The 71,584-nt window shown below is 41.4% G+C and overlaps 4 protein-coding genes across 5 annotated transcripts; 1 reads left to right on the forward strand and 3 right to left on the reverse strand.

The window, feature by feature from the left end:
* Positions 1–1,174: 1,174 nt before the first annotated feature.
* LOC111229666 (glucoside xylosyltransferase 1-like) lies at positions 1,175–8,851 on the reverse strand. 2 transcript variants are annotated; one of them, XM_022756085.1, is made up of 8 exons: positions 8,538–8,851; positions 7,896–7,988; positions 6,868–7,051; positions 6,585–6,716; positions 6,240–6,491; positions 5,392–5,515; positions 5,039–5,211; positions 1,175–2,371 (listed from the first exon to the last, which is right to left on the reverse strand). In XM_022756085.1, the coding sequence occupies exons 1-8, from the start codon at positions 8,753–8,755 to the stop codon at positions 2,180–2,182; spliced, it is 1,368 nt and encodes a 455-aa protein (XP_022611806.1). In that variant the 5' UTR covers positions 8,756–8,851; the 3' UTR covers positions 1,175–2,179. The 2 variants fall into 2 exon arrangements, with proteins under 2 accessions (XP_022611806.1, XP_022611807.1); XM_022756086.1 differs by lacking the exon at positions 7,896–7,988 and having other exon boundaries at positions 1,176–2,371.
* A 589-nt stretch (positions 8,852–9,440) lies between these two features.
* LOC111229695 (YY1-associated factor 2-like) lies at positions 9,441–14,170 on the reverse strand. The gene is made up of 4 exons (XM_022756120.1): positions 14,050–14,170; positions 13,620–13,745; positions 11,024–11,176; positions 9,441–10,919 (listed from the first exon to the last, which is right to left on the reverse strand). The coding sequence occupies exons 1-4, from the start codon at positions 14,073–14,075 to the stop codon at positions 10,679–10,681; spliced, it is 546 nt and encodes a 181-aa protein (XP_022611841.1). The 5' UTR covers positions 14,076–14,170; the 3' UTR covers positions 9,441–10,678.
* A 1,105-nt stretch (positions 14,171–15,275) lies between these two features.
* LOC111229681 (periphilin-1-like) lies at positions 15,276–31,655 on the forward strand. The gene is made up of 10 exons (XM_022756103.1): positions 15,276–15,433; positions 15,896–15,954; positions 16,073–16,146; positions 16,825–17,067; positions 17,376–17,437; positions 20,369–20,455; positions 20,803–20,975; positions 23,944–24,020; positions 24,927–25,061; positions 30,615–31,655. Coding segments are annotated over exons 2-10 (1,074 nt in total). The 5' UTR covers positions 15,276–15,433; positions 15,896–15,953; the 3' UTR covers positions 30,837–31,655.
* Positions 31,656–31,768: 113 nt separating this feature from the next.
* LOC111229682 (prickle-like protein 1) lies at positions 31,769–57,697 on the reverse strand. Its single transcript, XM_022756104.1, has 8 exons — positions 57,500–57,697; positions 38,950–39,153; positions 36,900–37,013; positions 35,844–35,981; positions 34,727–34,930; positions 34,316–34,502; positions 33,358–34,230; positions 31,769–33,232 (listed from the first exon to the last, which is right to left on the reverse strand). Exons 2-8 carry the CDS (start codon positions 39,136–39,138, stop codon positions 32,367–32,369), a joined length of 2,571 nt encoding a protein of 856 aa, XP_022611825.1. The 5' UTR covers positions 39,139–39,153; positions 57,500–57,697; the 3' UTR covers positions 31,769–32,366.
* Positions 57,698–71,584: the final 13,887 nt, after the last annotated feature.

The raw sequence follows: 71,584 nt of genomic DNA on the forward strand, positions 1-71,584 counted from the left end.
CCATTATACTCGGGGGGGAGTAAAACCAAGCAGTAGCAGCATTAGCCTTTCCCCCTAAAAACTGAATGTGCTTTGCATATTGTAGTTGTAAACATCCATCTTGCTAAGGATTGTGCTTAGAGGTATTCAATAATATCAGTGAGCATTTCCCTGCAAATGTATAATCGCTTAGGAGAAATAAACTGACCTCTTGTGTTTTTTGTGTGGGGCGTTTTGTTTTTTTTGTATGCACAGAGCTGACCATAATATGCACTTGATTAACCTTTAAAGATACTTTTGTAAGTGGGAGTGGACAAAGTAGACAAGCTTCTATCATGGAGGTTCTGTGTTAAAAATATGGAACAGAGCTGATTTGTAAACCGTCCATATAGTCTGCAGCACGTCACCCAACTCTGAGAGTAAAATGTCCTGAGGGTTTCCCAGATGAAATAATCAAAATCATTGTTCTCTGGTATTGCTCAACATCTTACAATGTAGTACAAGCATTAATTGCAAATCTAATGGAGTCGCTCTGCTGTGATACGTTTCCACCAGCTTAACATCATGAAACTGAGCTTTGGATTCTCTTCCTAAAACACTGAAAATGTTTTCCCCACTCTGCAATTCCTTGACAAGAAAAATGGATATATCTAACAGCTCCTTAGCATCAAGTCCATTTTAAATTCATCATGCAGACCTGCTGCCTATTCCAGGCACGTCTGTCAATCTGCCTGTGAAATGAAGAGCCAGAGGCTACTGACCCAGACACATCAGCTCCTTTTTGGCCATCTAACAACACTTTCTGAAGTCTTCACACTCACACATTGATTTCTTATTTTCAGCTTGCTGCTGCCTTCTAGGACATGGCTCATGCATCAGTCTTTGTGGAGTGAGTGGGCAACAAGTACAGTTTATGCAAAGTGGTTATGATGGCTGATGCAAAAGGATTAGTAACAATAGTAAAATCTAATGGAAGAAACTAGAGCAGAGAACAGAGCTTCCCAAATAAATTTAAGCATTTCAGTTCAGCGTGAAAATAATTTCATTACACCTTAATTCATCTTCCTTTTTACAAATTCTTTCTCTTAATATAAAGTATATTTGGAGCCAAATATAGTGTATATTTACTTCACTGGGAGATAAATTTAAAATGCTTTGACACAGCGAGCATACATATTTTAGAAATTCTACATACTGTATCATAGGTGCCTTAAAAATGTTTAATCATCTGAAAGTGTTCAAAATTTTGTAAAATATTTATTTCCCATACATTTGAATGTTTATACTTTTTGTTCAGTCAAGATTAAAACCACAGATTTTAAATTGTTACAATCATCGATTACATTGTTATCTCTAACAAATAGTGCAAATGTTTGATAAACCTGCCTTGGAGCAGATTTCATGACACTAGCTGGTTTGATTAGAAACTAACTAGCTTTCTATGACACTGTTTCAGTTATAGGAAAATGTGCTGATACTGGTTAAGTTACTGAAATTACTTAAATGCTACTACAATGTACAGCAAACAAGGCTTTGAGAACTCCCATACCAGAGTATATGAAATGATAGCCTCATGTCGAACATCCAAAGTGCTTCCTGTCACAGAGGTCAGACAATAATAAATACTGATCTATGAGTTTAAAGTTTTCTTAATTAAAACTTGTTAAGTTCAATAAAAAAAACAAAGAACATTCCTGTGTAGCTAATGAGTACCCTTTTCTATGATATACTGCATAGACAAAAACACTAATACAAAGCCTGTACGCAAAATTATATTAAAACAAATCTAATAAAATACTCTTGATAAGAATAGCGTATTTAAGTACCCTGCTGTGTTTCTTTTTTCACAAAGACCTTGGACAATTGTAAAAAGTAATTGTAGGCTCTTTCTAAAAAAATAATAATAAAAAAAAAAATCATAACAATAATACCACCTGATTGTCTGAAATATAGTAAGTCTCCTTCTTATCAGGTATGAAGTCCAAAAGATCTGCGATCTGTGATCTGGTTGTGTGTTCACTGGACAGATATGTACCAACATGTACAAACCTATTCCACAGACTACCTTTCCTCAATTCCACAGTAATGATATGTAGCTTGTAAACAGATGATGGTTCCGTGCTGACCTGAGTCCCACTGGCTCCACAGGAGTGTCTTCAATCCAGCGATCTTCGTCAGAGACAGAGACATTAGATGATATTCAGGGAGTGGTATTAAAGTAGTGACCTGATTGTCTGCTTTGTGTGATGTCCTGATGAACAGACATGATACTCTGTTTTAACCTCTTGGTAAACAGGTGGCTGGCTCTTCCACAGTAGGTATGTGTGGTGGCCTGGAGCGACGCTTCGAGCGGCTGAAGCAGTGAGGCCTCCATGTTTTCACCAAACGGGTACTGTGATGAAAAGAAAAAGAAAAACATGCGGGTATTATATTTCTGATTTGGACAGATCTGGTAATAATCATAAACACCAGACTTTATTACAGTGTTTTACCGCTGTTGTACAGTTATGTTTCACTTTAATTTCAGCTCTTCTCCTGCTCCGGAGAGAAAAAAAAAAAAATAAAAAAAAAAAAAAATCAAGCAGAAATATGTGTTTTAACTACTGTTTCCTCTCGTGACAGCCATGATGGAACAATAAACTGCATTTCAATCAGATGAATTAAGAGTCACATTTGTCACTGTCAGCTCAAGACAATAACACTCTGCATTTGATTCATATCTGTCAATTCCCCGTGTTTGGATGATGAATATCTATTACCAGAATGATACAAGAACGGGCTCAGTGGGGTGTGACAGCAGTGGTGATAGCTACAGCCGTAGAATTCCAGATACCCTTCATTATTGCATCCTTTTGTGTCAACAGGTAAACAGCAAAGATAAAGCTTCCAGCTCTCCAGCCAGTTAATATGAGCAGTTGAGGCTTTTCGTAAATAAGAAGAAATCACTATTTTACAGCGACTCATTTGACTCTAGGTTGGCCAGGCATTAGCTTACTCAAAGCACACTTTCTTTATTATCGTTCATATTCTGCGGTAGGCAATAAAACACCATTAACAGCCTCCTATTGATTTTTATGTGGATGCTGCTGGTGCGTTGTCCACACAGCCATCATGATGTCTCAAACTAGCATCAGCACTAAAAATTTTACAACTCTTCTGTGGGCTTGGCTGGGTAATGGTAGTGCCCTTTATTGCAAGCTCCTCTGCTGGCTGGGAGAGCCTGCCATGGGAGCTGGGCTCTTGGTGGGATGGAAATGAGAGTTTCCTCCAGAATTGCCTGCTCTGGGCTTTAGGATGCTGTCCTCAAAGGACTGAGTGGGAACAAAGTGGGAGGGGGCCCGGGGAGCTGGAGCAACAGGAAGAGTTGATAAAAGCTTCAACAAAACATAGCTTATAACAACAAAGGATGAAACCCTCTTCAGTCAGGCCAGACTCTGTCTTAATAAGCTAATTGTACAACAAAGTCCCATATCTTACATTCATCTACTTAATACAGAACACATTTTATGATAACTAATGAGGAACCACAGCATTCTTCAACCTCCTAAAATCATTTGGAATCCGGTGTGTGCTGTCTTGTATGCTGTATGTGTGTTTGTGCTGTGGGAGAGACTGATGGAGGCGTGGGGGCCGAGTGCCCCATAATGAAGCCTGCTCGTTTACTTAATGGCTGAGAACATTGCCCGCGCTGATAGTGGCCAGGCTGGGCCCTGTGGCGGTAATGGATGGAGACCAACTAATGAAGCTTCCCTTGCTCTACACAGTGCTGCCTGCACGTTGACCGGTGTGCTGGAATCAAAAAGAGCAGATCGAAGGCGAGCTACCGCAACAGTGAGAGAGCTCTGCGGCTGACTTGCTTTGTCACTGATGATGGATGTGTAGTGGACTTTTACGCTCTAAAAGCTGAAAAGCATTTCGAGTTAATCTGACAGACAGGTTCTGCCTTCTTTTATGCCATACACTGGCAGTGCTCTGCTGGGTGTCACACTAACTTAAGCATGCTACAATCCTGAAAATGTTTAGCTTTTACAGAAGGTGTCAAAAAACAACCAAGAAAATATTTAGGTTTTAAAGATTGAAAGTAAAATATTCATGACCCATTTTTACAGATTTATATCTTCAATTGGAGAAAATTCGTCTCTGTCTTGGAGAGATGGACAAAGTTGATTTTGGCCTTGTAATGAGACTTAACAATAGGAATTAGAATAGTGTCAGTGTCTTATTCTTTAACTAACCATTTAAGTTTTCCTTTTTTCATCTAGCACAACATAAATCAGCCACGATTAATAGTAAACATGGACAAAATGAGCCTAAAAATACAGTTTTTAAATATATTTATTTTTGTCAAATAATTCTTGGTCATGGTGACACTGACTGTTTTAAGAATTATTTACCATTGACCTACCAATAATGATTCAGACGAATCCAGACCTATTTTGACCTGGACAAGTTTGACACCACAATTAGTAATGCACCCAAAGAAATGTCAGAATAAGTGCCTTGAATTATAGGTTGCATCAAATCTGCAACGAACCACATGAATTTTAGCCTTACAGTTAACAACATCTCATGCGAGCCTTCCACTGGTCGAAACTGGGTGGGGATGATTTGTCTGGTTTGGGAGAGCTGAGACAGAATGACGGAAATGTTTAACAGCCTATTGATTAAGCACTGGTGGAAGGAAGCATCCATAAGAGAAAAGCAATGGTCTGGAGTGCCTATTGATGACATAATGACTAGTAAATGTTTTTCCAAATAGTCTGGTCTGTCTACACAACTGTCCTCTAAACAAACAGAGGCACAAGAAAGACAGTCTATAAAAACTCAATAGAATAAACAAAGCCTTTGAAAAATAACTTACATACTTAGTTTTCCACTTGCCTGTGTCTGGAGTACTCTCAATATAGTGGTTTGGGAGAATGAATATACATAATTCTATTCTTTTGCAAGACTTGGCGTTTGTTAACAAATAAGAACCCATCAGGGAATACAATTTTTTTATTTTACTGTGGGGGCTCAGAGAAACCACAGACTTCTGGTTAGTTGAGGCCTTCTCTACCTTTTGGATGGCATCGTAGACAGCTCGAAACGCTGGCTGCTTGTCATCATGGTACACTCCCCTGTTACCATGGAGAATGAAGATACCTTCTTGTTCAGCCCCTTGACAGTTGCTGCCATAGATACAGTGGTCTGGACGGTAGTTCCAGTGGCAGGGGAACACATACAGGCTCTCTGGAACACAGCAAGAAGCTCGGTTGGGTTGATTTTAAATAACTGAGTTCATCCAACAAGAACCTAATTAAATCGAAGATTTAACAACAACCAAAATGTCTTTAGTGAAGCATAGTTGGTGTTCTGAACTACCGTAACATTTATAACTCAAAATATTTGTGATTATGTGGTTGCATGAACCTGGGTTATGATGAAATATGATATTAAGAAGATCCTGGTCACCCCAGGTGATATTGAGTTTATACTTCTGGAGAAGAGGCATCAGAATTTCCTCCCACCGCAGTTCAACTGCTGTCATGTCATTCTAGAAGGACAAAACACATAACATTAAATTATTCATATTATTTTGCATGAGGAAACCATGAACCTGCAATTCTGGGAAATTAATTCTTTTGTTAACACTTCACCTCAATTCAAAGAAACTGTTTCATCTGTCAAACAAGTATGCTCATTGTGAGGCTTTAGAAAGGAATTACAAGAGTGACCTCAACTGGTCAATGTCGGTGGGACAGCCACTCCTGAGACCCAACCTTTAGTATTCACAACTACTTTTCAAAATATTCAAAATTTCAGAAACATCTCTACATATTTCTAAATCAACACAATGTTAAAATGTTAATGTTTAATACATTTGGATAATATGACAATGTATTACTCCATAGATTATTCTTTATAACAAATATCAAAAGTAAACTGACACAGCCTATCAACACTGACGCCTGCATTAAATGTGTAGTTACATTTGTATCAACTTTGAGCCATAGCATTTCCCATAAACATTCCTTGGAAATTATGAAAAGACCTGGAAATAATAACATTTCCATTTTTTTATTTTTCATTTAAGATGTTTCACACCTGCACAGTCCTTTTCCATATTCTGTAATGCTGCTGTAATGAGACACTAGTATATTAAATTGGCAACATGAAGTAGGAACGTTTAGCACATTCCACCAGCTGACAGAGGTTTACCTACTGAATACTACTAGATGATAACACATAAAAAAAACTATCATCTACCTGCACATTACCTTAAAAAATTTCTCCCTGAGGCGAGTCATGTTCATGAGCATGACACCTGAGTTGATGCCTGTCTTGCCATAATAAGGGTGACGGGCAAAACGGTTGTACCAGCCAATGCGTGGCTCTTCGTGTTCTGGAGCCATGGCAGCTAAGTGGCTTGAATTGAACCGAGAAAGCAGGGCCCACATGTCCTCTACTGACCGCAGGAAAAGGATATCTGTGTCCACATAGAGCAAAGAATCCACCTCCTTCAGGATCAGCTGGAAATAAGACAGCAATATTCTCAGAATATGTTGAAAATGTGTAACCATTGCAAATCACACTTTATGTATGGAATATGACTCTAGGCTTACTGGCAGGAAGAGCCTCTGAGAAGCACAAGGTTTGAAGAGCTTCTTCCACTCTTTTGCATTATCCTTGGGAAAAGTGATGGGATAGATGGTGAACTTAAACTTGTTCTGAACTGTCCTAGGCCAGGAGTCCAGCTTTAAGAAAAGATAAGAACAAAGATCACAGAAAATAATTTACACACATTCTGTTATAACTGGACTATAGCTTTAAGAAACTCAAGCAAATTAATACAGAAGTACATGAAAATGCTTGTGGTGTTGGGGACAACAATGGGAGAACACTTACTGCACTTCTGAAGCTGTGATGTAGATTTTCCTCAGCAAAGATGTAAAAGTGGAGAGGCTTTTTGCTGAAGAGAACAGCAGACTTCAACATGGTGAGAGTCTCCTCTAGCCTGGGGCCACAGGCCACCACAGCCAAGTGACTCCTCTCATCACTATGTTCCTTGACTGCTGAGCCTGACCTCTCTCTAAGAGCAAAGACAAAGTTAAATGATTCACTAATTAACCCTGGATTTTATTTTTACAACAGCATGGATTCAGTGACATGTGCAGGAGTGAACAAAGTTATGGAGACATCAGCAGGCTCAGTTGACAGCCCTGTAGGGTTGGAACTGTCATTAGATTTAATGAAGAGATGTACTATCACTCATGCTTTGTGCTGCCCCCAAGTGTTCCTTGTAAACTAGTACTCTCAAGATTGGAACTCATAAATTTAAAAGGAACATATCTCTATATATGTGTCATAGTATTGGAAGCCTACCATAGATCAAGTGGTAGGACAGTCAGACAGTTTTGAGAATGCCCCAAGACCTGTATTATCATTCTCTTTGCTAACCTTGAGATAAAACTGTGACTTTGAATCCAGAAAAGCTATAGCTTCAGCTCCTCCCATGACTGCATTACTGTGTATGGGATTAGAGATTATGAACAGTCTGTCAGTGGCATATTGGCAGCGTATGTAAGAATGTAATTCTATGACAAATATAACAGATTAATGTTTATAATATAATGTAAAGAAAAGTATTTTCCCCCAGAGCACAGCCTAATAGTACTCAGAGTGAGATGGCTTTACACTATCAACTAACAGTTATCGCTGACTGAGTTGTCAGCATGTTTGAATTCATAGAACTACTTGTTTTTATGAGTTCAACAACTCAAGAATAGTCACTAGGCACACTGAGATAGCAGCAATAGGCTTAGACTTTACTTCGAACTGTGGATCTAGGAAGTAAGTGAAAGTTGAAAATTAAAATCTATGGATCATTAAAGGTCACTGTTATCTTTTATAGAGATGCACAAAATCAGTCATACCTAAGAGTAGATTCCAATAAGCAGTTCACTCCACAAACATCAGCAGGCAGTCTCCAATATGGATTCCAGTAAGAAACTGACAGTGATTTACACCTGTCAGAATGAAAACGTGAGCTTTGCCATCCTCAAAGTTAAATTAATCTCTCGGACATCAGACCTTGATGTTTAGGGATTAGATCGCTCCTGAACTGCTTCCTAGAGTTAGTTGTTCAACAGATGGCGGTATTGAAAATCCAGCCGAGAGCTAATGAGGCAGAGAATTAGTTAGCAGCAACGTAAATGGTTAATTAATTATCTAGCTAACAGGTGGTAGTTAATAGATTTAATAAAAAGACAGCATTAGCAATTATGAACACATATCGTTAAAGACAGTGAGTGCAAAACAGAATATTTAAAACGCTAAATATATCTGAAGTTCTCCATCTTAGTTAAATTATTATTAGCCCGGTAGCTAACCTAAATTAAGTAACGTTAACGTTAGCCGTGAGATGTCAACAAACGTTTCAATTGCAACGTTAGCTATAACTACATGATTTTTGTCCTCACTAGGCTAACTTAATAGCATCTGCAAGTGTAGCTAGAGCTAACCACTACTTATGTCAGTTGTGAAATGAAGGGAAGCAGCATAGTCGGCTAAGCTACCTGTCAAGCCCTTCTTCACGGTCTCGGAGGCCTGCCAGTCCTGGCCTTTTCCTGAGAATATGCCCGGTGTCATGACTTCTCCTTTCGGGTATCCCCTGTTCTCTCAGGTTCCACTCCTCACTGTCCTCGAAGGTGGAGGCTAGTTGACTGAACACATACAAGAGTGAACAGAAGGTGAAGACCATGCACAAGAGAAATGCGTGAAGATAGCATCGCATTTTGCGTTTCAAGTTTTCTGAGCTAACGATTCATTTTTGTTGATCTTTGCTACCATCCGGTGTACTAACATCTCATAAGTCAACTCAGGAGGTAAACCAAAGAGCACAGTTGGTGTTTACTGTTTTCCGCCCCACCCACTCCTGTTTCACGTGTGTTTCGTCTGATCAGCCATCTGTCAGTAAAGTATGAGTGTACAGTGAAACAGCTACATTTTAAGATTTGTTAAGTCAGGTAGCTACAAAGGACTCAAAACATGGTGCATAAGTACATACATGCATATCTTTCATAATATGTGACAGAGGATGGGCACCATTATGGTGGGTCTACAAACACTGTGGTAGACGTGATGGTATCATAACCTCCTTGACTTAGTGGTTTCAAATTAGGATTGGTGAAGTTGTGTGAATACTGACACAACATCCAGACAAGATCTCAAAAATTGTGACTAAGTTAACAATATGTTTTTCACTGTAACTTACACTTCTCCCTTTGTTTTTTTTTCATTACTTTTCAGATGTAGTGGTGCAGTACTCAGAACCTTTACTTACTCACCAATATCACAATGTAGAAAATACCCTGCCACAAGTAAAAGTTCTAGAGTACGAAAGTTAGTTAACTTTCAAAAGTAAATTTTCTCTGGATTGTAATAATGGATGGTTAAGCAGCATTTAATGTTGTAGCTGACTTGTTTAATCCATATCAATACATAATTTTTTATAAACTGATCACGTTTTGTTTGTAAAATCTCAGTATGCAAAGCACCCATCTGTCAAATAAATGGATTAAATAGTACAATATTTCCCTTTAAAATGCAGTCAGGTAGAAGTATTAAGTAGCATGCTACAATACAAAGTTGTACTTATGAACAGTACATAAGTAAATGTAATATGTTACTTTCCATCACTGCTTTTAGGACCTTTAAGACACGATTTGCAGTTTTTTTCCCCCAAGTGCAACAAGTATAAAGAATGTTTGAGGGTAATAACAAAACACATACAGTACAGTGAAGAGTGTGCAACTTATTGATTGATCTGAACAAGTTAAATCCCAAGTCTGTAGCCTTGTCATGCCTTGCCTTTAAGGAACATATCAGTCATGATGTTAAAATAGGTTAACAAATTCAACATACAATCATAATATGGAAAACTTATAAGAAATCCATGTTTTTGCAAACTGCTCCTGTTTATAATGAAAATTTTAAAAACATATCCAAGTATCTACATCTCATTTTATTCAACATTATTGTACAATATAAACCATTCTATAGATTAAATCATGCTCAACTCTACCAAGTGAAGGAGAAGCATACTTAGAATAACTGTTCAATATTTTTACTCAAATGTTAAGACAGTGAAAAAAAATTATTGCATCCAATGGCATAAAATGAGAGCTGGATAAGGCCAGTGACCGACAGTGTTATGATTCACTGCTAACGGCAAAGTGGAAATAATGCTAAAAAATGTTATCATGAACATAGGATGCCATTAAGTGCAAATAACGATAACAAAATTCAATGATAATCTACAATTCTGAGATGACTTCTTCACATTTTCTTTCATATGGCATCATTTATTCTGTGCAGCAACGACCAACTGAGCGCGACACTGACGTAACACTGAGTTGTTGAAAGACAAGTCACCACAACGTGTGGCACAGTTCCACTGACATCCAGGATTTAATGCTACTGTTGCTCTTTTCAGTTCATCATAATAGGTTTTGCTGAAACAGTTCTGACGTCCTGACTCCTGAAGTATTTATCATTATGGGAAGGCAGTGAAAAAATACAACCCCAAATGAAGTGAATGCTATCATACCGGCATTTATAGTATTATTTTTAAAAAATGTGCATGTTGTAGTTTAATCTCTGGTTGAGGCTGTTGAGAGTGCAGAAGGATGAGTTGTGCTGACTGGGAGTGTGAAGGTTAGTGAGTCTCTCCGTTCACCGACGAGCCTTCTCCACGGGGCGAAGAGCATCTGGAGACCCCTCGTTCAGTGTTATCAGAGCTTGAGCCACTTTGACTGTGTTGGTCTGCTGAGGCAGCACTTGTTGAAGTGGATGTGGGTTTGGCTTTCTCCTTAAAGTCTGTGATTATTACAGTCAAGTCTCCAACTGTGACCTCTAGATGCTGGGCGCTGCTCCTGTCTATGTTTTTTAACCTGGGCCTGGTGAAGAGAGAAACATACACAAAACAGGTTTGAAAACTGACTGGTGGACACAAGAATATGATGAGCTATTCTACTATTTTTTGAAAACATGAATTAATTACCTCATCTTTTTATGGCTTTTCTTTTTCAGTGTTGGTTCTTTATCACTTTTGTCTTTCTCTGATTTTTCTTTCTTCTCCTTTTTGAGGTGTGCCGGTGGTGCAAACTGCTGATTTACTTGCTGTGCAACCAGCTGAGAAACAGGTCGCGGCTTTCTGAAAGAGACATAAAAAGAAAGTTAGTGGCCTTATTGGCCCCTGTAAATAGGGTGAGCATGTGGTTTACACTGCTAAACTGTGTAAGTAATATAAGCAGGAGAAGCAGGTTGCTTACAACAATCATTTAAAATTAAAAAATTGACACAACGTTAAAGTATAGGTTTACAGTTTGTCAGTACTGTCTTAAAGTAGTAGCCAGGTGCCCATATGTAAACCGAAACAGGTTTTGCTTTCAATCATCATTCCTCCTGGCCATGAAGAGATCACCCCTCTTAATTTGATTCCAATGTATGTGATTAGGCACAAAATCTACAGTCCTCATTCTGTGTAAAAATAAATTCTGAAGTTTATCTGAAGTTAATATGAATCTTCAGCAGTCTGGGTTATATCAAGAGGGTATAAGCCTCATAATAGAACTAGGACTATGGATTTTGTACTCCATCTCTTTTAGTGGAAGTATATAAAGAAGGGATCTCTTCAAAGCCAGTCTGAACAGGATGAAGGATTACAGCAGGCAAAACCTGTTGAACATTGATCCTTGTTTACCATTTTAAGACTTGAAAATGTGTGAACCTCTCCATCGAACTATGACTCGGACAGGTGTTGAGGTACATACAAAAATTCCTTAAGAAATTGGCATTCAGCCTGACTTTTCTCACGCACTAGCAATGCAGAAAGGTCAGGGTATTAATATTGTAGATCTGACTATATGTAAGACTAACACTATCTGCTTCTTTACATGATCCGGAAAACAATGGTCATTTAATCCTGCTGGCTGCAGGTCCCAGAAATGGAACTGAAAGAAACACCTAGTCTCAAATTCAGGTTTGCCATGCTTTATGTTTGTAATTTGCAATACATGCATGTCACAGTCTAGAAAAACCTGTATGGTATCGGTTGCACTGCGACTTGACAGTTACAATCTTCATGGAAAACCCAACATATGACACTATAATACTGAAGCAGTCACATTTTTTCCCTCTTTTGCTTCCCCTGCTTTCATCATTTTAATGTTTAATCTTTTCCAAGTTCCTTTCCCTTTCTATTTCAGAAGCATTGGTGAAAAGTTTTAGAGTGATGGCCTTCAGTTTTGGTGAAAGATACCATTACCACACTGTTGCTCAGCAGTTCAGTGCATATACTGTCTATGGTCACTCAAGACTACTCTGCATACATAGAAAACAGTGATCAAGTATGTGGTCTTTTGAGAAATTCACAACACAACACAACAGTGCAGTCAAACTGGCCAGGAATTAGAATATAGAGGTATTTCATGACTCCCCTTGATAAGAAATGCTTTCAGACACTTTTTCCTCTTTCAAAAATAAACATTTCCTCGTGTGTCTAAGCAATCCTCTGACCAGTAGCTTTAAATAGACTCTATGATGTATTGATAAAGAAATTTGTGGGTAGATTTCCAGCCATTAATCATTTTCACACGCTCGACAAGTACCTGTATCAGCAAAAATCACTTGGATTATTGAAATTATGTTATGATATATTATGCTATTTAATGTAATTGATACATTTTTTGTAAATTTGTAGCTTGGCTTACTCTCAGTCACAACTTCGGCTAAAGCACCCAAACAAACACTCAGTTGCCAGTTCATTGGGTCCACCTAGCTAAAACTAATACAGTCTAATGCAGGAGACCTGCAATAAATCCTACTTTATGAAAGTTCACATGTTAGGTTTTGTTGAAACTTTTTTTAGAGAGGTATTGATTTAAGTCCATGGTCATGTTGGAAGCTGTAGTTTGTGGTGCTCTATTGCATTATACAGACAAGTGTTTCTAATAATTAGTCTCCCCTACCCCCATTGATATATCACCTCAGTATAATGCAATACAATTTAAAAATATAACAAACAGGGCAAAAATACTCCCCACAACAACCTTCAATTTTGACCAGACACAAAAAACAAAAAAATTTTCAAAAAGACTTTTCACCCCAGACTATATTTATTCAGTCAACTGTTGGCTGTATTTTGTGCATTTTCTCACAACATGAACTTGTAAAGGTCGAAAGCTTGTGAAAACACTGAATCTTTTCTTTTTGTAGCTCTCAGAAGTTGTCGAATTTGCAGAATCCCTCTCAAATTCACAGAAAAAATACTTAAGGACATGGTCTCGGTGTCCTCACTTGTAGATTTGGCCCTGACCAAAGATTAGTCTTCGTGAAGCTAAATCAGAAACTCTCGAACAGTTTAAACAAAAACCCGAACATTACAACCTTGCCATAGGATGTATTGCAGGACTGTTGCAACAGATAGGTGTTTCTAATAATGAATGTCCTTTTTTTTTTTTTAAATCATGCAGTTAAGCCTCGCATTTCCTTAGCATAAAATGACTTCGTGAATGCAGGCTACACACAGCTGAAGCTGATTAAACACTTGAGCATTGGTTTGATGGTTAAAAATGTACGGCTACAGTCACTCTTACCGTGTTGACGTCCCCTTCCTGACATCACACATCATGCACTTGAACGCCTCAGCGCTGTTCCTGAACGTGCAGACGCTACAGTCCCAGTACCCATCGTCGGAGGATGGCTTAGATTGCCGCTTTGGCCTTCAGACAAAAACAAAACAAAAACACAGTGATAGCGGCACGTTTTCAATGACAACAGTAATTTCAAAGACAACCTGTTTGATAAAGATGACCCGAACGGAAAAGAAACGCCACAACAGGAAGCATTTTCTGCTCAGAAGTCAGTCACTGAGAAGGGAGCTTTCAGTTTACACAGTGCCCCGTATTAAACCAGCAGCCAGCCGCCATGAACACTTCAGTAAAACAGCTCCATCCATTGACCGAGCTCTCTGTTTTCAAACGACCCAGTGGAGTCTTCATTCAAAGATACCAGCGACGCTTTTACCTTGTGGGACTCTTCTTGTCTCCCATTTTACGAAACTTCGACTCAGTGGAGTTGAAAAGGTTCAATGTTACAGGTGAAAAAAACGCATTTAGCTGCTACTCAGCTGTCGTGGAAACTCCTGTCGAAGGATGGCCACGTGACAGGGGCTCACCCAATCACTTCTAATGTAATCACAACAGAGGGCAGTTATAACTGTGACACAACATTGATGAAAGCCGCTTTGTAAAACATACAGCATAGTATGAGTATGAAGTGCGTCGTCTAAGACACTTTAATAGGGACGTAAAACGTACATAAATTCTGTTTAAAAACCAGCACTGCAAATAACAAACACGAGAAATGACCTAATTAGTAAAAATATATGTAGAATGTGATTTGGCACAGGATAGACATATAGTGATTTTTCTGGTTTAGTTTTTTTAAAATCACATTTTATGTTTGAGGAATTAATGAAATACAACTAAGTATTGGTACAGCTTTGTGATAAATCATTTACTAATGCTTCACGGATATTAGCCAGAACAACTTTTTGGTTGCCAGGTTGTGAAAAACCTTCTTCCAACACAACATTTTATTTGTCTTTTTAGCTCTTTAATTCAATAGGGAGACCTCTCCAATGGACTATTTGATTACTTATCTTGGACCCTGGACCAAAATCCATTTATAAACTGTTTGCAGCTGCAGACTTGTTATGGTATAAGGAACTTACACATAGAGTTTGAGTAGCTATTAGATGATGCTGATGTCAAACTCAAAATAGCACAGATGTAGAGAAAACAATATGGTAATAGTGAAATGTTGATAGTAAGAGCTGGTTTTATTAATTGGTCCGTTAATAATATGTTAATAAGTTCTCATTTTGTTGTTTGAATAACTTGCTTGACCTACTATGCTACACAACTATAAGTATCACATACATATCACATACCTACAGTGAAGGAGGTTTGGCACAACCTCTGGGTAAAGAAGAGCATAGTTAGGGTTGGGGTTAATTGATTCTGAGGTATGCCACTGTGGGCAGTGGGCTGGTCGTGATGAAAAAGCATCCTGATGGGAAATGTCTGTGCGGTCCGACTGAGGCCTATAAAAGCTGCTGGAATTGATCCATACCGCTGGTTTGTGCATAGACTGTAGGTTTGTACCAATGATGTTGTTCAGACTGAGGAGGGCAGCATTTAGTGTGCCGCACCAAAGAAGAAGAAGAAGAAGAAGAAGAAGCAGAAGAACCACTGCATCTACGGTTGTTTTGCTTTTACTTGCACATGTAGGCTACGCGACGAGAAAGCTCTGTGCTGCAGTGTAAATTGGCTTTAGGTGAAGTTTCCTTTTTATGTGAAACATGTAAAACGCACTTTGTGGCCAGCAGTGTTCACATTATTATTTGGTGAGTGAGTTTCTTACGACTTCATCTTTTGCTACGATGCTAACTAGCCAGGTTTGCTAACAACAGTTCAAACGCAGCTTTCTAGTCCAGTCATAACATCATACATTTCAGCAAAAACACAAAGTCACTTATCGCCATCTGATAGCAGTGGCTCTAATGTGTAAAGTCACATTGGTGTCACTCATGCGGACTGTTCACATTCCCCAGCGCATTTCAGATACTGTGATACACTCAATATTTCCAGTTAAAAGAAGGAAAGCGGAGTAGCAGTGCTCCATGACTGGAAATAACTCATAGTTGGAGGTGGTGTTGAATGTTGTTGAACTGAGGTCAGAGGTCATGTATGTTACAAAGGTCTTTTGGTATGTGTGTGATCTAGGGGGGGGGGCGAATATGCTTATACGTTCGGACTATCTTATCTTTTCTTATCTTAAACAAGGCTGTTTACTGTCATTCTCATAGGTTCTCTGTACTGAGATACCTTAACCTTACCACACAGAACCAACATCATTCCTTCAACAGTAAGTGAAAATAATTTTATAGAACAGTGTTGTGGGGTCTTCACCCCACTAATCCTGTCTATTCAATCCACTTCCTGTCCATATCAAATGTTTGAATAAAAGTTTTGTTTTTTCGCAGTGGCTTATCGACACAGTCGAAAATCAATTAGAGAAGCGTATGAAGAGCACTTCACGCCGATTGATATAAGAGAGGTAAGTAAAGATTTTGTTTTAGATGGCAAATATGAATTAGTTTGACTAAGGACCTTGGTAATCAGTGAAAAGAACTGATTAGTTATCAGTATCCAGACACTGTTATTGTTGTTCCTTAAGTTGCAGTCTTGAGATTTGCCTCCTATGACTGCGGTAGGTGTAGTGCTATTTTCAGTCACTTTTTGTTCTTTTGTAAGTTACTGTTTAGGATGATATTGATGTTGTAATCACCTCTCAAGACACTTTTTTTTAAAATCACATTATGTATAATGCTGTATGTATATTGTATGTATAATAATGACTAATGCTGTGCACACTGTTGTAATTAAATTTGTCTGGCTAAAATACATTAAAAAAAATATATTATTTGTGTTCTCAAATAACATGAACCAAGCTAGTCTTTGAGACCCTTAGACTGTAGAAAAAATTGTATTTGATTGATTATCGAATGACTTTAATGATGATACTTACAAACATTCCATGTCTACAAATTTAATCTTGTGTCAGGAACAGTTCAATCTTCAAACAATTTACGTTCAGTGTCTGAATTAGGGAGATGCAGTCTACACCACCTGTCGCACTTATAATTCATTATTATTTTAAGAGTTGTTCCTATTTGGATTCACTCTTGTACTGGGTAGTGATGCTTACAGAGTGAAATGTAATGTGTCCTCGCAGGTGAAAGTTCATCGAGTTGTCAATATTGTTGAAAGGAGGAGCTCTATGCCTCGGCCGGGGTTGGAATATGACAGAGGTTTTAATGATGACCAGTGGTATGGTGGTCCTCGAAATTACCAGGATGCAAGAGAATGTCACGATGAAAGCAGTTACCCGCCCAACGATCGTCGATACTTTGACGAAAACCCCATCTTTGGCAACTTTCGCAGAAATTCCCCACCCCCACCCCCACCCCCAAGAAATGTAAGAAACCTGTGGTATGCATGTTTTCTCAACTAAATTCTGTTTTGTCTTAAAAAAATCATAGTACTATAGCCAAAGTGTGTGTTTTAGTGATGTATAATCTGATCATTTTTAGCTGATCAAATACAAACATCAAGAAATGGCATACTGATGTGTATGACTCCAACCAAAGTATCTCAGAAAGTTAACAACAGAATGGCATTAGTTTTATTGCATTAGTTTAATTAGGTTCTTGTTGGCTTTTTGTAGTTCCCAATAATGCACTAGCATTTCCCAATTAATGTTGTAATTGTGATTTTTGTTTTCAGGAGGGCCCGTACTCCCAACAGTGTTATGGCAGAGATGATTTGAGGCATCAATTAGACTCAAGGTAATTTATCTAGAGTCTTCTTTTTTAAAATGTTTGAAATTTGTTAATTAATTTATTTTTGTTTGTCCCATCCTGTTAATTTCAGATAGTCAGTTGCTTCACTGAATTATTTGTGTAATGCATCAAACTGACCTGTAGGTGGAGGCAGAGTTCTGTGTATTGAAAAGAGAATATTATTAGCTTGATTTATTGACCTTTATAGCATGTGTCTTTCTTTCCATGTAATATCATGGAAATAAAAAGGGTTAACCACAATAAGCATAAAACCACTTAAATTATAAATACTTTCCCTTTACATTCCACCCAAGACAATATAAGAATCAATCAATCGATCAATCAGTATAAATTGTTGCAAACAAAGTTCTGCTTTGGAAAATAGATTTAGGAAGCATATCTCAATTATCTGTGACCACACTGCTCTTAAGGTAAGTTTAAGAGCTTAACCCCACACAGAGCAGCTAAGTCCAGCAGTTCTAACTCCTACATCAACACACACTCTTTTCGCCCTGGCCACTTCAACACACCAACAGTTTACGGGCCCAGGCCCCCTTTTTCCAGGAGTCATACCAGGCTAGAGAGAGGGACAAAGGGCACTAGTGTCTACTCACTCAGCCAAACAACCCACCCCCCACCCTCTACCCCACCCTGAGAGGAAAAACAGCTGGACCACTCCTCCTTCAGTCAGACACCCACTCACATCTCAGATTTTCTGAGCAGTTTATATGTTGTTGTTTTTTTTTCGTTTTTTGTTTTACATCATTTTTGCATGACATTCAAATTTGTGTCAGATATTTTAAGGTTTATAAATTTACCAGTAATTACAAGAATTTGCAAAGTTCGAAATTAACTTAAAATCCATCTGCTGTATAGCAGCTGAGGTACATATTGGCCAAATTATTTAAAGGGTGAAAACATGCTTACAATTAAAAAGCATTTAGTCTACCTAAAGTGCAAATTTAGGCCCATGATATACGATAGGTACTGTGATTCCTGGATTCTTCTGGAACCATAAACACACTGTCAAGATTTATATTCTGCCACCTGTGAACAATTTTGCACATGCGTTGGTGGTTATTCTGAGGTGGTGATCACATTTAATTGAAGTGTTTGTGACACATTCAACATGGACAACAGCTCAACCCTGTTGATTTTTGATTTATCATAATGTTTTAGGTCTTGGCAGTGTACATGGTAGTGACATTGAATGACAACTTGTCAGGCTCAAGTTGCATCTCTTCTGACCCTAACATATGTTTAAAAAAAAAAAGTTTATGCTTCAACTTCTCCTGTCAAGAGGCAGCTGATTGTCTCTCCCATATCTGTCCCATCTCCCAGACAACAAAGCAGGATGTCTGTCTGTAGGATTCATTTTTGCACAAGGCACTTCAGTGGCCATGTAGACAAGGGGGCAAATATAAAATGACACTTTTAACCCTAGCATGAGACCAGTCATACCAGGCTCTCTAAGCCCATGCAAGGACACACACTAATTGGGACGAATGGCGTATCCTCAGCGGCTACATGTACAGTTTCAGTAGCTACGCTATGACCCTTTACCATACAGCTATAAAGCAAACTTTAGCATTGTGGCATAAACACAAGCAGTGCGTCAAGGTCATAAAGTTTACTGCAAAGTCTTAGTCACACACACTTGAATCACTTTTCTTGCACCCTTGAGGAGGTTTTGCCCACAGATCATGAAAAGACTTAACAGCCTGACGTACAGCCCCAAGTTATGAGTCACTGTCTTAATAAACAGTCTCAAGCTACCGTGGTAAATTAAGCGTTTTCTTGTGTTTGTGCAGTGCCTTTATAAATTCATCCAGTTAATTGAATCTTGGTTGTTTTTTGTGCTGTGTCTAGTCATCAAAGAAATCAAAGGGAAGGAAGATGCAAATATTAGCAGTTGTTATTATTAGTTTGTTTTATCTCTAAGGATGCACAGTTATTTTTAGGCTTCATGACTCTGCAAATTATTGCATTGGCATTTTCATTTCTTAGTTTGATGACTGCCAGCGTCAAGAGAATTCTTCATATGGAAAATTTCTGCCTTGGCAATAAGGCCTGACCTTTTAAATGTTTGGAACTTCTGGTTGAATGTCTGCCTGATAAAAGCTTGATTTACCTTCTATAGAGTTCTTTTTTCCTAAATAAAGTACACCACTTTTTTTCTGTACCCTAGCCTTTTGATGTTCGTTTTTTACTGCACGGATGGCAATTCAGTGTTTGGCAAATGGCAGGTTGAGTCTTGGCTACTTCAAACACACCATGAGTCGTAAAAGTTTTAGGTCTTGTTAGACCTGCTCTTTGTTTGAGATGTGGCTCGAGTTCAGGCAGAGGTCGTGACAACCAGGTGCCTTTGGGTCATTTATACCTCTGGACCTAAAGGTTGCTGTTCAGACACAGGCTTTTCTTTGAGTCTGGAAAATCATAAAAACGAGGTGCAGTGAACAGTGAAATTTCACCACTTACTTTAGATAATTGCTCAGAAATTGGTCATTACATTACATGGTTGAAGGTAGCAGTGTGTTCTAACGTCAGCTCCATATTTAGCTTGTTCATGGCTATGCCTACAATTGAAGATAGATAGTAGTGAAAGAAGACCAAAATCGGTCAGCCAACTGTGGCTCGTGGCAAAGTGGAAGATTGCCTCCATTCCACAAATTGATCAGTGTGCCACAGTGCCCTGCTGAGTCTGAATTTAAGTCTTTGTGGTTTTGCCTTCTATTTATTCTGTTTCCATTACCCATTCAAAAGCGTACACTAACAAATACTTCTGCTTCTTAAACCAGTAAGTGATGACAATGATGCATTCTGAATTTGCACTCATTATACTCTTGATTTGTTTATCATGTTTTGCCTCGACCTTTGTTTACAGAGCAGCTTTGCGAGCCAATATTATTTTCAATCTGTATTTTTGATGTTTTTCAGGAACAATGGCAGACCTATCCCTTATTACCGCAGCAGAGGTCGAGGGTCAGGCCCTCCTCGGAGGCCAGTGCTGGACAAAAAAGCCAAGTCAGTCACCTCACATTCATATGGTTTTATACTATACAGTAAATAAACCGCCAGCTCTGGAAGTAGGCAGGGTTGGAAATCAGTTGTCTAGTTTTTGATGGAAGGGGTGATATTCCATTCAGAATTGATCATTTTGGTCTATAAAGAGCATTGCTATTCTACATGTTATTATATTAATTGATATTCAAATGCACAATTTACTGCCCACTCTTAAATTGTACTGATAGAAATTAATGTCCGGTGTGAAAGCTTTTCATAACGGGAAACATTATGTTTACCAACAACCTGTCGCATGCCCACAGGTCTTCTATTGTATCTTACGCTTTGATTGTTGCTTATTTCCGTAGAGAAGACCATGATGACTACAGGATCTCTCCGCCTGTTGTAATCATGTGTGACCGCTCACCTCCTCCCACCGGAAGGAGAGAAGCCCAACCACCTGTACATGGGCGCTCTGGGTCAAATACCAGCAACAAGAGTTTCTCCCCTGAAAGGGACAAAGGCTCAACCCAGCAGAGGCGTAAGTATTATGTCTCAATTACAAAAAAGGGCCCAGCACACCAGTACTAATGGGTAAATGCGGTGCACTTATATAGCACTTTTCTAGTCTTAGAGACTCAAAGCGCTTTACAATACATGCCATATTCACCCATTCACACACACATACATACATCACACCCATACACTGATGGAGCAGCCATCATGGGCAATTTGGGGTTCAGTGTATTGCCCAGAGACACTTCGACACGCAGACTGGAGGAGATGGGGATCGAACCACCGCCTGTCTGATTAGTTAACGACCCGCTCTACTTCGTGAGCCACAGCCGTTAAATGTACATGTAACACCATCTAAATTTACATAGCAAATATTGAGCTGTTCCGTTTGTTGTCATAAAACTGTTATGCCTTAGATATTTTGGCAATCCTTCTATCATCTTCATCTAATGTTGATCAGGCAGAGAAAAGGTCAAACTCATCACCTTTTCAAATCCGTCAGGGCATTTTCCTGCTCTATTGTCCACCTTTGCTTTCAAATCTTTTGCGCACAACTACGCAGTAATAGCTGCCTAGCTGCTTGACCTGCTGCCCTAGTGGATAGTATGACGTCCAGTTACAAAGCTCCACTCTGAAATACCTGACACTCTGTGATTGGCCACAGCATGAAAAAGCTGAAGGAGCATAGATTAATGGGAGAGCAAGTAGCCAGTAGAGTTTTGAATTTGTAAACCTTTATCTAAAACGTTTGTTCTTGCAGGTGTTATACCTGCTGTCATTTTCCCATTTTAAAGAAACATATGTATAATTACAATGTGTAAAGGAATTAAGCCATTCCAGGTGAAGCATCTGTTTTCAGAGGTGTAGTGTGAGGGGCCAGGGTATGCTGAAACACGTTAAGATGTTAATTACACTAACACCACGTATTTTTAGAGGCTGGGAAAAAGGATACCCTTGGTTTATTGGGGTGGTTTGGCTTTGGGTTCAGAACCTGACCTTTTCCTTAGTGAGAAAGTGGTTCATGTGCTGGCTTAACAATGTCTTCAGAATCACTTTGGGTCTGTCATTTTACACGCTCTCTTTTGTGACTTTCACAGGCTTCAGAACTTTAATTAACAATGCTGAGCTAATGAAATTTATGAATTCAGTCTGAGGGAAAGAAGTGTGGACAGTAATTTCTCCAGTGCTTTGGTTTCCAAGATGCATAAACATATTAATGTCTTGAAAACTTAGCTCTATGTGGTACCACCCTTTGAAGATGCAATAAAACAGTTGTACCTCCCAGCTCCACATACATCTGGGACACTAATTAGGGCAGCAGAGCAAAGTACACAAAAATAGGGGTTTGGTGATAGGGTGTGTGTACCAGGCTTTGTCATACACAGGGAGGATCTTTACAATGTCTTTTTACAAATCTTGATTGATGATGACTATTATTAGTGAATAAGATTAGGTCTGTTGCCATGTATGCCGCCATCCGCAAGGCTTGGTGTAGGGTGCGTTTGAAGGGCCGTTTGAAACTTGGTGGACTGGACTCCAGCTATGAAAACTGGTTTCTACATTGTGGAGTTCCACTTAAAGTGTGTCTCCAGGAACTACTGAGTAATGTCCAGGAACTTTCTCAGGGCTAAAAGTTCCTCCTGCGCATTTTTCTGAGCATGGCCAAAGCCCCGGGAACATTAAGCAAAATAAGTCCACTGACATATCAAAAGGAAATTGGTTGCCTGTTAAGTCAGTTGTTACATGTGATGATGACAGATAAAGCAAAAATGGACAACAAAGCCGAGACTTCAGTGTCAGTCCGTTGGTTGTAAAATCTGTTGGGCTGCTCCATCCTGATTATTGTCAGTTGTATAACAGTGATGTGGAAAATGCTTCCATACATGATCAATCAGCGATGTTTCGCCCACAGTTTTCAACTACATCTTTAATTTCGCACATTGACCATACGCGGTCCGGCCATATGCTAGGTTTTGACCTTGTCTTGTTGTAAGTGAAACTGACAATCTGAGAAGCAAAACCCATTTTATACAGCATTTGGCCGAATGTGCAGAGGTAAGAACTATCCTGCTCATGACCACTTTCAGTTGTGTGTACAAATAAGGTCAACACAATGAATAACCTTCAAGGAGAGGCTGTCTGACTGCGTGCACTGATAATTATTGCATCAGTCTCCTCTGTTTGATGGCATGCCAACTGTGGCCATTCAAAATAGCTATAAAAACTTGCCTTTTGACACGATGTCATATTGAAAAGTTTGTTTTAAGCACGCCCCAGCCTGAACACTGTTGTTTGTGTGTATACTCCATAGTCCCACTGAGGGACTTCAATTAAGATGTTTTACCTTGGCTCACTCTAATAACAATGGGAGATTCCTTCAATAAAAACAAATAACTTGACTATATTTATTTTGTTCTAGACACATTGGAGCCAGCAGAGTACAATATTTCAATTTAGGCACAGCTGAACTCCTCGGCCACTATTGTGTGGGAGGCTCCAACAAGGGAGTATTAAAAAAAACAAAACAATGATTTATACTTTTCGGCTGCCTCTTAATGCCTTGGTGTCACGATTGTTCACAATATAAGTGACTGATTATTTAATGTCTCACAGTAGAAAGTAATTGTTCCCTGTTGTATTTTTAAAATTCTTATGTTATGGCATTTTTGCAGAGAGTTAAGGAGTGTGTGTAGAGAGAGGGGAATAAAATACAACTCAGGTTCCCATCCAGATTTGAAACAGGGATGCTGCAGTTCACGTGGCAATCGTCCCAGACCCCCGACCCACCAGGATGCTCCCCTGGGGTTTATTTTAGTACTGTGCAAAATTAAATAAAAGAATGCTATGGTAACCCTCATGTATTCTTTAGATCGCCCTGTTTTTATGGGTGTCTTTGCTTTGTCAGAACTTTGTGTTTTCCGTGATAATGAGGATGATTTTCTGCCTGTTTGCTCACCGTTCTATTTCCTTCTTTCTTAATATTTTGTCTGTAGAAAAGCCAAGTGTGCTGACAAGTCACACTCCCAGCAGCTCTGTGGAGGGGTCTCCTCACAGCTCAGGGTCTTCAAAGGTAAAAGAGCTAGTAATGCTCTGACAAGAAACATGTTGCATGAGAAAAATAAAATACAGTAGCATCTTCCTTATTGTATTCTTGCACCTAATCTAAGGGCTGGGAAAAAATTTCTCAGTTAATGTGAGTTGTGTAGAGGTGTGATGGAATATCAATATACTGCAATTACAAAGAGTAATAGTTTGTCTAATTCACCTAATTGTTATGGCCCACACAAAGGGCATTCTGTTCGTGTTCATTATAGTCTCTGATTTCGTGTAGCTTGACATGGATATTTAACAATGAAATATTCATGACATTTTTATGTAGTCTATGATGAATCACAACCCACCTGCACAAACCTGAGAATGCAGCAGCTAGAACAGGATAACCATAAATACTATTAAGTGCTGATATAAAACAAAAAGAACACGAGACGACAAGACATGAAGTCATCACACCACGCACAGGTTTATATTATTGCATTAATTATCCTTTTTCCAAACACTGTTTACATGTGCATTATTATGCAGTGATAATTTAACTTTAACATATAAAGATAAAATACATTATTTGTAGTCAGTGGGCCAAAAACACCAGTATGTTGCTGTAAAGACTTAAATAACATTTCATGGACATTTAGTTTATGTTTCCGTTCATTGCAAGTGTAACTAATGCATTTGTTTTCACTGGGTCTTCACTTTGATCTTTGGCTGTAAGGGTCCTTTAATCAGATAGATGTACTGTATTTGGCACCTCCATGTCTGTTTACTGTTGACATGTGGCATGCATAATGAGACGTGTACGAAAACAAGAACTCAACACCCGTAAGAGAGCAGAGTTGTCTCTATTTGAAACACTTTGAAATCAGAACCAGTTTCTAAACCTGGTGACCTCAGCTCTAACCCTTAACCTTTGGCCCGCCAGGAAAAAACTCCTGCCTCTGTAGTGGAGTCAGAGGAGGTGGTGGCTGCCAGCATGGAGCCAAAGCCGACACCAAAGGAAGACTTCAAGACTCGCCGGTTGGAAGCCATTAAGGCTAAGGCTCTGGAAATTGAGAAGGTAGATTTGATCCATGAAAATCCATGAATTCTCTTGACTCGTTGCTTCTGCTATAATATAGCTTTATTTAACCAAGTATCGGCTATTTCTGTTCTTAAAACAACTGAGAAAATCTGCCAATGAGGGGAGATTGATTTTCTTTTTTCCATGACAAACCTTTACATTATTTTCCTAATAATAAAGGAGCAATCTGCTTTGTTCTGTCTTGTTTCAGGATACTGATGTTCATATTGAAAACAGTCTTGAAACTAGAGAAACACAAATAAGGGAGACTGTGGACTGACTTTATTAGCATTTTCTTATTATGACATTTATTTTGTGTTCAGCCTTTTTATTCTAACATGAGGCTGACCCCTTATTGGCCTTGATGACCCCGAATATCCAGAGTCACAGTGATTACACACGACATGAGCACAGGTCAGGGAGGGTGTCAGTGGGCAGATGTTGAGAGATTAAAGTGGTGCCCTACTACAGCACTGAGTGTCGCAGATTCTGAACCGCATTGTTTATTTTACTTGTTTTTAAAAAAAAAAAAAATCTGTTTTGTACACTGCAGCTGGAAAGTTGTAGCCACAACAGACTGAGGTCCTTATTGGGTTCACCTTATTGTGTAGGTGCCCCTTGTTACATGTGTGAGCTCTACCCTGATATCGAGGTGGGTCATGTATCCAGTCAGTGATTTTACACTAGCTGTATAATGTCGCTGACAGTATTGTATCCGATGAAGTACTTGCTGGTGTAAAGAAGGAGGATGAATCAGCAGAACAGTCCTTAGCACCTCAGGTTTTGACGCATCTTGTGGCCTGCTATTTGGAGTCGCACTCCTTTCCCTCCCCTTCATCGCTCTCCGCTACAGTACCACTTATCTGTTCCCGTTAAAGCAGGGCAGGAATTGCCCTGCAGGATGCAGGCGGCCCACCCACAGTGTGGTACGTCTCCTGGCATAAGACACATGCTTACCCTGCCATTTCCAACTGCTTCTACAGACGTGGTGAGAGAAACCAAAACCTCTACAGTGTCTTTACTGTAACATCTGCCCTGGGCTCAGTTAAACACACACTGATCCGTCACTACGGTGGATTGACAAACTGAGCAGATCTGTAGTGGGCAGAGCTGGACCTCAGATCTCCTTAAACTTGTTTGAAGGAGCTGCAAAAAACAAGCCTGTTACATTCACAACAAACGGAACTACGACATCCTTGTTTTATTTTTTGTCTCTCCTAATTTTCCTATTTTTCAGCAAGGTCTTGATACTGTGTATACAACCGTGTTCCATAGGAAATGGATTTGTCACACCAGCAAAGCTCATTGTTTTTTTCAGCCAAGAGCTTGTAATGCATACTCTCTGTGGGTGTTTCAAGGTTATAAAGGAAATCAGAAACCTCAAACACAATCATTGACACAGTAAACATCCATGCTTATGAGACTGTTGGTCATAACATGTTTCAAAATGCTAAATCATTTCATAACAGGCATAAATACCAACGTGTCGTTTTGTAAGCCTTCATCACATCATCTCATTTTCTTTTTTTCCGATGCAACAGAGGACCAGTGGAGCTCTTTGTAGGGACCGCAGAACAAATCAGCGCTGGTAAAAAAGCATCTCCAACAATAGGAACTCAGAAAATATCCATTCAAAACATAACTAAGTGCCTGGGAGTGATTTTCAGAGGAGTCCGTTCATCATCTCAATCAGTGCAAATGAAACATATCCATTTCAACTATTAGCCCCTCCATCGAGAGGTCCGGTTTGCAGCTTGAGTGATTAAAATGGCTCTTTTAATATCCCCTAATGTGTACCAGCCCTCAAGTCATTACTCTACTTCCCTTATTATGCAGGACCCCTGCCGGCATCAGTGCTCATTTGAAGAGAGCCTCACTAAATGTCTATGTGAGTGCCTTATGCATAATCTCACTCAAACCCTTAACTTCCCAACCCCCACACCGTATCCAGGCGCACACTCCTGTCGGTATGTTCACAATTTGGACCTCCACAAACATCCGATTTGGGCAGAAGCCCACTTTTTAAGGCTCCTTCTTAAGGCCCCTAGTGGCTCCAGCCCCGTCCTGTGTGGCCCCTTAGTATCAGGCTTAAAGATCAGCTCATGGCTCCTACTCTAGGGAGTGAACTTAGACAGAACCTCCCTGCAACCTTTTCTCACAGCATAAAGAGCACGCTCAGGTCAAAAGCACCCTTCCTGTTTGTTCAAGTAACATGGGAGCAGCTTTTACAAAAATAGTTGGCTGTTTGAAGTCAGTCTCCTATTGTTTAGTACTGTAATAAATGTGGAGTGATGCTCTTCATCTAAAACAAATTTACACGTATAGCCATGTACATGTGCGCACTTTATCGTTCACTGTCCATCCATCTTAATATAGAGTTCATAGTTCATTGTAAGGCCACGTTTTCCAACCCTTTCCTCATCCTATTGCGAAGCTTTCAAGTGTGTAAAAGTGTGTACATGGGATATAATGAAGTGAAAATGTAATCACTGTCAACAAAGGCTGTAGCTTGGGAAAAGCTTAGGAAGGTTTTGTTTTGAAAGATGGCAAACATAATCAACCCTAAGTGATTAGAGGGGTACTGGTTTGTGGGACATACACCACATGTTTGTGTCTCATTTAGCCCTTGTTTCGTCTCACATCTTAAAACCTGGAACCAATTTTTGCTCCTCCCAAATAATGCTCACTGAACGAAAATATTTAACAAAGGAGAAATCTGCACTTTAAGAGGTATGGGTGTAGGAATCCACTTGAAATCATGGTGTGTTATTACATAGATTATGTAACAGAAGGTTCAGAATCAACCAAGATGGGACAGCTAATACTGTGCACAGACAGAGAAGAAAACCTGTATTGTTGAAAGAAGTTGACCCTGAGCTCAGCTGGCCACACGTGTCGTGAGCCTCTCACTTCCTTGTGGTCGGCGGTGAGGACTATCATTATGTGGGGCCATGAATTCGCTTGACATGACCTGCAGACGTTAAAGCATCAGCCTGGGTCCAAACATCTCCCACAGTCTGGGATATTTCTGTCTAAATCTTCTTGACTTGCCCTCCCCATGCATTTGTACATGTGATATAGCGATAATAACCTGTATTGTTTTAATATTCATAGTCATAATATTCTACCCTACCATAACATTTGATACATTTTTTTTCCTTGTGCAGACAGCACTCTAAATTCATGTACTGTCGCACAGAATGTGGGTTAGGGATGCAGGAATGAATAGATAAGTTAGAATCAGCTATCTGAACATGCTGTAGCTGGTTCAGCAGGGGAATTATCAGGGGAAGAAGAACTGAACTCATGTAGGAGCTGGAGGCATTGCAGTGTTTTTTTTTAACATCATTGTAATTATCAGGTAGAGCACAAAATAGAGACCCTTCATTTTCTCCCACTAGATTTTGTGTGTGTAACTTTATAATTTCACATCACCTTCTTTAGCCGTCTCTGGTCCCAGTCTGACACACACAACAAATTGTGCATCTGGGTTGTTTTTCATCGCCAGCAGGTTCTCAGTAGCCTCTCTCAGCCTTCTGCTTTTTAAGCATGGGACCTTTCTTTGGCTTGAAAACACAGTGAGTGGTTCTCATGTAGTGAATTGTTTCCAGCCTCATTGTTCCAAACTGAATGCCATAGTATTTTTGTTTCTTTTGACCTTTTCTGTGTGTTCAAAGTCCCAACCAGCTCAGCTTTGATGGAAATAACAATCTTGATACTGACAGTGGCATACTTCTTGTTTCTCCCAGTCCTGCACTGGATTCTTTTTCCTTTCTCACTCAGTAATGGCGGTCGTACTCCCGTAGATCGTATATAGTGTATTGCCATGTTGGGGACACTTATTTCGCTGAAAAACCCTCAAGAGTTTTTCATCTAGTACATTTAAGTCATGTGAATGTGGTACAATTAATTTGCAAAAGCTCTCGTGATCACTACACAAGTTGATGGATACATGATCATGTGTTTGCCTAGATACACATTACATAATGTGTATCTCGGCTAAGAAACAGCAGTTGTGGTTTTAAATTTCACCATAACTGACAGAACCCTGGAATAAAGCCGTTTAACCTCACATTCTGCTTAAGGCTGGACACTGATTTAAGTTGACAGGCAGCATTTTTCTTGTCAAAATTACCAAAGCTGATGGCTTATGTTTTATTGCATTTAACATCAAGTTAATGTTAGATGAGATACTGTCATCTCATTTTTGTTCTACTACAAAGGCCTGCACAGCCCAAAATCCCTGAGATGGCTATGGAGCTGAACATGATGCAGATATACAGTACCTCTATGGGAGATAAACAGTTTGATTAAGTCACTGCTTTGAAGAATTAGGTTCTATTTCCTGACACTTGAGTAAAATTGACTAAGAGTGACTAGTTTCCATCTGATCAAGTGATTTCATGCAGCCAATCAAAACAAAACCTATTAAGTAGAGATGATAATGACAATGTTTTTGGAGGTGAACATGTCCTTAATGGTTACATACATGTGTCTGTTTGTATGTAGACATTGTGTAATATGTAGAGGTAATTGGATTGGCATTGGATTCAATGTCTTGTATTGGACAGCAGAGTGGTTGTTTTTGAGCCACAGCAACACATTCTGTCTGCCCCAGTGACTCTAATTTGAGGGGAGAGGTGATCTGGGCTGCATTAACTCAACTCTGGAGGATCCCGTTGTCCCAAACTGCTCCTTGACGGGCCAGTGTAGCCCTAAACCTCTAGGCAGCTTCAGTATAGGGCCCCACATTTAGCCTTTTCTCCCCAGGTGATAAAGATGTTGTGAGCTTGCACCTGGGACTCTAATAAAGAATTTTACAGCCGTTTTGGGTCGGCAGTAAAATCTGTGAGGGATGTGAGAGAGAGATTGTTACAATGGGGTGTGAAAGAATGCTACAGCACCACTAACATACTCTGACACCTCATGTTCCTTTTGTTATTGGTGGACATGCACTTGAATAGGCTCGCTTACACACATCCACACACCTGTTTCCCGGAATATAGCAATTTAACAGAACTAGGTTAATTAAGTTCACAGGCGTTGATACAAGAGTCAAGGTCTGTAGAATTCAAAGAGTTGTCAGATGGAGCTGCTCACTTGTTTGTGAGGGCATTTTAAATAATATCACTTACTTAAGAATTTCATTTAATACACAATTTATTTTTGATACGAGTACCTATGTGGATAAAAAAATATACTTTGAGGTGTGTGATGTTGTAATTTGCAAACTTGCATGACAAACAAACAAATGTTGAATTGTGAAGAGCAAAATGTGTGTGTGTTTTGAGTGTGTGTGTTGAAAGCCATAATTATTGCTATTTCTTGTGAATCATAAGAAAGAAACATCACTCTCAAGTTGATTGACAAACCTGTTTTTGATTATGATCAGAAAAGACCAAATGTTTATTTTCAGCTTCAATGATTAAATAACCCTTTACTTTATAGATGGACCAGCCTATAATATGTCATGATTTATTTGCACACTATATACATATCATTGTATCATTATGAATATTAAAATTCCTGACGTGATTGTTATATGTGCAGCATTACAGGCAGGACTGTGAGACATTTCGCACGGTGGTGAAAATGTTGGTGGCCAAGGAGCCCAGTTTGGATAATCTGCTGCAGGCTCCGCTGGATGAGAACCTGTCTGAGATCAAACAGCGCTGCCTAAATGACCTCAGGCACTTTGTGAAGGAGCTGGACGAAGTATTAGAGCAGCCGGACACTTCAGCAGACGCCACAGGTCACAAAACACTAGAGTAATAATATGGAATTTTATCATCTTATTTCTGAGATAAGCAGAAAATTTAACTAGAAGAATTGAACAAATTTTTAACCAAAGATTTTTTTCTACTTGTTGTATTTGGATCATGTTCTTTAATCAAATAATAGCAGTGATTGGTTTAAAAAAAAAAAAAGAGTATCTGATGCAGGCAATTTTTCACTTCCTGCATCATAAATATGATTTAAGACTCAATACCAGATGAAATAATTGTTGAAATGGATATGTTGTTACAATGAAATATACCTTTTAGTATTTTGAGAAAGGAGCAGTCTGCTTGAGAAAAATGCACAATATATAATTCCAGCTATGAAATGAATCATGTTGTGGAAAAACTGACAAATATTACTACATTCACTTGATTACAGATGACATTTTATATTGACATAAGTTAATGTTTGATTATTAAAGCAGGCTTGGTGGCAGAGGCTTGCTCTTATTGTTGAACCCTACTGGTAAGAGCCCTTGCAGAAAGAATGAGTCAAATGATACAACTTTCCTATTACAGTATTTTCTCAGTTGTACTGATGTGTATTGTTCTGCTCTTCCAGCATCTTTATTTCTTGCAGCTGAGGCTGGCTAAATAATGCTAAGTTTAACACAAGTATTCTCAAACTAGTATCAAAGGGTCCAACTCTCCATGGTGTTTTGCAGTGCAGAACTTTTCTGTATAGAGATGATGTGTAGATCATTATTTGAATTATGTGTAGATCATGCATTTTTGTCTTTTGTTGAGTTTAACTGAACAACTTGTGAATATTTCCTTTTAGATTATTTGTAAATAAAAGGCCATGAATTAAGTGATGACACCTCTTGTTTCTTTATATCCATTGAATACATTTGCACATGAAAGAACAACACAAATCATGATATATAGATATTTTTATTACAATTATCATCTATCTTAGCCTTATATTCCAGTTTGTACATTTATACAGATTACAATGATTTGCTTACGATACAGTGAACCATAAATACACCACTCAACCAGGCCTTTTAATACACTTAGTGTTTGTCTTATGTTAGCGGTGCACAAGCCTGGAAGAACACACATTTGAAGAGCTTGGGTCAGCGTCAATTTGTCATTACATTTCTGACACCCACCCTCATGGAAAAATCTCTGTACCAATTGCCAATAGTTAAATTTTTACGCCATTTTGGTACAAAGCATGTCATGAACTCAAGGGTATAAAAATAGCCATTTTGTTTTTTTAATTCTACAATATATACATTAATATCTGCACTGTTAAATAAACACAGTTTAGATGGTGTATTATAAATATGCATTACTCTGAAATACTTTACTTACTTTATTACTGGCATTTTGTAATGCTAGGGGAGTGTTGACCTATGAAGATTTAGAATAAGGACTTGTGTCTCACACAAACACCTTGGTAAATTGAGTGCTGTGAAGCACTTATTAGCAAGCAGTTGTTAATGCATTTTAAACAGTGGACAAGAAGCAGGTGTATGGCACAGCATTACCCAAAGTATAAGAGAGTAACGAAAGTCTACGAAATTATACAGTTTTTGCCTTTGTGCCCTTTCTTCTTTTTGGACTTAGTCCGTTGGCCATAAGGAGAGGAAGAAATGCCTACCACAGGGCTGGGCAAGTCATCAGTGTAGTAGTGTCTATGGGGCCTCGGCTGAGGGATGGGCTGACCCAGGAAAAAGCCCTCCTCCTCAGAATCAGAAGATGAAGAAGAGCATGTGGAGCACCAGTCATCATCATCCCCATACAGCCCCAAGAACCTCCCCATGGCAGGGCCTTGTAGCCCATAGTCTGACAAAGCAGCAGGACTGGGTTGGCCATGGAAGGCTTGGTGCCCCTTGGGGCCATGAGCGTTCCCTCTGTGGTCCATTTTGTAGCACATTTGGGCCCTCTCCTTAGGCAGAAGGTTAAGAGCATTGTCGGAGCGAGACTTGCGACTGCGGCGCCTCCTGTGGTGGTGATGGTGGCGTCCAGAGTGTAGTTCTTGGCCCTGCTCCTCAAAGTGGTACACTCTCCGGCGAGTCCGTTCGCTCATAGGGGGCTGGCGCACTGGGAGATCACCATAATGGCCATTGTCCACCACATCGTCAGAGAATTTGACTTGCTGAGGCCTAGACTGTGAACGCGTCCGCCTGAGGGCAGGGACGTGAGGTTTGGGTCTGTCCTCTGGTAAAGCCACCTCCTCTTCTTCTGGAACATTCTCCTCCACCTCCTCTTCCTGCTCAGATACAAGGCTTTTCAGGGAATTTGCACTTCTGTGTAACATAGAGGAGTTGAGGGTTCCCATATTACTGGTTTTCTCACAGTCTTCTGTCTCCAGTTCATGTAAGCCTTGCAGGGAATAAACCAAAGGTCTATCTTTACCATCACCATCTACGGAGGCTCCTGGGGAGGAGAAAGAAACATTATAAGATGTCTGCACATGGACTTAAGAGCCTGTTTTAAAAATTAACTATTACCAACGCATAAAAAATTACTTTCTTACACCTGATCATTTCACATCTACTCACCAGTAATGTTGGAGAGAGCCAGTGAGTCCATGGAGTCTCGGACACTCTGATCTGTTTTCTTGAACTCATCTGTGATACACTCCAAAGAGTCATTGTACCATTGTGGCTCCTCTCCCTGGAAGCCTCCTCCAGCCCCATGATCCAGCTCCAACTCCTGGATCTTTCTACTGCTTGCCGGGCCCGGGTGGCTACCGTAGGCTGAGTCCCCAAGCCCATCCTGTGACTGGGCCCAATACATGTCAGCCTGGTACTTTTTACTGGCAAGGCTCCCCCGTCCTCCGGCACTGCCACTGACAGCTTTAGAGGACTCCTGCTTCGACCTTGTGTCCTTTTCAGCGATCCAGAAATCTGTTGGTCTTGAGTCATTGGCTTGCTGGAAGACCCCGTGTTCCCCAAACTTTAATAGCAACTGAGTCATGTAGTCTTCATGCTCTGCCCACTCCTCCTCCTCCTGGTCCTCAGGTGCCTCAGTCTCCTCACCACGTCCTCTCCAAAAATGCTCATCAGATAAGTTCATGTGGGCCAGCTTGTTGGTCAGCGTGTCATCAGCATTTCCACTGAAGCCAGGGAACTTATAGTTGACAGAAGGTGAGAAAAGCAGTGACTGTCTGCATTGATCAGCTGAGCGACTGCTCTTACCCATGCGCACACTGCGGCGGGATTCACGTGAGCGTGCTGACTGGAAGGCAGAGTCGGAGGAGTCAGAGGCATGTACATCTTCCCCAAGACTGCAGGCTTTGGAGCAGTAAATACGACCCTGGTGTGGCAGGAAGGGGCAGCCCAGTAGAGAGCTCTTACACTGAGCACAGCTGAAGCAGCTCTCAGTGGCATGCCAGTGAAGCCCATCATAGGTCATCTGGGCATGATCAACACCTGAAAATGTTGAGATGGTTAGCATCACTACTCTTTAGTCTAGACAAGTATTACAGGTGTTTTCTTGAGAAAACCATCATCTTACCAATGTGATCTCCACAGGCCTCACAGTACTCTGCATAAAGAGACTCGAAGCAGCCGCAACAGTATGGTCTGCCGTCCTTCATGATATAGCGCTGACCCCCCAGAATTGTCTCACATTCAAAACAGGAGAAGTGCTTCATGTGCCAATGGCGCCCCTCTGCCTCTGTGCACTCGTCAGCAAAAATAATCTGTGGACAAAGATGTGCACTGGATGAGACAAAACGGCCATCTTCTACCTTCCTGGCTGTCATCAGCCTGTATATTCATGTTGAATTTATTCAAGTCAATGTAGAAATAAAATAAATGTTATTGCTATCCCAGAGGTTAGCCTCAAAGACCATAAACGTCAGACTCTGGATGTTTTCCCTCTACTACATTGTTTTTTCTCAGTATGTCAGTCTTGCGGTTTTACCTCGTCGCAGGCTGAGCAGCGTGGTTTGAGTAGCTCAGCATGGTGCCTTCCGCAGTGGATCTTTCCATCGTGGTAGAAGTAGATCAGATCCACCAACAGTTCGCTACATGTGGAGCAGGCAAAGCATGCAGCGTGCCAGCACAGCCCAGGGCCCGCCCTTGAGGCGAACACTGCCATTTCTCCACCATTGATGCTTTCACCACACTGAAATATGCAGACACAATCACATGGTTGATTATAATAACATCCTGAAATTACTCTGAAATTGCACATTAGCTGTAGTTCCAAATTTTTCTGTAATAAGGTTATGTAAATCCTGCATAGGTAATTACATCTGTCACACAACTGCATGGACACAGCTTTGGCTTCAAGCCCAAATTGGCTCCTAATGTAACACAAAGCTTAGCCCATAGCAACTAATCATCATATGGCTTCCGAGTACATTTGTTCTGTTGATGAGGGGGTAAATATTTGGCGCATCTGTGTGTGCAAGCCCATTGGGTTGTCCTAACTGCAGTCCCAGAGTGGCCGATTTGTTTTTCTTCCCTGACCCGTGTATCATATGAGGACATGACTTTTCAAATCAACTACAGTGACTTTGGATAGAACAGGCAGTTAAAAAGAAGAAAACAAGAGAAAAAAACTGTCTTGGAGAAAGTAGGGGTGTCTCGTGGAGCGCTTCATCAGTTGGACTATGTTTTGACAAGGTTTATGGGCACCCTTTGGCTGCTCAACAGTCATTGTAAATTCTAAGTGAAACACTACTGAGCCACTCCAAACCACTCAGCAGAGAATAAATTTTAGTCTGCAGGGCTGCAAATCCAGCTTGTGTTTAGGGATTTTCTTAAATAGCATGGCTGACATTGAGATCTTTATTTCCGCTTCCCCTCTGGGTTTTAGTTAAAACTGGATACAGATTAACCAAATACCCATGGAGGAGATGCACAGTGAACGGGCAAAAAATCTTTTTTTCAATACTGTAGTTGAAGAAGGCTTTTGGATTTTGAAAGACTATGCGCTAGGTCCTTGATTTCAAAACAAGTTCATACCACGGTCACTCTCCCAGTCCTCTCCATATTTACAGTTGTAAATAATACATGCAAGACAGGGCACGTACATGCTCACAAATGCTGTTCAGAAGGTTGCGGGGCAGCAGTTTTATTGTGCCTCTCCCCAGTGCTTCCTTCTTCCTCTGGACACTGAACATATGTAGCTCCTTCTTCTCCTCCTCACTGAGGGACTGGCAATAACGCACCTGGGAGGGAAGATGATATGTTATGGTTAAGAAGGCCAATGTCACAATCACACTTTCACATCAAGAAATGGGACGATTCCTTCTTTTAAAGGTGCTGAAAAAAAAATAGCTGGACTGCATATGAATTTTGTTGCAGTTGCTCAAGTTACCTTTTCATATTAGGCTCCTTGAAATATCTGATTGCAAGGACTGTCGGCCACTAATAAAGGTTACAAACTTGTGAGTATAAGAGAGGGCAGAGTGCATACCAGAGCATGCTGAACAAAGGCAACTCTTGACCTCAGCTTGCCCTTCCTACACCCCCCCCCCCCGCCCGCTCCACATATCTCCACCCACAGTCCCTGATTGAGAATCTCATTTTTACAACAGGCCTTTTTGATGTTTCCCAAAGCCTTAACAAGAGGGAAAGCAGACGTTTAAACAAACAAGGCCTGTGTTTAGAGTGAAATCAAGAGGACTGGCAACAAAGGCCAAGAGACAGCCAAGTCGGACTGTGGTGCCACTGCGGTGGTGGCATCACATAAAGCCTCTTTGAGCCAGCATCCCTCTCTCCTGCTGAGCAGTCCTCGTAAAAACCACTGCTATGACAGGAATCCTACTGGTGGGGGCTGCCAGCAAACATCATAAAATCATCAAGTCAAAAGTCACATTGTGCCCTCACTACATGTCTACAAGATTGTGGAACAAAAATCCCCTAGTGTGATGTCAACGTGAATGCCAAGGGCTCACATTAGTGGGATGGCATGGAAATGGCGAGACTTTTAACGCTGTGGGTTTAGCGGGCAGCAATAGATACAGCTACTCAAATGAAATGGAGAGTGGATCTTTCTTGTCGTTGCTGTGGCAGAAATAAGAGGACCTGCTGTGATGTATTTTCTGATACTCGCATTTACGAGCATTCACTCAAAATATTCTCACCTCATTATCATGTGGTGGCAGTTGATACAGGAGCTGCTTGATTCTGAACTTCTCTCCTGGACTGTTGACATAGGGGATCTTATCCTCAGGCAGACAGGAGAAATATAACTGGACCTGGGGAAATCATGGCATTGGGTAAAGTGATTATGCATATGAACACACTAAGTAAAATGACACCAAGTAAAACTAGAAAGCTTAAAGACTAGTTACTAGGTTTTGGTAACTTTGCTGAAGAAGATTTTTAAAATCTGAACATATAACTGATGAGGCAAAAAAACATTTAAGTTGAACTGAAAGGTTCAGTGAATCCCCCCAGAAGACAAATGAAACTCATTCCAAATGATATATTTTCAAGAATGTGCGGTCATCAATCTGAACATATAGCTGGTTTTTGGTTCCCCAAGAAGTTGAACTTTTTTAAACCCAAATTTACATCCATTTAATTGAGGCAATATATTATTGTTATTATCTTGGACAGGATATTCATGAACACAAATTTTTCTTCCAAAGATCCAAAGAACCGGGACATTAATTTGTGATGAGACACATTCTGGGACAGCTCTGTGTAAAATGTATGGAAGACTGACTTTGTGGAATCAATGTGTTTGCTCAAGTTTTTAACCCCTAAATCAGCTTTATCTCAGAAGGAGACAGAGAAGACAGAGCAGCAGCAGCAGCAGCAGCAGCAGCAGCACTCTTTGATGATGGCACTGGAGGAATCATTTTATATTCTACTAAACAAGTCCAACAACAGGTCAACAGGTCAAATCAGTTTAAAGGTTGTATTTTTCCAGTCATATGCTTGTCTCTATAGGGACAGGACAAAGCAGCCTGTCGTGGTGGCACTTTGACCCTTGGGGCTGGCCACTGAAAACTAAACTTTATGAGGGAGGGGCTATTACAGCCAGCCAGATAAAGAGGTGGGATGTGCTTGTCTTGTGTGTTGGGGGGGCTTCCTGCAGCTTTGGCCGTCTAGAGGGGGGTTACAGCAATTTACCCTGACAATCAACCCAACGTTTGCCCCCCACCATAAATTATGCACATTTTCATGCTGCTATTACCCCTCATCCAGCTCCTTAGGGGCTGGGGAACAGTCAGCTATCACCTCGGCCCTATATGTTTCTTCACTGTAATGATGACCCATAATGCATGGCCCATTCAGGGCAATAGCTGCAGTAAAGGCATTACAGTCGACTGATGCATTTTCCCATACAAAAGGCATGTTTGGGCTTTAAGGTTTTCTGTTGCTGCAAACCCGTCTTTCCTTGCCCATCACCCCCTCATTGCTTCCATGTGTGTTGTTTAACAAGGGAAGTGGGATGGAGAGGAGGAGAGAAACGCGGCAAGAAAAGAGAGAGAAATGAGGGGAGAAGAGGAAAACAGCCGATTTGGGAAAGTGCCACATCACACTGGCTGCCCTGCGGACACAACTAACAGTCCTGCCTGTGTTAGTGAAGGAGGGGGCTTGTTAAAAGAAGGCCCCTTGATTCCTGATCCTGCCAGCAGCAGTGGGCTCGACCCACCAAGTCCTCATCCTAACAGAGGACTTGATAATCACGAGCAGACTTTGCCATACCGCAGTTTGTAAATAAAAACACACACATCCTGCCTGTAAGTGGCTGCCTGGTAAAGCCTGACAAGTCTGTCTCAAACAAAGGGACCAAGTAAAAGTTTTAGGAAATATGTTGTCTGTCCCATAGGCTCCATTATCCAGAGACTCTAGTTGGTATGTTATTCAGTAATGCGCTGAATAGCATTTATCTGGGCCAGGCAAATGGGCTAGAAGGGAGTTAAAATCAGGTCAGAGCTGTTTTTATTCCCTGTCAGGAGGATACACCATTATTCACTGTGGTGATTTGGGGAATTAATGATTTGTGAACCAATGAAATAGACACCGCAGTTAAAGAGAAACGATATAGTGCTTCAAGTCTTCTTTGTATTACGAGAAGCCCATTTCCAAACCAAGCAGGCTTGTTTAAACTCAGCCCTTCATGAATTTCATGAACACTAGACAAAAGAATAGTCCCCTGTAAGCAAGATTTTCGCTCACCTGTTCAGGCCTAAGACCAGGTGGTACCCAGGCGTATTCCTCCAGCGCACAGCCTGAGTCATCGTCGGAGGTGGAGCTGCGCTGGAAGCCAGAGGTCAGCTTACTGACTTTCTGCTCCATCATCAAGTCTCGCTGGCGTGCCCCACCCTGGAAGCCAGCCGCCGACACTGCTGCACTCGCCAGGCTCATCAGACTCTCTTTTTACTAGAAAGACAATGTAAAAAAAAAAAAAAAAAAAAAAGGAAGGGTCAGGGGAGGGAAGAAAAGGGAATTGGGGTGAGGACAGGAAGAGGAGGGAGGATTGAAATGGACAAGAAAATGAAATTTTGGTTAACAAACCATTACATCAGCCAGTCCCCACATAATGCTATCCTCACTCCATCTAATCCGCTTTCTCTCATGTTAGTGCCACTCCACTGAATGTTAACCACCAGCTGAATCACACTATCACTGTCTCTTTCATGAGGCCCACACCACCACTCAAAAGCCCATTATGGTATCTGAGCAAGCTTTTCTTGGTTCGCTTCTGGTGATGAGTCGACTTCATAAAGACACTCATAAAGAGAACTATACCCTTTCAATGCTATTGTGGTGGCAGTTAAACATGTGCCCTCCTCATGTGGCTTTTGAGGATATAGAGACCATTAGGAAATTCCCTACGCTTCATGAGGTGACGTCCGATCTCATTATAGTGACACTAACAAGCAGTCAGCCATTCATAAATACACTCAGTGAATTCAGTGTCGCTTATACGTACGCCCAGTGTCGGCCAATGTTGCTCAGACCTCGCATACCTTTCTCATACTGTAATTTAGTAGGAAAAGTAAGAACAACACCAGACGCCGGCTGTTTCACCTTATCTGTGAAGCTTAGGTCTGAATGAGTCATCATTTTAGCCTGCTGCGGTGCTACGTCATACCGTGTCCCAAGAGGGGCCGCACCACATGGGATCTGATGCTGGCTTGATCAGTTGAGCCTGAGGTCTGTATAAACACAGGCCTGGCCTTAAGACAGGGCCACCATATGGAGAATGTCCACAATCCTGGTCTCTCCCTTCATCTCCCCTTTTTCTTTGGAGTGTTTGTTTTCCAACCTGCCGCAGTGAACGTCTGATCATCCTTTCATCTTGTAAGATGAACAGAGCAATGCCAGACAGGTGAAGTAGTTGGATGGGGAGGAATGGACAGAGGGGGGAATTGGAGCGATGGGGTCGACTGATACTCGGTTGGACACTGACAATGCAGCAGAGGGGCAAAAAATAGATCAAGGAGATGAAAAGACGGGCACACTGTTGACCCACAGTATGTGTGTGGTGGCGATAGTCACTAATGCATTTCCACATGTCCACACTTTTGCAGACGTCACTGCACTGCAGTAGAAACAAAATAAACTAGTGTTGAGCTGCATAAAACACACAGAAAAGCGTAACTTTAAAGTGAACTGTGAGTAAATGTCGCTGAGCAGCGGCCACTGTGGCCACAACTGATAATTACACACTGCAAGCTGATTCAGTAACGTGTAAAATGGCAATATCGAGCTTAAGTTTGCTAATATTATAACGCTATTATTTATGAATGAGACTTTTCATTTGTAAGAGGAAGAATGTGTTATTTGTTCTTATAGTTTCATGGTGGTGACTGTGGGGAGTCAACCCTGTTTTCTGCGTGACAAAAGGAAAATGGCACCAAGTTCACTAAGTTTGTGAAGCCAATCAAATCAAAAGCTTCATTAGTCAGTGACCAAATCACTCCTGAACACCAACAGCTTCATCTCCTGAGCTGCTGTAAGTTTTGCAGGACCAAGCAGACATGGAGATGATGTATGTGAGTCCAGTTGTGGTCATTTCTCACAGGCCAAGGGCTCTAGCTGAGATCAAATGGGAGCCCAGCCAGTGTCCAGCAGCCTGGCCCTTACACCACCTCCCCCAAAGCCTCCACCCCCCTACGGCCGGCAAGGGCAAACGAGGGCCGCTGAGAGACAGCTGAGAAAACCAGACACACTCAAATGCAGCCTTTGAACACAGGGGTGACAGTAAAGGAGCCTGAAAATCTGCGCTCTCTCCTGGAATAATATATATGCCTGGCTGCCCTTGGGAGTGTGCAGCCCCTATGCATACATGAAGTGGGAATGCACACCTATATGATTGAAGCCGACATGGGACACAGGCCACTGTGGACTATGCTGGTCCCCACACATACAGTGCCATAAACACCTTGTCAGAATCAGCTGTATGCTCATGTATTCTGCTTCTCGCTTAGTGACAACTCTCTCTGAGATAGTGGCAAGCCAGACCCCCCCCCCGCACACACACTGCATGCCAGGCCAGGCAGCTACTGGCTATTCATATCAACTCATCTTCCTCAAGGACAAGTCAGTCCTTCGTGGCCTCACCATGGCCAACTGCTGGCATGCCCCCATCTAGCCTGACTAGTCAAAGACAATCAGAGCTGAGCGTGACTGATAGTGGTGGCACGGGATCCATTGGCTTTTTTTGGGACTTCGTGACTGCATTGTTCCACAAAGTGTCAAGTCAGGCGGATTGGCTTATGACATGTCCCATTAAAACGCCTCTAATGTCCTGAACAATGGTGCCTTTGTGAAGGAATCCACTGAAGGCTTGTCCCATCAAGAGCCTGTTTATCTCCCTTTTTTTTCTCCTGAGGATGTGGTGTGTTATCTCCATATACATGACAGTTAAAGCCCTCAAACCCAGATAACCTGTCTTCAGATGAGAGAGCGGAGTGACAAAAAAGACACTCTCTTGTTCTATTCGCATTTATTGACTTGCAAATGAGACCAAAATAACCTGCAAAAATGTGGCCTTGTTTGAGACTAGCTAGGGTTTCATGTGGGAGATAGCTAACTATAGGCAGGTTCAGTCAGGAGCCCGGAGACTCCAACTTCACAGCCTCGCATTTTATCAGGCACAGGCTCACTCATGCGCTACATTTGTTAAAAAGATGTTTGCTTTCACATGTTGGCCAAGTCTCCGTGAGGATGTCTCACACAGCCAAACCTGACTCACAGGAATGTCAGGCTTGAACTTCAGCCAGGCTCGTGAAGAGGAATCCAGGATGTACACGGCTCGGTGTTAGGCAAAGCCACTTCTTATACAACCACATCTGCTCGCATGCTAATTTTCCCTTTGGATGTCATGCAGTTCATTTCCTCTGACTCTGCCCAGAACGCTTCCTTAACTTTTTGAATGACAGAAGCACCGAGCCAACTAACTTAACCATGCTTACACCGACTTGCCAACTCACTGACTCATCACTTGTGCTGGCTTTTAAGCTTTTTTTCTTCTAACAAGGGACTTATGGTTTGCAAGATTAGTTTTTAAACTCCCCCTTCTCACTGTTCCACTCCCCCCTGCCCTGCCCTCCTCCCACACTAGCCAGACCCCTGCAGTCCTGAATGTTTAACAGCCCCTCACTCTTTTGTAAAGGTGCTTGTTAACATGGCTTTGGGAGCTGCATATCTGACTGATCTGCCCACAGTGGGCCAGAGAGTGGCGGGGGTGCTATCAGGCTGAGGCTAAAATGGGGTGACTGACATGTATGAAAATGTTAATGTGTCTTGTTCCACAAAAGAGAGGAGATTTAAGTCAAGGCAGGTGAAAGAGGGAAGCTCAAACACATCCTTGCTTTGAAAGGTCTTCAGTGAATGAAGGTTTCACAACCTCCCACTAGAACGTAGAATGAATGAAGAGATCTGTGTCTCAGAAAGAAACTGCACAATGAGCAATAGTTTTGTTACAGAAAAAGCTTATATTGCAACAAGCTCGGTGTAACAGAAGCTCAGTGAAGGAGTGGGTGCAAACTTGATTCATTAAGGAAGCAAATAGGCACTGATTTGTTGTATTCACCCTCAAGACAGAATTTGAGGGTGAATACAGACAGTCAGCATCATGTGTTAACTACTGTGTAATCTTATTTATCACTTTATGGTATACAAACCTCTCACAGGACCTCATACTGCGACTGACCATTAAATGCAGCCTCCAGCGACATTTAAAAAGAGCATTCAACAACACTTCAACCAGAGTCCCACAAAATCCAGACACTGGAGCCTTGGATTAACAACCCTTGAGAGAGTGCACAGGAAAAATAAGCAGCTTCTGGTCTGAATTACTGTCTATATTCCTCTAGGAAGTGGATGATGGACATGCACACAACCAAACACAGTGCTCTCTGTCAGTTTGGACCGGCCCAACATGTTTAACTTGGCTGCTGCGAGCTCAGCAATGCAACATAGGCTCTAGTGGAAGAGAAAAACAAGATTTTCTGTTCAAAATCCCTGTTCCTTACTTGAGCTTGAACTCAGACAAATTGGTTTCTTCTTATGTAAGAGAAGATATGTCTTAACTGCAGAAAAAAGCATATTGTTGCTCTCACTGTACACATAAATCTTCCAATGACAGCCTGTCAACTACTGGCACGTAATAATAATATGTTTTAATATCTTGGGAAAAAACACATGTCAAACTGCAGGCCAGATCAGATTTGTTAGACAAGTAGATCGTTGTGTGAACCAGTGTTTAAGGTTAAACCTGTAATTGAAAGATCCAATAAATCAACTGAGCATCATAAAGACAAGAACTGAAAAAAAAAATTGAAGAAGGACGTATTTGATTCCAATCAGTTTCAAAATAAAAAGGGTTCAGGTTAGTGTTGAGGTGCTGCACGGCTAGAGTTTGGTCAACTTATGGAAGCCTCCTTTCGTGTCTAGGGGGGTGTTTTTTCAAGACCAAATGGATGGGAGTGACATCCCCTACAGAGGTCTGCACTAGGGAGACCACCTGCATGCACTGGCCAGACTGAACTAAGACTCCACACACACACACACACACACACACACACACACACACACACACACACACACACACACACACACACACACACACACACACACACACACGTGCTGCTGTCACATAGCAGACATCGAACACATTTATGTCCCAGTAGATTCTGTCTGCAAAGCAGGAGAACACTGAGCACAGAGCTCCCTCTTTACCTATATAACACACTGTATGTCTTTTAAATCATGCAATACTGTGATCAATAATTAAACCATCCTCCCATGAAATTAAATAATACAAATGTCTTGTTTCATCTAGTACCAAAACACAGTTCAGGATGAGTTAATGTGCAATACTGTAACACCTCCACTTCAGCTTCACTACAACCAAAACACAGTCTATTGAGAAACCTGATTACATCTTGTTCAGTCATTTCCCTGTTGGTCTTACCTCAGTGTAGGCCAACTCTCCAGAGGTGAGCAGGAAAAAGGATCTTATTACCACTATATCTGGTCCTAGATTCTTCCCCAGCCTCTGGGCTCCATATCTATGCAAGATCCTCAGAGCTCTAATTCCACGACAGGAGCAGTCAGCCTTCTCTACCAGAGCTGGCAGCACAGTAAGAGCCCATATCAGAGCTGAGACTGTAAAAAGTCAGGGAGATGTCTGTCTGAGTGCGTGGGAGAGAGTGTTTGAGAGGGGTGTGTGCGCGTGCGTGTACATGGAGGAGCTCAACCAGATGGTCATCCCTCCCTTGTCTCTCTCACCAACCATTCCTCCTCCTCTCCCTCCTCCTCTTTCCCCCCCGACCAAACCCTCTTAACGTCAGCCTGGCCCCCTTAACCTCTGAGCAGCCAGTCACAGTAGGGTATGGAAGAGCGAGGCGTCTCTCCTCCGTTGACCCTCCCCTCATACTTCAAACACATGCTTCCAAATGAGAACCACCGGTAGAGCTGAAGCTCACAGGAACTGAGCTTTTAAGTAGCACATCAGTGATGGCAGAGCTCATTTTACCACACTGACCGCCCCGCATCCACAACAGCTTTCACATGACAGTCTTCTTTTTCCGTCCCTATCAACAGCTCAGACGTGTGGGGAAGGTGGTGCACGTCGCAGTCAGGCTTTGGTTTATCTGGTGGTTGCCTCTTTGTGCCCTAAAATGTCATTAAGTCACAGAGAGCTGTTTACTAACTACAGCTTTATGATTATAGAGCGACTGTTGGCTTGAGTGAGCAAAAGATGCATTATTTATCCCTGCTTCCTACCATCTACAACATCCTGGCTCTGCCTCAAATAACCCTTCCAATGACTGAACGTGATGTCAGCAAATCTAAATGAGACCAGCTATCAGACCTTTGACATATAAATCACACAAATACTATACTGCAACCACAGATCTGTTATTATCGGCTTAACATTGTCTGAATGAGGGTTAAAAATGTCCAACATTGTACAGCTCAACTTTGAGTCGTACAAAACGCGAACGAATAACTATATTGTGGGAATCTGTGAAGTCATACTGTAATGTGAGGTTCAACATAATAGTCACTGAGCTCACTGAAATGCTACAGAAACTACATGATATTCAGATCAAAGGTTAAACTGTGAATCTGTTAACTGATTAGCCAACTGACAGAAAATTAATCTGCAACTATTTTTGGCAAATTGAATAATTTCTAAAAGCAAAAATTCCCTATTTCCCCCTTCTCCATTGTGATGATCTGCCACTTTTCTTTGTTCTTGTATGATGGTAAAGTGAATGTCTTGAGCTCTGGAAACTTATATTTGGCATTTTTAGTTACAACCCTAATTCAGTTGTATTTATCTTCATATCCCAAACATAAATAAGAATATTCCAGTCTATTGAAACAAACCTGATATTAGCTTATATCCAGGCTTTCGGTTCTACCTTTATCATGTAATTGCAGACATGTTCTATACTACATACTATACGTCCACTGAAACTCCCCAGGGAGGACACAGTTGACCTCTGCCTCTCCTTCACCTCTGCAGGAATGTCAGAGCGTGATTCCCTTCCTGTTGCCTCAGAAAACAAAAGTGGCTGCATCAGGTCAAACCCTGGACAGTTGCACCTTTTGCATCCTTTTGCAGTTGTTCGGTTGCAATTTCAAAGTGTTACTTTCTCCCAAAAGGACATGTTTTATAGCGTACATAATTGTGTCTTAGATAACTGCGAGGTTATCCTTTTCTGTGTGAGGTTTTGTTGCGGAGCTTTAACATACTTTAAGACTGTAAAACAAAGCAGTAGAACGTTTTACTGGGAAGCAAGGAATCCATTAAACAGCTAAAATTGCTTTCTTTATAAACATTTTAGCAGCTGTGTTAATTTTGTGGCAGTGACGTCAGGATGTAATTCTGTGAACTTGAACGAATGCAGGAAGCATTTACACTGTGGGCTTTTTTTAAGTGGGGGCTGATATAACAGGGTTCACAAGGTAAACACCCTTATGTAGTGGACGCAATTAAATACTTTGACAAATGTATCTTCAAATGGCTTTAAAAATGGAACAAGCACTGTCAACCTTTTGACTGTTTAGCACGTATTCGCAGGAGATTTAATGCTAGTTTGGTGTAAAGTCCACAGTCTACTTTAATCACATCACAGATCAGCTGATATGTGGAACTTGTTTAATCAAAACCCAATAAAAAAAAAAAAAAAAAAGAACGGAATAAACATGGCCACTCATTCCTAGTTTAGGTTACCTGTGCTTGACTGACAGCATCTGACTGAGTGTCATTTTTCCCATCCTCTGCGTGCCCACACGTCTCACATTCACACCACTATGTGCTGAAATATCACATCGTGGGTGGTGTATGGAGACTGTCATATCTCTGTCATTTACATTTAAAATAAAATGGTACTTAGACCTGCAGATGTTCCCTTTAGAGAAAAGGAAATCAGTTTTATCCAAAACAGAATAAAGCCAATGTGCGTTAACCCCTGCGTGGTGCGTGGACTGTAGGTTTGTGTGGGTGTGTGGACAAAGCCATTGTAGCAGCCAAGGCCAGGGAGGAGAGGCACCCTTTCACAGCAAACCTCAGGCCTTTGTGCTGGTCCAAAAGACTCAGCACTCTGCTCCATTAGCAAGTCTTAGTGGGGAGGGACAACACAGCATCCTGCCTTTGGGTGGGGGGGATGGGGGGTGGGGTATTAATGAAATTCAAAGCTAAGATGGTCAACTGATCCGGACAAAAGTTGCAGACCCTACTTGGCAACACCAGCATGAGTAAACAGAATTGTCCCCGATAGCCTCAAAATGTAGAGATGAGGAAGGTTTATTCAATTTTGACACATTTGAAGCTTAAATGAAAGTGTCTTTTTTAAAAAAAAGAAATTTAGGTAACAGGTTTAAAAGTTCAGAGAGGTGACCACAGACATCTTTGAAGTTCAAATGTGAAGACTTCTGAGATTTCAAAAGAGAAACAATGACCTTTGACAATGAACTAGGGTGTGGACAACTATTTAAAGAGGTCTGTGGATTATCTTCATTCTCTCCAATGGGAAAGCTGAATCAGCACAACAACATCCTGAAAATCATTCTGAGTCCGTACGCCTGTATAGTTAAAAGTAGCCAGCCGCACAGTTCAAGGTTCACCTCAGATAGTTGAATAATATAAAGATGGACAAGTCATGCATCCCTGACCCTTGACCTTAGAGAGCACCAGATGACCCATAAATCTATGGCCCCGGGGGTTTTACGGCCCATTCCCCTGTCATAGCCACAACGACCTGAACAGCACCTCACACCTGGTCTGCACCTTCTCACCGCTGTAAAAAAAAAAAAGAAAAAAAAAAAAAAGAAAACACCCTGTGCTAGCGGCGAGGTAGTCCATGACCGGCATGCCCTGACAATGACAGGACAGGGATGATGATCATCAGAACCAACACCCCGATGATAAAGCTGCATTCTTCTCCGGTCCAAACACGTCCTTGAAGAAGGGGACCCGTAAAACAAAGCAGCCAATCAAAGCTGGATGCCATTTATATCTCACGGTGAGGATGGAATCTCCAATGTGTTTAAATGAGTCAAATTTTGGTCCTAACACGTGTCATAAAGTGGGGCACCAAAGGGGCAAAGGGAAGGTCAGTCTCTAACTTACCCTCATTGATGACCATTGTTGAGAACAGCTCTCACTGGTGTGTGAGCTTCCTTATAAAAAGTAGGCATTCTCAAGGTTTAAATGAGTTGCCAATGGGTATTATCAGGACACAGGCCCAACAAAGGCCTCAGTTATAAAGGCCAATAAAAGCCTATCGTTCTACTGTAACAACAATCCTTTTTACGCCTTGAAAGAGGGAGGAAAAGGTCAGCTGGTGGAGCAGTCAGCGCATTGATATTGACTTAGCTAGATTGGCGCTGACAAACTCAGGTCAGACTGTGGGCTTGTTAGCCCTATAACCCTCACATAACCCCCTTTTTTACTGGTTCACTCTGACACACTGGAGGCAGCTGAGGCCATAGCTTAAATCTGAGCTTAGTTTCTGACACGAGACATTTGTAAAAATTAAAGAGAAATATCTACTCACTTGACATTTGACCTTACTAAAGATCATGTGTTTCTCATGAGCACTGAATAGGAAGAAATCAAAATGAAAAACGGAGAGAAATCAGGATTTATTGGGCTAAATTGGAAATGAGATATGGTAACATTTGAACTTTTCAACTCTTGACTGAAAATCTAATTTTCTAACTTACAACATGAAAAGATCACAACACTTAAATCCTAAATCTACAACCTAAGTCTGTGTTTAATTAGATTACAGTATGTAATGGCATTGTATAAAACCAACACAATAATCATTAAGCAGATGATGTCAGTTTGAATGGTCCTGATTTCATGGAAGCAATCATTGAGCATATCACTTATCTACCCATTTCTTTCTGCTGTATTTAATTTGCTGTAACCCTGTTGTGTTGTATATGATGTAATACAACCTGAATGTCCAGTTTCAACCTGTAATACATGACATAACACGTTCGTGCTGAACAGAGCCTGGTGTCAGCACACTGGTACTTTCCTCACTTTATCATAAGTGCACTGTTCTCTAACTGCTTTTCCAAACATTGCAGAGATGTACGATCGGGACCGGTCATATTTCACCCTCAATTTGACACCCTCTCACCTAGTTGTAAAAGCTGGACCTCATTGGGAACAATGGGAAGTGGAGCGACAGAGCTCCCGGGGCTGTTAAAGGGAGGAAGCCCCTTTATTTGAGGACACTATAACTCAACAAAAGCCTGTGGCTGTCTACACACAGAGCGGGCTGAGGATGAATGGGCTGCTCTTACACTACACACTTGCACTGTCAAAAGCACTGGATCAGCAAAGGGCAAAGCCTGTCATGTGTGGTCTCCATGGACAAACTGGGATGAATATAGACATAAAATTACAAAACAGCCCTATTAACACCTTAAGCCAATGACTCTCTGTTTTCACCATCATTTTTTATTTTTATTTCTTCAATAAAACTTTAATATTCTCCCCATGTGCAGGAAAAGCATCAAGTTTTCCATGCCTTCATTCCTGTGTAATGTGAAAAGGTTTGATCACTCCTGTTGAAACAGCACCCTGTCAATGTCCAGGTCCAGGTTCAACACTTGCGACCTTTCAGACTTCACTACATTTTTAGCTCATGACCTCACGCTTTCAGAGAGTCGAACTCACACACAACTTAAACCTCACACGTCACACACATCTGGGCTCCTCTCCTCAACGTTCCTCAGAGTTCAACAGTATATCCTTCATACGGCAAGAAAACTATTTCCTGTGTGTTTCCAGCCCCGGGCTCAAACGGACACATGAATGAACCCGCCGTAACCAAACAGGCAATACTCGGGCGAGAGCGCTATGAGCAAGTCATTGTAGAAGGAGAGGATGCAGTCAAAGAAGAAGAAAAAGTTGGCAATTCCCACACGTGGAAGCATTTTCCTGAGCCGCACGGCTTCAAAAGGCGAACCATGGAATCCAACAATACTCTAAAACACTTAAGAGCTGCTCAGTCAGGATCCCACTAATGATTAACATTCCTGGAGAAACACTCCGTTACAGTCTTTTTAGAGCGTTCTAATTAAACACATGCTCCAGTGCCACAGCACAGAGGGAACTCTGAGGACTGAGAGCCGGGATGCTTCTTTCCAGCTCTGCTTAATTGGACACAATTTAAGTCATTAAGGTGGTAGTAAAAACAGCAGAAAGAGCAGAGGAGAGGCCCAATGATCTACCCTGTGAGGCTCCCTGTTGCTCTGATGTTGTTGACCCTTTAACCTCCTCATGTGACTCACATTCAAATGTACAGAAAAAAAAAAAAAATCTGAGACTTACTTTCATGATGAGACGCACGACTGGACGTTTAGTCCTGGCCGAGTTTGGGAATTGTTTGAGACTGGACGATAGATGTATGTCTAAAGTCTTCACATTTCTGAAAAGGGCAAAGAGGTTACGCGTGTATGGAGGTCCTACATCTTGGGAGGCAAGCTTATATCTGATGATCTGTGAATCTGTTCTCATCTGTTTCTGACTCGGGTTCTCTGTGTTCTTTGTGGTTTTGACATATATTTTGATATATCGTCTGCAGATGAATTTCTGTAACATAATCTTTGTGCAGTTGTAAATAAGTGATTGGGTGGGATGATGGCATGTATCAGGCAACAAGTGGAGTGATAACCTAAATATTAGTGCCTGATCATAATTTGGCTCAAGGCGTTTGTTGGTTTAGATCTTTAAAAGACGGATAATAGAAACATCTGTTTCCAAAACAGAACATTCGGAGTGAGTAATCTGATAAAAATGGAGTTTATAGTTACTCTAAACTGCTGATTTTTCTCTCCCAGTGCCCATTTCAATACCTCAGTTCAGTGTGTCTGTCAATACTGATCCAGTATCAGTGCTCTCATTTTCCCAAATCTGAAATCTGTATACCTCCCGGCATGAAATTATTTTACTTAATTCTTTTATTTTTTATGGTAAACCACTGCTCTGACAACATGATTACAGGAAAACATCCATACTCTAAACAGTCATTTGAAGCTATTTTGATTTCTTTGACAACATGAAGGGGAATATGTTGCACAATTTAGCTGGGTCTCTTTGTAATTTTGAGATGCAAGTTGGAAAAGGGGTGGAGGAAAAAAAGTGGTCTGTGGTAGATAAGGTAGGTGTGTGAGTCGTGAGCTGGAATCTGTGTGTATATTGTGTATGTGTGTGTGTATTCAGGTCCAGTGAGCTCCAATCTGAAGCCCTCAGGAGGCCTCAGTCAGTCTAACAGATATACAGGCCAGACATAGGGTCATTAGTGCCTGGGATGTGTGTGTGTTTGTGTGTGTGTGTGTGTGTGTGTGTGTGTGTGTGTGTGTGTGCGTGTGTTTGTGTGTGTTTGTGTGTGTGTGTGTTGGCACAATGTATGTGTGGAATGGAAAAAAAAAAAGGACAGAGCTGGCTGCCTTATCACCCCCCAAATTAAGGATACCAGTCCTCCAGGGCAGCGCTTATTCTTAGAAACCTCACATGTAATATCATGTCTGTTTCAGTCAGCGTCAGTGTGTTATTTCTGGAGCTGCTAATACTGAGCTCACTAATGACACCAAACCATTTTCAGCCAGCATAAAGGAACATGTGACAGGGTGGAGATATACACGCCATGTGTGTTTTGAAAAATAATAATCCTTCTCACAAAATCTGAGCTCCCTTTAAAGTTTTTATTCCTTTTCAACCTCATAAAACATTCTGGTCAAGTATGTGTGTTTGCCTACGGAAGGGACACATGCACAGATGTACACATCTGGTGAGCCACTGCTCTTGTTTTCTTTGGGAGCCCAGCCCCTAACAGGAAGACAGTGCGAGCATAGCAAACAAAAGCGCGGCTCTTTGAACTGGCCTCTCTCTAGGAGCTGCCGTCAGGTTGTTGGGGCCAAACGAAGTGTTTCTGTGTCAGCTCAGTGGGCCCATTGTGGGCCTCAGGCTGCTGCTCTGCAAGACATGTCCTCAGCTGGCCTTTGTCAATATTGACCCATCTATGTTATGCTACAACATCTACCTTTACTGCGATTACTATTTCCAACTGATGATAATACATTTCCTCCGTGTGAAGAGACGAATGATAAGAGATTACTGTGCAGCAAATGCTAAACAGAACTCCCATGATAGTAAACTTAATAATAGCACAGTTAATCTGAGAGCTGAGCATTAGTGGAGTTGGGAGGACATTAGATAGTCCCTGCACTTCAGTGCTGCAAACCAATTTAACAGACTAATGCAATCAAAGATAGCTTTTGAATACAATGTTTGACAAAAAAATAATAATAATAATAATTTACAGACAGAGAGAACATGTTTGGAATGGAATATCTGTGGCTGCACTGTGTAATTTACCTGTCCTCTGTATCTCTTCATACACAGAAGTGGGTACGTCACCTTGGTTACGAGTCAGTTTTATTGATTCTGATCCCACTTCAGTTTTTCACATGTAGCTCCCATGAATCCTGCTTCATGTTCTTGGTGTATTATTTACATAAGAACACAAACCAATATATTCTGAAAGCAAAAAACATTGTATTTTGAGGTGGTTGAGGTGGCTGTGAACAGTCAGTGACACAAACAGTGAGAAGAAAAATATATTATATGATTTTATTTTTCTTGCCTGGTACAACCTGAATGTTTGCTGCTCGACACTTGTTTTTGCTTGAGTTGTAAAATCTAGCATTAGCTGATTTTGGGGAAATATGGCCACAGCTAGGGACATCAATAACACTGCATTGTTAAGTTAGATGGACCTTCTTTGCATGAAACTATTTTTGTTTTGTTTTGTTTTATTTTTACCATCTGTCTTCAACACAAGAGCATTAAATCATGCTTAAATGCTAATGTAGATGGATACACAATGGATCAGCACTTAGGTTTCCATTATGTTCATCAGTTGCTGAAATCAGTTTCTAGCTATTCATTATGAATGTAAAACACCATAGTGCAAAATCTAATGGTATACAGGAGGAGTCAATATTCTTCGATTGAAGATCCCACTAAGAAATTGAAAACATGAAAACTCTATTGAAAAACAATAAGAGGACACAGCAGCAGTTTAAATATTTTCCCGAAAGAGCTGCAAGCGGATAATATATTGATTCCTTGCTTTGTGTTTCTGTTAATCTTCTTTTAATTAGTTATTATCATTAAATTAAGCATTTTGCGATATGGGAATTGGTATAAAACTCTTATATGCATAAATATGTTTCCAAACGTGATTGATGACATATTAAATACGAAACGATCAAAGTGTTAATGAGTAAATGTTCTGAGATTAATAATCTATTTGATACCCAGCAAGTGTCCCCTCCATCTGTAACTGTAACCTTTCTAAAGAGTCTCAGGAAATACCTTTGTTGTCAGTCCAAAAATCCCTTGCCCCGCAGAGTCCATTTTTAAACCCTGATGACCTTTTCCATATCATCCACGCTCACTGACTCCACCCCTGTGACAATGCCAACAGGGCCGGAGGAACAAGAGCCACAGGAAGGGGAGGGAGGGGGTGGTGGGTGGTGGGGTGTTTTGCATATTTCCAGCCAGGGGTCCGGAAAGCTTTAGCTGAATCCCCTGTTGTGTGCCGGGGAAATGAGCTGGGCTTTTTAACGACTATCTCAGGGTAATATGTTTTCTTTTGCTCCTAGCCCAGTGATGTTGTGATTGCTTGGATGGCTCCCCCATAGATGCGGAGGACAGAGGGACCAACATGACCTCCTGCAGGCAACCATGTTTGTGTCATTTCGGGTCAGAAGAACTTTCCAACAGCTCCATCGCTGAAGCTGCTGACATTTGGCATCTTCAGATCTGTTATTCCCCTTTTATCAAAGACAGACATGTTGATAATAACCGGCTTTGTAGCACTGCGCCGTGGTTATTACCCAGCATTCATTCAGGACTGAGCATCATGCCTATACATGGTGGTGATAATGAAACATGTGTGTCGAGTATGGCTTTCATCATCGTGGTGGTCTCATGGTTGGTCCCGCAATTATGGCGTGTGGTTAGCAGAGTTGTGCTGGGGCACTGAACTCCGGTGTGTGAGCCAAACCCGTTTTCCTCTAACATCATCCTGCAGCTCCTAATAAACAGAGTTGTGCCTGGAGGCGCTAAATCACTAACTACCTTTAATCACTTTAGGATAATGCTTAGCATGTGGATCCAATGTGTGTCACCGCTCCAGGCGAATCCCACTGACTCTCATACATGATGCTGTTTGAAAGTTACAGGCGGGGAACTTCACCACATGGCAAGCACAAAGTTATAATCTGTCCCAACAGACAGCGGCGTCCACAGTGGTTATCCCACTCTCTATAAACCGCAGTGTAACAGTGCCCTAAATTTGACCATCCAGGCCACCGTCCATTCAAGCCAGTGGCCCAGTGCCCACAGATTCTGGGACCACCGGCGTTTAAACAAGCCATATTTCATCCAGCCTCCTGCCAACCTACCACAAACAGTTTACAGTCAATGGGCTCTGCTCTCTGGAGTTTGTCTATGGCAACCCGACTCCATGCCACATCTCTCCATCCAGAGCCATGAAAGACTGGCCTCCTCTGACAGCTCCTCACAACACACGGCCCTGTCCCGCTCTGCTTTTAGCCCTGCTGTGGTGAGCTGGACCACGTCTGGGGATAAAAGGCTGCCAGAGTGTTTGGCTTGCAGGCGATTTACACGGACGCGAGGGTGATTCATTCTAGCTTTGCACAAACAGGCCTCTGTGTACATTTCACTGGTACCGGGCTTTTAAATCAACAGTGGGAAACGTATACAGACGGGCACTGGGACTTATATTCTGCTCATTCACACTCAGCTGGGCGTCTGCCACACACGCATGCACTCTCCAACACCTACAGACATACACACACATATAGGTGAACACTTTGTCTCTGTCCATCTCAGACAAACACACACACACACACACACACACCACAACATGCGCCACTGTTTATGTCTGAGACTGGTTTCATGTCTGTGATTTGTCTCCACCTCCACCGCTCTTGCTGGGCACTACGTGTGCTAATGTTAAAGCTATCTCCTCCGGCTGAAAGCTGCATTATGGAGGTGCTCATACAAAATGCAGACCTATGCTTATCTGCTGCCCAATCCTAAATCCTCCGGTTTTTAACTATGCACTCTGGTACTAAAATCAACCATTAACATAATCCACATTTACTAAGCGAGCAGTTGTAAACATCAAGTTGGCTGAGGAGGATCAGAACTGTTTCCATTGCTGTGTCCAAGAAAAATGATGATAAGTCCAGCCATTGTGTTCTGCTCTCACATTCACACACATAATCGAGAACAAGTTTTTTTTGTTTTTTTTAAGTCGTTTGATTCTATTAATGGCACCTTTGATTCACTTCAAGGCTTTGGAAATGACTGAGCCGGCACCATGTGACACGTGGAGCTGCTCCAAAAACACCACTTGTAAATCATTTAGTCTATAAATAACTTTAATCATCACAGAGAATTCTCACCTGCAGCAGATCGTTGAAAGTATAAGCTCAGCTCACATCTCCCCTAACACACATGCCTCGCCTGGTAGATCATCTAAACATTAAATAAGCACAGCTGTGAATTATGAGACCCAGATTCCAGTGGATATACAGTATGGCAATACATCAAATAACATTTACAGTGAATATATGTGTATCATTCATTAGAAATGATGTTAGATGACGGCCTACATGCTCTGATTTAACTGTAGGCCTCATTGACAACAATATATGATTGTATAAATCACTGTAAAGCCTTAATGTGCAGATGAACTTGTCTACATGAAACCTTAAAAGTTTTTTTTTTTTTTTACTTTAAAATTTATCAGGATGGAAATGTAAAGTGGTTCAGGTTGTAAACACAATGCCACTGGTGAATTTGTGCGACTCCCAGGCTAGTGAAGCCGTCTACCTCCCTTCTAGCCACTAGGTGACACCACCACCTTGGTTCTGTTCTGTGCGCTCTCTCATCCCTGTATCTCTGTGCCCAACACTCACACTCACTCAAAGTATTCCTTTTGAGTTCCTTACACCCTCTTCCTTCACCGGACAGTGTCTGGACAGAGTGTTAAAAGTGCTGTACTCATGGATGTGTGTGACCATGTTTGAAAATAGCCTCTGGACCTGGTCGGTTACACTTTGAAGTGGCGTTGTTGACATTGTGCAGAACCTGCAGCTGACCTCCCTCCTTTGTGCTGTTAAATTGCTCCAAGACATTTTTTTTTTAAAAAAAATCCACTTTTGCTTGAACTATCCTGCTATACCACAAATCACTTCCACAATCTAGATATTTAATGTGTCTAAATACAGACTGTGGCATGTCCTGGATCTGTTTCTCTCACTTAGCTAACAGGCATCAAGCTGAAACTGTCCTAGGATCAGCAGTGCTCTGTATTTGTCAGCTGTGGCCATAGTGACAGATTTCAGGCCAGTCTGACTCTGCTGAGCCAAGTGGGTCCGTCATTCTGTCAGCCCCCACGAGACCCAGCACAGAACTTAATGGCTTATGGTGATGTTTACTGTGCTCTATTGAGAGCTAAATATTATTTTGGACAGCCTTGGTTAAATATAACAGCGGCTGCTCTCCTGTGCCTCGCAAGTTTAACACTTTATCACAGCTGAGAATGGAGATGTTTGAAATTTGAGGGTGTGTCATTGTTCTCCAAAGGAAATACTTTATGGCGTGTTTAGCACTGTAATAGGTCCATAAGGAGAGATGAACTCATTCAAGCAGCTTTTATGTTATACCAAGAGCTGACTGCACTGCAAAACTGCGCATCTTCATGCAAGACTATGGCTCCCTTAAAACCAGACAATGAGGTTCCTGAGCACTAGAAACAAGGCAGGGTAGTGCAGATCACACTATCAAGGGTATCAACACTCACTCGAGAAAAACAAGTGGACTGATGTGCTCATTTACTTTAATAAAACGTTTCAAGACTAAATTTCAGCTCGAATGACTTCTCAGTGTCTTTCTTTATTTGTTATTTTTTGGTCAAGTCGTTCTAGCCTTATCCGTCAAGGTTAAAAGTGAAGAAAGTGAGAGTGACTCCTCGTACTGTATGTGGCCGGCCTGTGTGACCACATTCTCCCTCACTCAGCACACACTCTTGACAGCTATGGAGCCCTGCAGTGGCGGACAAGCAGCGGTCACAGAGCGACGGACCAGTTGTCACCAAAGTGACAGGCGACAGCTGAGTCCATACATCTGGAGGCCCCCGAGGACTCCACGCTCCCACACGCACCCCACGTCTTTTCCAGTTTTCTTCATCGTCAGAGAAATGAGGTTACTGTGGCTACACGCGCAGGGGAAAGTGAAACGTGTCTCTGCTGCGTAAAAGCGCAAAGCAACATTGGAGGATGAGGAGATTAAAGCCAGTTTGATGACATTTTGGGGTTGATACAAGTAGCCCATTGCCTCTAGAGAGTATCAGTTCAACTGCTGGGTGTTATATGGGTTGTTTTCTCACCATGTGTTGTTCAAGGTGTCGTTTGTTTTTCTTATTAAAGCACAAGATTGAGGTCAACATGTGCGCATTTTTTTCTTGATCACAGCATCAGTGGTGTCTACTTAGAGCAATTTCATAGTGTAGAACTTGAAAATAAATGTTACCATAAATTTGCCTATTTAGAAACTGCCCAAAATAGTGAAATTAATGTAAAAAAAAAAAAAAAAAAAACTATTAAAAGAAAAGAAAAAGTGACTTGGTCCACTCACCCCCAAAGCGCTCAGTCGCAGTGAAACGGGTATCCAGAACCAATATTCCTGAAGTGAGAAAAGCGATTCACGCTGCGTCTCATTGGCATAAGATGAAAAGTCCAGAGAGGGTGCACCACTGCGCCGCGAAGCTGAACCCAGAGCTGTGCAGAGCGATAAGCTTAAACCCCAGATACGGGCTGCATGGGAGAGAGAGAAAGAGAGAGAGCGAGAGAGAGAGAGAGAGAGAGAGACAGAGAGAGAGACAGAGAGAGAGAGTCTGGTCCGACTTCACCCACTGTCACCACATCTCAGTCATTTCAGCAGCGCGCGGTGCGCTATGGTGCTCCTCTCGGCGGTCACAGTGAAATGACATTAGCGGTGCGCCCTGCCTATTGGCTTAAACAAGCGGCCCCCACCAATCCTGGAGAGACGGACCAGTCTGGAGCCCAGCGGACAAATGCTCCTGTGAGTTTAACTCCTGCCGCTGCAGTGGGGAGTTTGAGGAGAACTGTTTGCGTAATTTAAGTGCTTGGAAACTACTAAGTGAGTTAATCCTCCTTTGTTGCCTTTGCCTATGGGCTACCTTTACCTCTATATGAACTTTTGCCTTTATCTAGGCTGAAAAACAAACAAACTGTGAACTTTAAAATTCCACCTTTCTCCACTTAAAACTAATTAACTAACAAATACTCCAAGTGCACAATCACCCCTTTTGCACCTACATCCCCGCACACATTTTATCACCAGGTCTAGAAATATGATCTTTTTTTGCAAACCTATGTGTCCCTCTCGACACCAATATGAAATTTTCACAATGTACTTTATGTTCTCCCACACAGACTGTAACACGAGCCCTATTTACAGTGGGCCATGAAAGGTAAGTCTATATGCACTATACTCTGAAAAGAGGCTATTGGCTCGCTGTCTATTGAGTTGGACAAAATGTGCTGGGATGATCAAAGATTTGAAGAGAATGGCCACCACCCATGAATCAGTGCATGACCGTGATACAATACTAAAGACTGAGGTTTGTGCTGCATTCAAAGCCATGCAAAAGGTTCCTTTCTGTAGATGTATTCTTCTTGCACTGAATCAGCTTAATGTTTTTGTTAATTTTACAGCATCACTGGCACATCAGCCGTGCAAATGAACTCACGTGCTGACAACCTAAAACACAGCTGAGATTTTTGACTGGCGGACCTTTAAAGAGACTCTCTGACCTGCTGTGACCCAGATAAGGCCTCTCCATGACATCGAGAGTGACGCTTCGCCCCCAAACAACCGCAGCCGAATATGGATCATTTGTAGTATTTGAAATCTGGATCTTAAAACATATTTGAAAAGTTTGCATGACCTTTAGACTGCTGAAACACGAAACATAAATGTGACAAAGGCGTCGTTTTATTGTGCACTCATTGACCTTTCATGGCTCGCTCTTTCACTGGAATCAGACGCTACATCTTCGGCTGACCCGGGTTACGACCCATTGACCGTCACATCCGTGCGACTGTGTGAATGCTACTTAAGTAAGAACAGGTTTAGTATAAGCTCAAACCTGTCAGTCATTCTCTACACAGTCTTGGCATCAGGCAACTGAACACAATGCTGTGCCAGATCGTATATGGACCAGATGCTATAAGCTTCTATTTGGTATCACACTTCACTGCAATCACTCACTGTGTATCTTCTTTGTCAGAGCTGCACATATATTGAATTCTTATCTAAATGAGGTATCACATGAGTGGTACCTCATTTAACCCATCACTTCTCCTCAGTAGTCAGTCACAAAGAACACGTCAAACTAACCTTAAAATATTTCTATTTATTGTCTTTATTTGTGATGTGCCTCATTTCAGCATCGGAGCTAAGAGTTTTTTGATGTATTTAGGGATATTTGTCCTAATTCTGTTCTATATTTTCCTGCTTCATAGTTCAAAACTACACTGAAAATAAAACAGGCCAAAAATGCAACCAAGCTAGCTCAAGCAATAATTTGAGATGAGGAACCGTACGTTACTTCACATCTGAGAGGAGGAATGATGGGGTGATGGTGTGTGTGTGTATGTCAGGTCTCTGTAACACAAAACTGAAGCTGATATATATCATTTCTGCCCACTGATTATTTTCAGGAGCCTTTTTGCCTTAGACCAGAATGTTCAAGTGGCTAGACCTGAATGTTAAAGCCCTCCTCAATCACTTATCTTGTCTTTCTTCAGAGCTTATCTCCAGCTTATCTAATGTGATATTTATGGTGGTGTTGTAAAAAAAAAAAAAAAAAAAAAACTCAAGAGTAGCATCACTTGCATGTCTTTGGACCATAAAGATGCTCGGCATACTTTCCAGCATATCTCATTTAATGTGGCATGTGATGTTTTCCCTTCTGATTTTAATAACAGAGAACTTGATTCTGATTGCTGTGTATCAGATGTAATCCTGGTGAATTGCTGGGCATCAACTGGTCAACAAACCAATATATTATTTTTTCCCTTCACAGCTGTTTTGTGTTTGTCTTGCTGTGTGACAGAGCAGCGGTGAATGTGTTGGTTAAATCATCAATCCCTTTAACAAGATTAGGGCCTCAGGATCCCACTAACAGGAGATCACCAGCAAATCTGCTTTAACTGGAGAAGATGTCATTTTCTACTTTAAAAGTCCTTTTCACTGTTTACACATAGGCCCGTGTAAGGGTGCAGAAACTATTTGTTTCTCTTTACAATCTTCTGTCTGTGTCTTGTAGAACGTTTGCCCTTCAGTTGAAGCTCTTGTCTATTAATTATTGAAAGAAAATTCCCAATGAGAACCGTTGTGTTTTCAGCTGTGCAAAAAAACAATAGTGGAGCGTTTCTCAAAGTCACGCCACCGACTTGGAGACCCAGTTTTATAAGCTTGTGGGAATTCTACATTCAGCTTCAGTGCATCTATATTTTATACTCACGAAGTGTAGAAGTTTTACCACCGGGGTTATTTGATATCTGGCATGAAATTACAGTAATTAGGCTGTCTAGGAGATACATGTCTGTATTTAACACCTCAAAGCCACCAACAGTAATGTAGTTATAACTTTCGTTGGCAGGCTGGCTGAGGATATTTGCTGGAGTGTTAGCATGGTCTTAATTAAGTGGCTTTCTCTGCCTTTCATGTTTGCTCTGTGTTTTATGTGCGGCTGCATGTTTACTCGGGCACAGGCTGAGTGAACATGAAGCTGCACTGCATGTGTAAACTAATTTTGCTGAGATGGTGTGATTTTCTTTTTTTAATATTCAAGTAACGACTTCCTGTAACCTACTGGGATATTTGCATATTGAAATGTATCAGATGCCGTGATCGTCTCTGACCCAGAAAAATATTCTGTGCACATATTTTCTTCTAATTTCATTTGAGATATGAGGTAATTGCGTGTTGCTGGTACATTACTCTCACAAAGAGAGAAAATAAATCTACATTGAGATGCATTCAAACAATTTGGGAGGGGGTTCTTTTTTTCTAAAGGGATCTTGTTTCTCTGAGTTTACACAGGAAATCTCCAGTCCAAACAAAGGCAGGAAAACAAACAAACAAGTGACCGGGACAGAGGCTGATGGCTGAAGGCAAAGGCGGGACCGGTCAATAAAGCAGCTGGACCTCTTGACCAGTCACCTGGCTGCTGTCCATACTCAAACACTGGTGACCAATTAGAGCCCACTGGTCATCCCAGAGCCCCAAAAGGCCCAACTTTACTCAGTGTGTTGACCCGATTTGTTGTTGGACAGCCTGTCACAGATGACAAATGGGATCACATTACTAAAACAAGCAAGTTAATGGATGAGCTGGAGATACAGTGAGTCAGTCAGATCCTGGTTGGTTTCCACTGTTTCTGTAAAATCAGACAAAGAAAGGCAGTGACAGACGCCAAGGTCTACACGAACTGCTGCGGTAACAATAGGCTATCGGCATTCTGTTTGGCTTGCTCATCAAACATTTTGTGAATACCAGAGCATTATAATTGAGATGCTACACTTTAGCCTTTGTAGTCTCTAATTGACTCTTGCTCAAGCTCTTCCAAAATAACTACAAACAACCACTGAAACAAGAGAAGGCCTGTTTGCTCACAGCCAGCATGCTAATTATGGAATTGTTACACTGTAGACACACTAACTAAACACTCAAAGTAGTGTCACAATATCTCTTGGCCTCCATCCCTGTATCTCTACTGGGGTTTCTGAGTATTATCATTGTTTGCTAATGGTGCACAGGCTAAGCAGGGGGGAATACAAGAAAATCCTTTGACCATTTGGTGAATGCTTTCATCTTAAGTGTTTTAAGAGCACATGCATTATCTGTCCAAGTCTCCCTTGAATAGAAACCAAAACCCTTAATGTTAGAAATGTTGAAGAGAATATGGGAAAAAGCTAGGTTAGCCAAAAAAAAAAAAAATACTGGCACATAACCCTTGAAAAAACCACATTTGCTATTTTTACGCCTACGTTTTTGTGCAGATGAAACAAACAAGATAAAACACATTAGTTAGTGAGCTTTACAGGTGCTGGTAGTTGGGCTTTGTTACCTTTATACAGAGCTAGGCTAGCTGTTTTCCCTGTTTCCAGTCTTCATGCTAAGCTAGGCTAACAGACTCCTGGCTCCAGCTTCATACTTACTGTACAGACATGACAGTGGTATCGATCTTTCCCCCAAATGTCAAACTGTTCCTTTCAGCCACGCTCTGCCTCATCCAGTTACACAAGAACACATGAAATTTTAGTTCATGTTGGATTGGAGAGGCTCCTTTCAGCAGTTATTCAAAATTAATGTCTTTTCCTGCTATTGTATCCGCCATCTGCAATCATACTTCTACTTTCCTCCCCAGCAGTCATTTATGAAAGAGCTGCATCCTTGGATTTTTTTCAAATGGAGGTTCCACTCTTTGATTTAGTGTATCCCAAAGGAAGTTTACGAGCACAATAATCCTGCTCCCTGAAGTGTATATTGTTTAACTGAGTAATATTTCCACAAAAATAAGGCATAGAATGATCAAATTATGATGAAATAACTGTTACTAAAGTACACGGCCAAAAAAAAGTAAACTTTGAGCACTAGTTTTGAATATACAAATACAGTAGGCACTTTCATAGATGGTTAACCGTCATACGACCATCCAGATTCCACTAAAGCTGGTCAGGGGCATCTGCATAACATCACTTTGATCTTTGGCCAATTTGTGGGGTTTTAAGTTGAGAAGTTTTAGCAGGGAATATGCAGGGAGAATGTCTGAAGGCCTATACTGGCTGATGGTATACAATACCCTCCCAGTCCCAGGTTTGCTGACTGAGTAAGGTTTAAAGGCTTCCAGGCAGGAAAACCAGGCAGCTGGGGGAAAGACAAACACTGAGAGGGTTCAACTGAGCTGTGCCACTAAACAGATTTGAGTTCAACGCATTATCTGCCCCGTGCCTAACGCGGTGTGGCTGATGAGCTCTGCCTCTTTGTTTCCCCGCTGAATTTTTCACGCCCCTCAAAATGTTACGCCTCAAACATAAATTGTCAGAGGATCAGACCCTGATGGTTTCCGTTGCCCCCCCCCCCCCATCCCTGCGTCCTCCCTCAGCTTTTCATTCTTATCCCAGACATTGCAGTTCTTCTGCTATTAATTCCCCAGCAGTGGACTGAAGCTCCTTTAGGCATGCTGCATTCCCCAGCCCGGTCTTCTGTCGCCTGTGAGATAGCGCAGAGCACGCAACCTGCACTACTATTAAGATTCCTTATGTTACCCAGATAAGGAACATAAGAGGGACCTGTGCTTTCTCTCTGCCTCAACTTTTTTGTCTACAATGTCTCCCTTCCTTCCTCTTCCACTCCATCTTCACTAAAGATTGCTGATACTGGATTTGCCACATCTCTCTCCCTGTCTGAGTTTTCAGACTTTGTCCAATCAGAGCTAACTCACTGGCTCTGGTGTTTGGTTTCTCTATCACTGTTGGTGGCTCTTTGACACCCCAGACTGCAACCAACACCTCCTGAGGGAGCCCCCCCCCCCCCCCCCCCCAGCAGTTATCATCTTGTTAAAAGAAGCCGCAAAGACTGACATTATACTGTAGGCAGTTTTCATGTATACATATATGCAGAGTGTGTGATTACATAATTGCAACTCTAGGGGAGAAACTGATGAAGAATTCCACCTTCATACACTCAACATAAGCTTGAGAACTGCTGTGGTTGAGAGATGTCGCCTGGAAGCTATTTGTATAAATTCTTACCCTGCCTGTGTATAATCCCTTTTCAGCATCATCCTCTCTTTACTTGGCAATGGGAACCATTTGCGAAAAAGGGCCGACCCAGTGGATAGTGTCTGTTTCCCTCATAACAGGGGCTGTACATCTTCAACTGCAATCCTGTGCAGCTTTCAGCGGCACTAGGCTGTAATTTAATGTGTGCCTGTGGAATTCAGCACCGGGTCATATTGCTTCACTAAAATACCATCAACAGCTTTGTTCCGCCACAAAAAAATACATTAACAAAATGAGGTCAGCCGCACTTCTGGGCGGCACTTCACGTATAACACATTACTTTTTACAGACTTGTTAGGGGCTGAAAAAGGGCCAGATAACCAGATTTACAGCCTCGCTTGTGCTATCGACACTTGCAGGCCCAGGTTTCTGCATTTTCCCTCTACTTGTGGCACCCTGATCGTGGAATTTGCTCTGATGAAAGGTGCCTCTCCATGCAAGGCTTTTTCATGCTGTTGTAGATCAGTATCCTGAGGATCATCAACCTGGGGCTGCGCCAGTACCACTCTGTCTGCACCTCTGCAAGACAGGCTGATGGGGGAATGTTTTTTTTTGGTTTTTTTTGTGCAGGGTGGGGGTGGTCTCGGAAAGGTAGTCTGGAGGTAGCAGCCCCTCAAAGGAATCTGCCCTATTCCCTAAATTCGGTGCTAGGCAACCTGCCTCTGAGGAACGTTTTTCAGTCGGAGATGCTAGTTTGTCACTGCCCAGCAGGAGTCTTTCTGCAACTCTGGAAAACTTTGGGCCCCTGCTCTGCACCACAATTGCTTAAACCTCTCCTCTCTCCCTCCCTCCTTCCAACCCTCTGTCCTGTGGAAATGCGCCACTGACAGATCTTTATCAGCACACCCATCCCTGCACGGGCTCGCCGTTTGCCTTTGTTTTATTTCACCGACCAAGCGCTGAGCCAGGATGAGGGATTTGTGTGCGCTTCCCTCTGCAGCTCTGCAGGCCTAATGCGAAACTGGTGTAGTTGTGGTCCTGACAATCCTTTTCCACTCTACAAATGTTGCTCTGGATGATAATAACATGGGATCCCGCCTGGGGGACATCACAGTGTGGTCAGGGCCAGCCACAGATGGTTGTGTCTGTGGAGGATATAAACAGCGGAAATGTCAAAACAACCCTCGGACAAGTAAAGGGAGAGGGAGAGAAATACTGAGACAGTGAGAAAGAAAAAAATATGCCAATGAGCATGAGTTAAAGACAGATGGAAACAGGCATTATGAAGAAGAAGACTCAGCTTAATATAGACGACATGCAGAAGACGTGTAGGACTGTCTGCTCGTCCTTCATGGTGTGATTATATAGTGATGGTGAACGGAAAGTATGTTGATCATTATGAAAAAACACAAGGCTGTAGGCAGGAGGTGTCACCTTTCATCCCCCTGGGCTGTGGACAAACAGGCTGGATGAGTCTCTGGAGAGTACCAGTTCCACCCATCCACTCAGGCCTCATCAGACTCCAAAACTACACTTCACTACACTACCCAGAAAGCACAGCCGGCCCAGGCTTCTAGAAAGGTTGGACAGTCAGAACAAAAAGTGCTAATCCATCTCAGCTCTCTCCATTGGCAGCAACTACATGACATCATATGTGAAGCCAACTGCTGGTGATTTCCTTTTTTTCTGTCCTTCTCCCATCATTTCCCATCAGTATCTCTCCACTCACTTACACGCAGTTTTCCCTGTGTGTACACTGTTAACTAACAGTATCTGAACACAAGAAATGACCAAAGAAACTGCTGAGAACCAACACAGCAAGAACCACAAGCGGTCAGACATTCATGTAGATTTATGAAGGTGATCCAAACCACTTTATTTGGATGTAAAACTAAAAGTGAGCACACACACAACAATGGGCAAATATGGTATAAAACTGAACCAGGAGGTAAACAGTGGCAAGCAAGACTGCTCGTGTTTCTGGCTCCGTCCGACTTGTCACCATGTTCCCAGACCTCTGGTGACTACAATGCTATTATTACTGATAGGAATGATGGAAACCTAATTTGTAATAAACCAGACTTTGTTAAACATTATTCCTTTTTTTTTGCTGTAGGTGGTTTTTTGAAAAAAAAAAGAAGAAATCTCATTATTTGCTTGACTGCAGCAGGTCGCTTGTGAGGAAAAAACTGCTGTTTTTCTGGTGAGGGAAGTCTCCTCTGCTTGACTTCATGTCAGCTATAAAAAAAAAAAAAAAAAAAAAAAATTATCTTCGTCTGTGTTGTCTGGTTCTTTCATAATGCTTGAGTGCTCTTTCTCATAGATGATGGTGGTGAACATGATGTCCTAGATGTGCTTTTGCCAACCAAACACTGACGTCCACATGCGTTATTTGAAGAAAAGCTCCCAGAATAGAGACGGGTGACACATCCCGTTGCACCATCATTCAGTCTCTTGTCTCTTTGGCTTGCTTTCTGTTTCATATGCTTTCATGCACACACACACACACACGCACACACACACACACACACACACACACACACACACACACACACACACACAAGGTGTGCATGACTGGGAATGCCTCGCCACAAAGACCGTTAGCCTGTCAATCATCGCGGTCCTAATTAGACACACTATCTGTGAATGTCGTCTGCTTTCGTTTGAGCGTCTTTGCTTTGAAAACAACCTGCGTCTCTCACTTGGTCCAGCTTTCTTTCACTGTCCCACCCTCATTAAATTCTGACCATGTGCACGGCTTCTGCACTACTCTTAATGATCAAGCTATTACTATTGTCACAGCACGTCATTACCATTTCTAGTGTGTGATTTCTATTGTACAAAGCTCTCATTAATGGTGTCACAAGAGAGAATTCCCTTCTTTAGCTCTGAAATTAGTAAACCTGCAGCATTCGGAGGGATGGATCTGTCTAATTGGCCAAAAAGAGGACTCCCCCCTTGAGATCAGCCTCTAAAAACACACACTAGACCTTTTGAAATTTGGAAAACAATCTGACTTTCAAAGTAATTCCTCGTCTGGCACAGGTGGCCTGACGGGGAATTAGTTGAATCTGATATCCAATCATTATCTTTGATCCTGCATGTGTCTAAGTGTATGTGCTTCTGTGTCAAGGTCCATGTAAGCACGTTCAATTTTAAGGTGTAAATTGAAGGTTGCATTGCAGGTGGGTGCGTGCGCACACACACACACACACACACAGAAACGAGGGTCACGCTGGCCCATTAACAGCCAGTCTTCTGTGACGATCAGAGACAAACACTATTATAATATTTATGACTAATTTTGAAAAGCTGCCATTTGCAGGAAAATTTGATTAATGTTTTCTGGGGAAATGACATGTGACTCGGGAAACACTGATGGATCGCGACCATCTGATGAAATGCATCAATCAAATGCTGGTTTTTCCACACTGAATATTACTCATGAACTGCAGCCTTGAACAGAATAAAGGCTGCGCCCTCGAGAAGTTGCTGTTCATTCACATAAAATTCATTTAGTTCAAAAAGAAAATTCTCTCATTTTCTGAATCAAGTAAATTTAGAAAGTCATGTAGGTGATTATAATTTGATATTTCAGACTTACTATTTTTTCTTTGCATGGCTCCTGCCTCGACAGTAGGCGTCGAATAAAGGTGTGTCAGCATTTACATGATTTTTGCATTCTCATTTCTTTAGGCAACCATGCAAAATTAGATCTGCATCCTAATAAATGTCTAATATAAAATGTATGTATATGAATATAAAATGAATGGAGCAAAATGTAAATTGAATTTAAGTTGCACAACACAACTGAAGACATTGGGAGTTTGTTAGTAATTTAGGCAGAAAACTTTTTAAGAAACAAGTGTGATATAAACTGACTTCACATTTTGCATGACAACTCACTACTTATCTTCAAATCTAATTTCACAAAACTGTTCAGATTACGTTTATTATATTTTATCAATTAATGTTTAAAGATCTTGTTGTCAACTGAGTTTTCAATCACATGGCCAACATTGTGGAGAAGAACGATCGCCGTCCAGACGCCTGTTGTAGCTTTGTATCAGACACGATCTCTATCCATACCATCACACCTGAAAACAAATATCTCATGGCCATTCAGCTGCTAGCAAAGACAACAAGGTCAGTACAGCTTGTAATTCGTTATCCATGTTGCATTTACCACTGGTAGTCATGACCGATAAGACCCCAATCAGGGAGCGCCTGTGGTGTCTACGTCACCATTTCCAACAGTCTCCAATTCTGTCCGTCCACACTACAATGCACCCCCTGAGTTTTCAAACTAAAGCTGGGTCAGCAGCGTTTCCAAAGGGCAGCAGTATTTCCAAAAGTCTCTTCCAAAAGATGTGCATTTTAAAACTAAAAACGTAGTAGTGTGGACGTAGCCAAAGTCAACTCAGTAGTTTAAAGTTGCATGTCTCAGCCATTTACAGAAGCTACGCAGTCTACACTGGGCCTCATCTGCACAATAGGGTGTAGAGAGGTCAGTCCCATTGTAGTTTTCCAGCATGGTCCTATGGATGTGTGACATAACCCTGTGTTTCTACTCACATATTCATACATTCAATTCACACCCTGATTTCAGAAAACGGACTGATTAGACTCTTATCCTGCTCCACAACAACCCTGAGGTTCTCTTAAGCTTGTCGTACAATGGAGTCAGAAGCCACTTGGAGATCAGTTATGGCAAACTCTGAGGAGCTGTCAGGGGAACAAAAGGTGTTGCCACTCAGGTGGTGTAGCATAACGTCTGTGTATACATCCCCTGTCAGCTTCTCTTTCTCTTGTTCAAGTGCTTATCCATCAATTTAACCCAACACTCCTTCACTGTCTCCTGCACAATCAGCGTGGTGTGGAGTGATCCGAGCACCCAGGCGGCCGACAGCCGGGAGCAACAGAGAGTGCCATTGCCCTCTTTTTTCCTACTTCAGGCATTTTAGACACTTGGATATGGATCACGTGTACAATCACACAGACATGCAGCACGGTACACACAAAACTACACTTTCAGGTCAGAGAGGTGACGGTTGGAGTGTCAGAGCTGTGTCCATCATTGCGGATATAGCCTGTCACCAACATAATGGGATGGGATTTTAAAAAATATGCCTGCAAGAGAGAGAATAAGAGCCCTCATACAGCTCAGACGGGGGAAGCTTGTGTTGAGTGCTCACATTTTCTGCAGGCACTTTCTGATGATGACAAATCATCCTCTTTCAGCCGACTCTGTAACAGCTATTGAGTTGGACAATGAACCCAATCAGGCCAGGATGAAGTATGAAGAATATGAATACAAAGTAAACTAGGAGCATAATTCATTGTCAGGACATACACATTGTTCTGGGTTAAATTAGGCAATGGTTTATTCCAGAGATGGAGTGCAGGCCAAGAGAGGATCACGCTGCAAAAAATATCCATCTCATAAATGTACATTCCTTTGAGAAAAAAACATGTCTTAAAGATTATCACTCCATTTTTCACTTGCTTGAGGGGAAACACTGAGACTCCGTCCTGAGCAAACCTACTATTTTATTCTTTTTGAACACAATGTAAAACAAAGCAGCACTTCAACTGATCCCATACAAAGTGTTTATGCACCAGGTTGGAAGCTTGTAATGCAATCATCAATATTTTCATATGAACAATGGGTCAAATGATGTGCGATATGTTTAATGTGAAAGGAGTCGCTTGTAGTGAGATGGCTCACAACTCTGCATGTCCCCTCAGCTTTAGTGTTTTTAGTGTATTTCAGCTCATTGTTTTGGTTTTAGGGCCTGCACCATTTGCTGCACTCTCTCAACTTTTTTTTCTAGCACAAGCTTTGAAAAAGCCACTGTCACTACCTGCCCAGGACCAAAGTGGCAACTATCTAGTGAACATAATGAAGCATCCAGCGCTGAAGTCACTAATAGGCGGACCGATCACTGACAGACAACCAGACACTGTCCCATCCAGACCCAGACCTGGGGCCGGTTTCACAAAGATATTTTAGACTATTCTGTAGTGTTAGGCCAAAAACATTAGACACCTTATCCCCAGGCTAACTCAGTCTAAGACACAATGTTACCATGGTAACAATCAATGATGCCTGCACTCACCAGTAGTACCCAACAACAACAAAAAAAGGAAAATGTGGCTTATATGTGTGGTTTGCTAACATTGTTATAGAGAGAGCAATGAGAAGGGAAAGAGTATTTAGAGACTGCAGCCGTTTTACTTTTTATTGTTTCACTCTTTGCTGAATTTCCCAAGTAACCTTCCCTTGTAACTTGAATTTTTCCAAAAGACAAACCTCTTCTGCTGGGGTAAATGGAGCTGAGCAGTAAGATGTGGCTCATCGGCCGGCCATTTTTTTTCAAAAAGTCTTAAATTTACCCAGAATTCATTGTACCACAGTCCATCTTAAGATACGTAGACGTCTAAATTCATCTGCAAAGCAGTTTAGTTCTTGGCTATCTGAAGTCAGACTTTCACTATATCTTAGATATAACAAATAGTTAATCTTTGTGAAACTGGCCCCTGGACCTATAATCTATCAGTTATTATACAGAATTGTAAGTGTTGATCCAGCTTATGAAGCAACACAGAGATGCACTTTCCAAGCTAATCTTGCATCCCAGTGTTTAGTCTTCAGTTATTTCTTGTTACATGCTAAAAACATGTCAAAGGGGATAAATCTGAGGAGTCATTCAATCAAAATCATCAATTATTATGAATCATTTAGATAAAAAACAAACACTGTCACTCTTAGCAGTGGTTATCATGTTTCTATGGTTGCTAAAGAATGCACAAAAGGTGATTGTTAACTTTGAGCTAATGTGAATCGGGTATTCATGACTTCCCCTCAGGGCAGCTAAACTCTGGTGAACCATACAATAAGTCATGAGAGGAAAACGAGACTTGTTCCAATCTGTTATTATGGTGATGCCGTAGCACAACGCCAGACAGATGTCACTGTGAATGAGACACGGAATGATGAGTGGATTGAAGCAGTGTCATGAGTGACATTGTTTAAGAGACATGAGTCATTCTGCAGACTGTTACCTCATTGCTCTCATACACAGCCATCTGACTGGCTCCTCTGCCCAAGTAGTATATGTCAGCAATATAGTTATGGGAGAGGAGTCTGTGTGTGTGTGTGTGTGTGTGTGTGTGTGTGTGTGTGTGTGTGTGTGTGTGTGTGTGTGTGTGTGTGTGTGTGTGTGTATGTAGGGAACAAAGGAGAGGCAGGCAACAGTGTAAATATGTAAATATACAGTAAGGGTGATTGTGTGTGAGAAAAACCACCATCATTTGTGAAATCATCTTAATGACTAGACTGCAAATGAGACAACCAGCGCCACACTGTGAAGGAAAGAATAATAAAAAAAAAAACCTATATTGTTTAGTCTAAGCAATCATCCAAATCACCAAAAAAGTAGCAGCTGCATATTAGCTTTTGGAAATAAGTCATATAGCATTACAATAAATAAATAAATGTGTAATTTTAGTACTCTGATTAATCTAAAATTACCCCTTCTGTGCCACTCCCTCCAAGATATCTCTGGTTGTCCATAATAAAGTACAAAACACATAGGCTATCAATTGTACAGTGTCATGAAGCCAAATTGGAAACATGACAGGGTCTGACAGTCTGTATAGATTTATGTTGGGTTCACGCTCTGAGGATTTACACCCTTTTGCCTGAGCACAAACCACAGCTGAAATAACCCAAAATGGTCCAAACCCTCAAGCAGTCAGTGCCACTTCAACTGGTGCAGGAAAGTAGCCTGAATTATATGGAACATTCTCCTTTTATGTGCTACAACGGTATGAAGAAGAAAAAAAGAGTGCCAAAACAGCATCATTTCCTTGGAGGAAATCCTAATAATCAAGCAGAATA

This window comes from Seriola dumerili, unplaced genomic scaffold (assembly GCF_002260705.1).
Source record: "Seriola dumerili isolate Sdu_G_001 unplaced genomic scaffold, Sdu_1.0 BDQW01000242.1, whole genome shotgun sequence".
NCBI lineage: Eukaryota > Metazoa > Chordata > Actinopteri > Carangiformes > Carangidae > Seriola > Seriola dumerili.

Coding starts and splice junctions, on each gene's coding strand:
- LOC111229666 (XM_022756085.1), bottom strand. CDS start 8,755: ATGCGATGCTATCTTCACGCATTTCTCTTGTGCATGGTCTTCACCTTC. Junction 6,717..6,867: donor ATCACAGCTTCAGAAGTGCA/GTAAGTGTTCTC, acceptor CTTTTCTTAAAG/CTGGACTCCTGGCCTAGGAC. Junction 6,492..6,584: donor CTCAGAGGCTCTTCCTGCCA/GTAAGCCTAGAG, acceptor TCTTATTTCCAG/CTGATCCTGAAGGAGGTGGA.
- LOC111229695 (XM_022756120.1), bottom strand. CDS start 14,075: ATGGGAGACAAGAAGAGTCCCACAAG. Junction 11,177..13,619: donor AGGAAGGGGACGTCAACACG/GTAAGAGTGACT, acceptor TGTCTCTTTCAG/AAAGCCGCGACCTGTTTCTC. Junction 10,920..11,023: donor AAAAGCCATAAAAAGATGAG/GTAATTAATTCA, acceptor TCTCTTCACCAG/GCCCAGGTTAAAAAACATAG.
- LOC111229681 (XM_022756103.1), top strand. Junction 20,976..23,943: donor AGGCTCAACCCAGCAGAGGC/GTAAGTATTATG, acceptor TTTTGTCTGTAG/AAAAGCCAAGTGTGCTGACA. Junction 24,021..24,926: donor ACAGCTCAGGGTCTTCAAAG/GTAAAAGAGCTA, acceptor TTGGCCCGCCAG/GAAAAAACTCCTGCCTCTGT.
- LOC111229682 (XM_022756104.1), bottom strand. CDS start 39,138: ATGAGCCTGGCGAGTGCAGCAGTGTCGGCGGCTGGCTTCCAGGGTGGG. Junction 34,931..35,843: donor TGAACAGCATTTGTGAGCAT/GTACGTGCCCTG, acceptor TGCATATTTCAG/TGTGGTGAAAGCATCAATGG. Junction 33,233..33,357: donor GGCTCTCTCCAACATTACTG/GTGAGTAGATGT, acceptor TCTCCTCCCCAG/GAGCCTCCGTAGATGGTGAT.